General features: G+C 39.4%; 2 protein-coding genes across 2 annotated transcripts in view; both read left to right on the top strand.

Annotated features, from left to right (window-relative positions):
• Window positions 1–2964: 2964 nt before the first annotated feature.
• On the top strand, window positions 2965–60021 carry pclob (piccolo presynaptic cytomatrix protein b; the record flags this gene model as incomplete). The annotated part of the gene is made up of 36 exons (XM_079466004.1): window positions 2965–3549; window positions 8761–9717; window positions 9801–10637; window positions 10774–11613; window positions 11824–13278; window positions 13484–14263; window positions 14494–15327; window positions 15471–16247; window positions 16350–17168; window positions 17253–18146; window positions 18240–19298; window positions 19507–20514; window positions 28185–28667; window positions 28750–31257; window positions 31903–32002; window positions 32093–34678; window positions 35004–36694; window positions 37130–39242; window positions 43109–43203; window positions 43370–43445; window positions 43637–43762; window positions 45911–46019; window positions 46954–47021; window positions 47593–47804; window positions 47944–47994; window positions 48393–48523; window positions 49756–49782; window positions 51101–51194; window positions 52833–52904; window positions 53135–53396; window positions 53521–53715; window positions 55250–55355; window positions 55717–55784; window positions 56872–57000; window positions 57108–57253; window positions 57347–60021. The coding sequence occupies 36 exons, from the start codon at window positions 2965–2967 to the stop codon at window positions 57488–57490; spliced, it is 22437 nt and encodes a 7478-aa protein (XP_079322130.1). The 3' UTR covers window positions 57491–60021.
• A 2981-nt stretch (window positions 60022–63002) lies between these two features.
• The window catches only part of LOC306899435 (voltage-dependent calcium channel subunit alpha-2/delta-1), an 82752-nt gene continuing 82379 nt past the window's right edge, over window positions 63003–63375 (top strand). Inside the window, exon 1 of the mRNA XM_079465675.1 lies at window positions 63003–63375. This exon is cut by the window's right edge and continues 55 nt beyond it. Within this exon, the coding sequence (XP_079321801.1) occupies window positions 63303–63375 (73 nt within the window). The 5' untranslated portion in view covers window positions 63003–63302.

Genomic DNA, 63375 nt, shown 5'->3' with positions numbered 1-63375 from the left:
GATTGAAGCTAACGCTACAGGCTTTGTTTTTTGCCTGCAGCTGACCTTGTGAATTCATATACACTGGGCATGTTGTAGCAGCACACCTTTGTGAAAAAAAAAGAGGTACAAAACTCAGAGCCAACTAGAGAAATCATCTGTTACTTTCATTTATTTTCTTACATTAAAATTATATTTTAGCAGTTAAATTATTTTTATTCGCATATATGAATTGTTTGTATATGTTGATACGTGTTTGTATTTGGTATGAATCTGCTGAAGGAGATGCTTTAATGGCAAGACACACTTTTGCTGATTGACTCTTTCACAAGTATCTGAAAATGTCCTAAAGGATTTGTGCTGTTTTGGTAGATTGAACATCATTTGTATTACGATAGTTTTACTACAAAAACCACGATTAAACTATGTGATCTTGTAGTGAGAAAAAATAACATTTGTAATTAATTATACAAATAAATTAGACTTGTGATCCTTCTCTGTAGGCTATATTTGATCAATTCAATTTCCTTTTAAATTATTAATAAATAAAATAAAAGTATGAAAATACATGGTATTATATATTATAAATACATAGCTTTGCCCTACCATACTGATGAACCATATTACAAAACCTAAACCGATTATGAACGAAGAGCTTGTCATTGATCGATTTTGTCGCTTTAAATTACATTTTCGCGAAGGGATATGTGCTGATCACCTGTCTTGTGCCGCGCATGCGCAGAGGGCAGACTTGTGAGAGTGGGTATGCCCTCGGATACTCGTAACCTCCATCCCAGACGCCGAAAAAACGATCAGCGTGAAACACAGCAAAAATGGGGAAATAAAGGAAAATGCTCGCACGCCGTAAGGTAGGACGCTCTTTATGCTTGTCATCTTGGCGTTTTGGATGAAACATTCGTGTTTTATCATGTGATCGTAGTGGTAGGTTTGTTTAAAGATGATTCGCTTGGCGTCCGTGGTAGTACAGAAATACTTCTGGTGTGCTTCGGGAGACATGCCCTCAGCTTCAGGATTCTGTTTTACTGCATGGCAAGATGCGGTTGTAGTGATCAGGATGGGGAAATCCTCCGACAGTGTTTGATCAAGGGCAGCAAGGGAACCTCCATGCTGTCCTATTGATTTATGTCTATCATTTATGCCATTTGCTTTTTTATGTCCCGTTCACATTGATGTTATGTATAGTATGATCACTGCAGATCGTGACTCTTTGAGATTGATCACATTCCATCTACAACCGAGAGGTTATAAATACTCCCATCATAAGCACGCATAGCCTACTAGTACACGGTGTGTGAGATCCTTTTAGAAAGGACATAATGTATTCCTGATCCCGAAAAGCCTTTGCATAGTGTGTATCGAGTCTGTTTGACATTATCCTTTCTACATAAAACGGCGATTTACACATGTAATAGTTTCGGTTTTATGCTGATTGTGTGGCAATTGCGTTCAATGTTGGTTTTTGAAGAGTGGAGGCAGACACAAAGTTATCTCGTTATTCCCAAAATTCTGTCAATTCATATATGTAGGTATGTATGTATTTATAAAGAGAATATTTCGACAGCATGAATGGGAATATTTCAGTATAAAGATCACGTTTCAGGCACACCGCGTGATATGTTAATGAGCTCGTGCTTGATGTTGTGAGAGCGTGCGTTGAACTGCATCCAAATCGGCCGTTTATGATTTGAACATATACGGAAACCCCACGGAGTCGTTTGAGTGTCACATCATAAATGTCACGCATAGAGTTACTGCCGTGAATGGTGTGGCGTGTTAGGTTTCACGCTGAAAGGGAGACGTGATGCGTGAGCCTTGCGTAAAGAGCTGTCCAGTGCTGAAAACACTCGGTCGCTTATAAGGTGGAATGTGTAGATACCATTGCGCAATTGTTGCGGATTCCATGCATAGTTTACACGAAATATCAGAATGTAGAGAATCATATAGTATGTTGAAGTCTGATGCATTATTGTTACTTGTTCATGTTTTAACGTGAGTTTTTTACACACGTATATGTACCACAGGTGTAGGAAAACTTGTCATTGCGATTTGCAATATAATTGTGCGTGTATCTACTTTTAGCTATTTTTCAGATGATTTTTATTTGAGGTGAACTACAACATTGATGAAAACAATAAAGCGATTCATCTTAGATGTATTTGAGCATGTTTGGGGAAATTTCAATTGCTCTCAGTTTCAAATGACTAGTCACCATTTCACTTATTTTAATCAAATCTTTCGGTTTTTTACCCAATTTGTCCTGCTGTGTGACGTATTAATTCGTCATTTTATGTCAGTTGCATATTTATGGTTTGATCAACAGATTTTATAAGAACTGAATATACTATGAGGTTTTGCTTTGATCTTGATGCTTAAGCTAAACAATGGCAAAATGTTGTCAGGATCATTCCTATTTTACACATTTCTACATTTGGCTTTGCTATATTGAGAACAAGGGCCATTCAATAAAAGATAAATATTGAAAATAATTTTTAAGGTAACCAAATGGATGTTTATGGTGTAGAAAAGGCTACTTTGAGATCAACAATTTTAATGAATGGGATTTATTTTACATGGGTTGGTGTACAGTTGTCGTGCTGTAGTAGGCTTCCGAACACAAAATTTTTAGAGTATGTGTGGAAATATTCTAGGATCATGAAACAGGAGTGTTTTTATATCAGATGTGTATTTTACTTCTTTATTTATGGTCTGCTGGAACTACAAATACTGCGATATATATTTTTGAATTTGTTTGTTGTTGCATCATTTGGTGTTTCAATGGTTTTTGGTAACTAAAAGGTAACTATGCACTGATTATTTTCAAAACAATATCTTCGTTTATGTTTCGTTTGTTATTTTTAAGGGACACTGGAGGTAGATGTGAGGGATAACTGCAGCTGGTGAGACCTCCACTGGGCTCCCCCAACCCTCTCCTACACCTTCAGAGCCCCTATCCTTACATCCAACATGTTCTCCTCTAACTTTCTAAGCGGAGGGAATCCTCTAAGTGCGATGTCCTCTGCTGTGAACAAGTTCAGTCTTTTTGGGGATGAGACAAGTGAGCAAAAGCAACAGCAGCAGCCTCCAGGATCTCCAAAGCCTAAGGATTCTCAACAGCAGGGAAATAGCCAACCAAGTGGACAACAGTCATCAGGTGTGGGCAGGGGAAGCCAAGGAGCTGGACGTGGTGGAGCTCAACCACAAGGACCTGGACGGGGAGGACCTGTCCAGCAGGGAGGTGGTAATCGAGGTGGTGTTTCGCAGCAAGGAGCTGGTAGGGGAGGGATGCAACAGGGTGTAGGCAGGGGTGGATCTCCACAACAAGGACCAGTAAGACCTGGGCAAGGTGCAGCTGGGTCAGGGTCTCCTCCAACAGAGGCCGGTAAATCTGAGCTTCAGGTGAAACGTGGACCTGGGGTGAAATCCCTTTGTCCAGTCTGTAAAAATACAGAACTCCATCTCAAGTCCAAGGATTCTCCCAACCATAACACCTGCACACAATGTAAATCAGTGGTCTGCAATATGTGTGGGTTCAGTCCTCCAGATGCTACTGTGAGTAAAACATTTTTTTAGTATCTGATTGATTGTATACACAGTGGTGGATTTGGCTGAGAATCACTTGAGGGAATTTTTATATTTTTCTACCATGCACTTCCAAAAATACATACAAGATATTTTTGCCTTGTTTTCTAAAATATAAAAAAAATTCAAAATGGGCAACTATACAAAGAAAGTGATTTTTAGTTGTGTTTTATGGACGAGAAAATACAATTTAAGATTTTAAAAACATAAGATAAAACATGCAAAATAAATCTGCCAGTGGGGTAAGAAAAATAAACTTGAATATAATTTGACCTTTTTTTGTACTTAATTGAAATGTATTTTTATTTCAAAACAAAGACTTAATTTCTTAGATGCTGAAAATTGGGTTTTGAAGCATTTTCATGGAAAAAGGATGACAATCCTTTGCCTTTTGGGGTAGAACTCTGCCCCCTTTAAATTTGCTCCCTGGACTCCGTCCCCCTGCATTCCAAGCATTTACTTTACGTGCATAACTTCAGTTTCCTTGTTTATTTTCCTTTAAAGTTAAATAGTATATTTAATTTGTAACCATTTTCTGAAGTGGTCAGGGGAGAGTTTGAAAATGGGTCCAAAATGAATATCTGCCAGGTGCCAAATGCACGCAAAAACAACTGACTGGCAGATTTAAAGGAGCTGCTGAATAATACACAGTACATGAAATTCATAGTGTGGTTGAATTCATCGTAGTTACAGGAAGAAAAATCCACATACGATACAGTACATATGAACGATGAAATTTATATACTGTAAATACATTCAGAAGTTACATGGTCATTAAGAAACAAATCTTTTGGAAAGTTTTGTTTTTGTCGGGCTTCTTATCTCATCTAATGAATCACAGAAAGCAAGTAGATTTCCCAAAAAATTACTGCATGTGATTGAAATGACCTATATTGACATTCATTTTACCATTAAGGTTAAAACAGTTGTCTAATGCAATTTTTCTATCCTCCATGCACCCAGGCAAAGGAGTGGCTTTGCCTGAATTGCCAGATGCAGAGAGCAGTGAACAGTAGCGGACCTCACATGCAAAATGCTCAGCCACATCCCAAAGGCCTAATACCTTCACAGAATCCAGGAATACACAATGTATCCCCCGAAAAGAAAGACACTGCACAAATCAAGCAGACACCCCGATCTGCAAGCCAGCCAAGCAAACCAACAGAGGGTCAGAAAACGTCAAGCCAACCCAGCCCCGGTACAGCAATTACTAACACTGCTGCTCATCCGTCACAACAAAAACCACAACAGACGATGAAAGGTGCTTCAACTCCCACCAAAAGTGAACTCCCATCAAAGACTGAACCCCCTAAAGAAGATTCTGGGTTCTTTGGTTTTGGATTTGGTGGGGCGCGATCCCGCTCTCCTTCTCCGCAACCTGGTGGCTCTTCTGTTTCTGGAAAGGTTATGGGGTTCGGTTCGTCGTTTCTAAGCTCGGCATCCAATTTGATTTCCTCTGTGCAGGATGAGCACTCAACAACACCACCAACTTCTCGAAAAGGTTCTGCTGTTTCTCAAACCGCTGTCAAGATGACCACACCTCCTCCGTCACGAAAAGAGTCAGAGACATCCAAGGACTCTCCCAATCTTCACAAACCACAGACACGTGATGAAAAAATGCTACAAAAAGACACAGAGCCATCTAAAACAACCGTAATGCAGACAAAAGGGGGATCTAATGTTGATCAAAGCCCAAAAGTTCCTCCCAAAGCATGTCTACTCTGTAAGACAAGCCTGAAAAAAGATCCGCCCAACTATAGTACCTGCACTGAATGCAAGACCATCGTGTGCAACCAGTGTGGGTTTAATCCTGTGCCTCATCAAACAGAGGTAAGAAACAGATGAATCCATTTTCTTGCAACAGCTTCACATTATGGCACATATCACATTGTGCAATGAACTGTAGGCAGAAATTGTCAAGTGCAATTTCAAAGGACATGTTCTTGGTCATTTTGTTTAAAAAGATGGATGTAATTCTGGTATTGCTTTGGTTTGTTTTGGAGAGCAGGCTGAAAATGTCTGTAAGAGAGACACAATGTGCCTTGATTCTCAATTGCCTCAGACTACTCCCTGCCTAAACTTTAAAAAAAAAAATTATTGCTTCACTTTAAATGTAAAAAGAAAATCTGATGGGCTTTGGCATTCATTTATTAAAGCTTTGTGTGTGATGTGCACATATAACCCATTTCATGTTCTGTGACCCTTGGGGTAAAATAGAATAGTCCATGTAAGTCAAATGTTGTTGTGAAAGGCCAGTCTTTTGTGCATGCCAGATCTAAACTCGATGTGCTCCTCTAAGCCATACAGTATGCCAGGCCCAGCAGTCAAAGAGTGAGGTTTATGTCATAATGTTATCAAATGGCCTTTAGTGTTGACTGTTGTTAATGACTTAATTTTTACAATTTACTATATTACTATACTAATTATTATGTAAGGAAATACTTTTACACTAGCTATAGAATTATACATGGTACCATTTATTGCATATATTCTGTATATAGCGCCCTACGAAATGTGTTATATTTTTTCCATGTTATTCCATTTTTTTTTTCTGGATTTTTATTTTGACGGGTTGCCGCAGAGGGTGTTTGACAGTAGCGTTTCTCAAATTAATCTCTGAAAAACTAAATGCAGTTCATGTGGTCACGTCCTTGTTTATTGAGATGCGGATGCTGAAAGCTCCATCACGCATGCAGTATGCAACCCCGCCTCTCTATCACTCATAGACGTGCAAAACAAGCAGATTGAATATTGGTGTATCTGAATATTTCTAACGATATTCATCGAACAATTCAAATTTTGTAAATTGTTCACTGCTACCTTCGGGTTAAGAAATATTTAATTTCTGTGCCATCCTGCGATATACAGCAAATTCCGTTTTCAAGCCTGGATTCTGTGACAGACATATCATTGGGCCTTATGTATATTGCATTTACAGTTTGATATATCACAGGCATATTGACATATATGTTTTGCCAGTTTGCCATGAATAGCCTTTAGTGCTGATATGACATTAAAATTAAGAGATACATTAATAAATCAATGGAGTGCAGTTTTATCCATTACAAAATTACTACTGTTAGAATACAAGTTATGTGTTTACAAGTATAGATTTCACAAAGCAATGTCATGTCAGGATCAGATTGTACCTACAGTAATCTGTAGTTTAATTGAATAACATAGTCTCAACAGTATCTGTTGTCGTCATTTTTGTCCCCTAGAGAGCCCTTAACACCTCTACTGTCATAATCGAAGTGCAGGGACCTGCCCCCTAAATGGCCATTTCATCTTAATATGTGTTTAGCACAAAGCACATGGTACACAGACATATCGTTTTCTTGTAGCTTGGAGATTCCAAGGCTGTTGGGTCACATGATTTGGCTGTGATGAAAACATGATGGGTAGAGGATAAGTGAGTAGCCCTTGGAGATAACATCTAAGGCATTTCCCGGAGAGTTCAAAAGCATAGAGATAAGGTGTATATTACATTGGCATCTGCTACTCTGTTGTGCTTAATGTCAAGTGCTGGTTGTTGAGGTGATAGTGGGAAATGATGTCTCTGATATGAAGGTCAGCTTCATCCATGACCTGTGTGTTTGGTGTATTTGTAAACAATACACTATGGCTCCCTTTTAGTGTGGAAAATAAAAGGGTGTATATTTTTAGGCCATGGCTTTCTCCAAAGACTAAACATTTTGAGGCTTTTAAGGAATTCAACTTCTTGGAGAAAGCTTGATCCGGAAAAGAAATTGATCCGCACAAAAATATTAAAGCAAATACATTTTTAACTTGCAGGTGTATTATTTTCCTAAACTGTTATGATTTATTGAATAGAAAATGTTATAGTATGTCATAGTCACAGCCAACTGATACCAATCAAGTTGGATTAAATTAAGCAATCTTTCAATACACTGAATGAGATTAGATAAAACAAGTTTAATTTAAAAATGTTTTTGAAAATTTGAAAAGGTATTATGATATCTGCTTAGTAGTTAGAGTTGATGTAAGTGGATTTTAGTATGTTAAGTTCGTAAAGAGGTAAGCCATTGATTGTTTTCACTGGGAAATTCTGATCTAATCTATCTAATTTGATTTGACTTCAAATTTAAATGTATACTAGCAAAAGTGTATTTTTAATGATTTTGTTTAAACTAGAAATAACCCATAGTTGTACTGTTTTCACAGGCAAAAGAGTGGCTTTGTTTAAACTGCCAGACACAGAGAGCCCTGAAAGGAATGGAGTCCTCAGGGCAACCGATTATAAAGTCCCCAAAACAGCTCCAAAAATCTGAAAAAATGGATTCTACACTTGGTTCTGTAGCGAAGCATCAGCCTGCCACTCAACCAGCTTCTCAGAAAAAAGAAACTAGATCAACGGAAGCAAAACAACCTCCTACAACAAAGCCCTTTCAGCAGCAAACAGAAAAACATAACCCTGGTCCTCCAGTGTCTAAACCACCACCAAAGACTGAGCCACAACAAGAGCAAGGATTTTTTGGCTTTGGTTTTGGTGGTGCTCGATCACGATCACCATCCCCACAGCCTGCTGTTACTGCAGTGTCTGGAAAAGTTTTAGGATTTGGGTCCTCCTTTCTGAGCTCCGCATCAAATCTCATTTCATCAGCTGTTGAAGATGAATCTACAAAACAGTCAACTTCTCAAAATACCCTCACGACCACCACCACTGCCCCAACATCTCGTAAAGGGTCCACAACATCTCAAGGTGCTGCTATGACAACAACCGCAGAAAAAGCGAAACCCTTATCCAGTCAAGAAGACAATAAAACTGAGCCAACTGCTGACAAAAAGAACAAAGCACTGTTATCTAAAGCAAAAACAGCTGAACCTTCTTCACAGATGCCAAAAGCAGATAAAGGCGCCAAATCTTTGCCCAAATTTTGCCCACTCTGCAAGGTAGACATCAAAAAGGACCCTGTCAACTACAGCACATGCACAGAATGCAAGAACACTGTGTGCAACCTCTGTGGATTCAACCCCACACCGCACCAAACAGAGGTAAAATTCATTTTAAATGTACATTTTAATTAGTTACTTCCAGAAAGGTTTTGCATTATTTTGATAAGCTGCTGTTTTATAAATAGATGAGATTAGCTGCTGTGTTTCATGAGAATATAAGTGAACGATCATTGTTTTGAGATCACAACTTTTTTTTAATTTCAGGTGAAAGAGTGGCTTTGTCTGAACTGTCAGACTCAGAGAGCTCTCAGAGGAATGGAGCCACCAGGACCTCAGAAAATGGAGATGTCAGGAAAGGCAAACAAGGTCCCAGTTACTCAACCACTCAGTTCACCCTCAGTCCAAAAGAAAGAGTCTTCTGATTTGGAAAAGGCAGGCAAGAAAATTGAACCTCCTCAGAAATTACAAGAGCAACAAACCAAGGCCCAAAATGGCTCATTACCAATCCAAAAAGTTCAGCGGCAAGAAAATGAAGCCAAATCAGAAGCCCCTGGCAAGTCACTCAAGGAAGAATCTGGATTATTTGGTTTTGGTGCTAGATCAAGGTCTCCATCTCCTCAGCCTGCTGTGTCTGGGAAAGTTTTGAGCTTTGGCTCCTCTTTCCTCAGTTCAGCATCTAATTTAATATCATCCACTGTGCAGGCTGACACCTCCAATACTCCACCAACATCTCGCAAGGGGTCTACAATTTCCCAAACTTCAAATAAGACCACACCAACACCACCTACGTCTCGAAAAGGATCAGCAGCACCGCAAGACTCAAAAACTCACGAAGATGCAACAGTTTCCCAAAGCTCACAGAAAAACACAAAACCACCTAATTCCGAGAAGAGCTCTGCTGTTCATCAGACCACAAACACAGCAGTTAAGGCTTTGGCTACATCTGCTGAGCACACCGGGGACGCAAAACAACCTAGTGCACAGAATCAAGAGAAAAAGATAAGCGAGTTACCTCAGCTATCAACTGCACCATCTGTGCAATCAAAAACAGACCAAGCATTACTTTCAACAAATGAAAAGTTTCCCCTGTCTATTCCCAAAACCTGTCCACTTTGCAAGGCAAATATAAGCAGTGATCCTCCAAACTTTAGCACCTGCACGGACTGCAAACACAATGTGTGTAACCTTTGTGGATTTAACCCCATGCCTCATCAAAAAGAGGTAAGAGGCTTTTTCATCCCCCTTTTCACTGTAGGGAAGGATATTTGTGTTAATGTTCTATTTATTCTGTTTTGGTCATACAGGTGAAGGAATGGCTATGTTTGAATTGTCAGATAAAAAGAGCCCAAGTACCTCCAAGTCTAAACCCCCAGGTACAGGCTAATGCAGGCTCACAACAAGACAGAAAACCTCCAGTTCAACAAGCAGCAGGTGCAACTAAGAATCAAACAACAACAGGGGCAAAACCAACTGCTACTTCAGAGGCATTTAAGCCTCAGATGGAAAAACAACCTCCACGGCAAGACGCTTCAAAGCAGTTGCCAAAAGATGCCAGAACCACAGACAAATCTGGTTTCTGCGGCTTTGGTTTCGGAGCTGCTCGGTCTCGATCACCTTCTCCTCAACCTGCTGTTTATGACAATGTTCTAGGCTTTGGTTCTTCCTTCCTCAACTCATCATCTAATCTCGTTTCCTCAGTAGTTCAGGACGAATCGTCCACAACTCCACCAACGCCTCGTAAGGGTTCAACAGTTTCCCAGACATCTGTGAAGTCTGCAACGCTGCCCTCATCCCGTAAAGGTTCATTGATTTCACAGACGCCTCCCAAAACAACTGCCGAACTATCAACAGACAATTCCCAAAAGGGATCTGGAGCATTCCAGGATTTAACAAAGTTGCCACATGCTACAGAGGATAAATCACTTACTCACAAGAACATTGAAGACAAGCCATCTGCGGAAGTGGATTCACCACCATCACAGCCGAGAGCAACTGATAAGTCATCAAAGTCTCACCCAAAAGAATGCCCACTTTGCAAGGTGGAGCTCAAGAAAGAACCTCATTTCTTTAACACCTGCACTGAATGCAAGAAGATTGTGTGTAATCTCTGTGGGTTCAATCCTAATCCTAATCAGATGGAGGTAAGAGAATTCTGGTCTCATAAATACAATTATTGCATAGCAATCGTAGATACATTGATACTTTGCTAAAGTTGTATTTTCCACTTTGCATTAGCAAATTTGTTGTCAAAACTGTGCTTTGTCAAATCTTTTGCAGGCTAAAGAGTGGCTTTGCTTGACCTGTCAGATGCAGCGCACATCCATGTCTTCCCATGCACCAGTGCCCAAAAAAGAGATGACTCAAGAGTCACTACAAAAGAAACAAAATCCAATGGATGCCACCAACACTGCTGTAGCGAAAAAGGAATACGTTAACAGTCCAACAAAACAGCCCAGTCAACCTAAGACATCAGAGCAGAGGAAATCTGACAGGCCACAAGGAAATCAAGCAGAACCACCATCAAAAGCTCAACTCCATCAAGAGGAGTCTGGATTTTTTGGTTTTGGCTTTGGTGGGGCTCGATCCAGATCTCCATCACCTCAGCCTGCTGTTTCTGCTGTGTCTGGAAAAGTTTTAGGGTTTGGTTCTTCCTTCCTTAGCTCAGCCTCTAATCTGATATCATCAGCTGTTCACGACCCTTCTACCACCCCACCAACCTCCCGTAAAGATTCATCGGTTTCAGAAACCACACCTCCAGCGAGCTCCCGTAAAGGCTCTATAGTGTCAGAGTCATCATTCAAAAGGAACACAACACCGCCTAGTTTGCGGAAAGGTTCTGAGGCCATGCAGGATTCTGAAAAAGCTCAATCTACTAAAGATACTAAACCTTCAGTTCCACATAAAGAAGATGAAAAGAAACTTGGGAAGGCTTGGGAAACATCAAATAATGTCAAGGATGTTAAATTAGTGACACAAAAGGCTTTGTCTAGACCCATTCCAAATATATGTCCACTCTGCAAGGTAGAACTCAAGAAAGATCAATACAACAGCTGTGCTGAATGCAAAAATACTGTATGTAACTTGTGTGGGTTCAACCCTGCACCACATGAAAATGAGGTGAGAAAATGAATTTTTTTTCAAAGTTGCTTTTGTTGTATTTGTTTGTATAATTGTTTTGCTAAATTGTATTAATTCTGTCTAAAGAGATCTGTTTATATCTCAATTTGTAGAGTTTTCAGTTGAAACATTGCAATTTAGTACAAAATGAACAGTGCATTCTTAATACACACAGAAATAAAGAGCTTATTTTCTTATCCCAATCCCCAGGGAAAATGGCTTTGTTTGGCCTGTCAAATGCAGAAAGCTCCAGAACCCTCCCCTGTGCAGCCAAGACCATCTGCAAAAGAAGTTGCACCACCTAAAAATGATACTCCAACTGCAGACACATCACAGAAAAAGCAAGCAGCTGCTACTCAAAAGAAACGAGAGGCAGAGGAGGGAAAAGACAAAAAACTAACTTTAGGAGAAACAAAACAATCCACTCAAAAGGAAACAAGTCAACATCATATGGCACAGGTTCCAACAGAATCTCAAAAAACAGAGCCACAAGAAAAAACTGGTTTCTTTGGGTTTGGTTTTGGTGGAGCCAGATCTCGATCACTGTCTCCTCAGCCCGCTGACTATGCTGTTTCAGGGAAGGTTCTAGGATTTGGTTCGTCCATCATAAACTCTGCCTCCAATCTAATCTCATCAGCTGTTCAAGATGAAATGTCTGCAGCAACTCCATCTGGTTCTCGCAAGGCATCAGTGGTTTCTCAAATGTCTGATAAGACACCACCAACTTCTCGGAAAGGTTCTGCATTTTCACAAACCTCTAATACAGTTAAAACCACTCCTCCTTCCTCTCGCAAAGGTTCAGCAGTTTCATCTGTCAAAATTCCTCCAACATCACAGAAAGAATCTGAGGCTGTTCTAAACTCTGAAGGCATTCAAAATTTAGGTGGGACAAAAACCGAATTATCAGAAAAAAAAGAAAGCGCTGTTGAAAGGCAAGTCGAACAAAGTTCAACAGATCAACTCCCTAAGAAAGCAGCTCCCCAACAAGAACAAGAAAAGCAAGATGGAGCTCCTGTCTCCTCTTACCCCTCTGAAGAGTCTGGCTTCTTTGGCAAACCTCAGTCTCCATTGCATCAACCTACTGTGTCTGCCCTTTCTGGAAAAGTTTTTGGATTCGGGTCCTCGTTTCTTAGCTCAGCCAGTAATCTGATCTCATCAGCTCTGGACGAAACTACTACATCACCACCTACTTCTCGCAAAGGTTCTACATCCTCCCAGTTATCTAATAAAACCACCACCCCACCTTCTTCTCGTAAAGGCTCATCGGTTTCCCAGACTTCAGACAAGATCACTACTCCACCTTACTCACAAAAAGGATCTATCAAGACCAGCACACTTCTTTCTTCTCAAAAGGGACCTGAAGATTTGAAGGCTTCTTCTAAAACACAGCTTTCTGATGACCAAAAAGTACATCTTGCAAATATACAAGAACAGATAAAAACAGAAGAGAAGAAATCGAATGTCAGTCCAGCACAAACCACCTCTCCATCTGTTATTAAAGATGATCCGCCTAAAACAACAGAGTTGACTAAATCCCTTCCTAAAACCTGCCCTCTCTGTATGATCGATTTAAAGCTGGACCCTCCCAATTATGATTCGTGTACAGAGTGCAAAAAAACTGTTTGTACGCTGTGTGGCTTTAACCCCATGCCCAATGAGACTGAGGTAAGCAACCCTTTTGCCTTAAAATACATTATAAATAATGATTTTGCATGTGTGCTGTACTTTATTTCAAACAATTTTAAACCATTTGTCTAATTGTTTGTTTACATTTAGTTTTTATGACTTTTATTATTTGTAAGACCTTTGAAGGAAACGTGAAGAAGGTTTTGAGTATTGAGGAATTAACATTTTTCTAATGGTGTTTCAGAAAAAGCAGTGGCTATGTTTGAGCTGCCAGATGCAAAGAGCTCAGGTTGAAGCAAACAAAGTACCTCCACCACCATCACCGCTAAAGAAAGAGACACTTTCTGATTACCAACAGAAGCCAGTTGGCTCAACAGATGCCACAGAAAAACAGCAGACGATTTCAGTAGGTGCGACACCTGGATCTAAACCACCAAGTTCTGTTCCAGCAACACAGAAGACCCCTCAACAACAGGATCCTAGTGTATCTGGAAAATATACCACACTACCGAAGACGGGGTCTACAAAAGAAGAGGCTGGCTTCTTTGGATTTGGACGCTCAAGGTCACCATCCCCACAACCTGCTGTTTCTGGTGTTTCTGGAAAGGTTCTAGTTTTTGGTTCTTCTCTTCTGAGTTCAGCATCTAATTTCATCTCCACGGCTGTACAAGATGAACCCTCCACATCATTACAAACCACTCAGGATGTGTCAACAGCTTCTCAAAATTCTGTGAAGACAACATTAACACCAGCTAATTCTGAAAATGGATCTGCTAATTTGCCACCTATACAAGGTGCAAATTCTGAAAACGAGAAAGGGAAAGAAAACGAAGCGGAGAAGAAAATTACAGTTCAGGGAAATGTTATAACAAAAGAGGGTGAACAGAAATCAGAGCTTCCAAAAGCATGTCCGCTTTGTAAGGCAGAACTATCAAAGAATTCTTCAAACTATAACACCTGTACTTCTTGCAAGTGCATTGTGTGTAATCTTTGTGGATTCAACCCAGTGCCATATCAAACTGAGGTGAGAAATTTGTGCAAGACTTGCTCAAGTGTTTTATAGTTGTGTGATGTATCAGGCTTTTTGATTATCTTTGTCAAAGCTAAATTAAAAGGTTTGTCTCAATCTACATTTCTTGACAACATTTCAAAATATATATTTTTTGTGTATAAAACCTATACCATCTGCTAATATAAACGTAGTCTTTTTATTTTTTATGGATATTGTAGCTAACCAATCTTATCACCCTGCAGGCAAAGGAGTGGTTGTGTTTGAACTGCCAGATGCAAAGAGCTCCCGAACCTCCACAGGCCAGACCCCAGACTACCAAAAAACCTTCACTTGCATTACCACAAAAACAAACAACTCCAATTCTCATTTCTTCAAAGAGTAAGCCAAGCGTTCTAGCAGAGGATCAGAATCTGTCTGTCTCTGGAAAACAAGAAAGCAAATCGTATGTGGCAGATTCCAAACAACCTGCCACTATCGCATCAGAGGCCCAAAATAATAAAAGTGATGTCTCAGCTGTCAAATCAGATCAACCACCTAAACCCAAACTTCCTAAAGAGGATTCTGACTTCTTTAGCTTTGGTTTTGGCAGTTCTCGTTCAAGATCACCATCCCCTCAGCCCACCGTGTCTGCTGTGTCTGGAAAGGTTCTGGGTTTTGGCTCCTCCTTCCTTAGCTCAGCATCCAATCTAATAAACTCAGCTGTTCAGGATGAAACTTTCAAAACTCCACCAACATCTCGCAAGGGATCTATAGTCTCCCATACATCGAATAAGATCACGGCAACACCACCTGCTTCTCGAAAAGGATCAGTGACTGCTCACGGCTTGAAACAGAGACCTGAAGTAGAGTTGAAGACACCTTCCACACCAACCAAAGTTACAAACCAAATCGAAACTGAGAAAACATTAGTGCAGATTAAAACATCACAAACACCAGTGAAAGAGGAGCATATGAGAACTTGCCCACTTTGTAAAGAGACCCTCAAGGAGGACCCACAGAATTATAGCACCTGCACTTCTTGCAAGAGCACTGTTTGTAATATGTGTGGATTCAATCCCAATCCACATCAAACTGAGGTAAAACCATATGTTTTTCATTATATGTGCAAACAATCTGATTTTGCAACTAGATTCTCTATAGCTTTTGTCTTTTAAAATACACTGTGGTTTGCTGCAGATACTACTTGCTGTTTTTAAGCATACCCTCTCTTGTGATATAGGTGGAGTGGCTGTGTTTGATTTGCCAGATGCAGAAAACTCTCCCTGCTCAACCACAACCACAATCTAACAAAGTTTCTCCACCAGCATCTCCACAAAAGATAGAGACTCCAGCAGCACCTTTCCCAGACAAAGGATCAAATGTGCTTGCTGAGCTGGACAAGAAACTTCCAGTCAATACCAAACAACCCATTCTGACTCCAGCATCTCCAGATGTTAAAATGTCTAAAGGTGATGTTTCTCCTTCCAAATCAACACCACAACATAAAAGTGAACAAACCAAAGAAGAGTCCGGTTTCTTTGGGTTTGGTTTAGTTGGTGCTGAGTCTCCATCTTCTCAACCCGCTGTCTCTGAGAAAGTTTTCGGTTTTGGGTCCTCATTTCTCAGCTCGGCTTCTAATCTGATCGCCTCGGCTGTTCAAGATGAGTCCACCAAAAGTCCACAGACATCTCGTAAGGGATCTATGGTTTTCCAGACTTCAGATAAATCCATTCCTGCTTCCAGAATAGGATCTGTTGCTCCCCAGGACTCTAAACAAACAACAAACGCAGGAGAATCAAACCCGGTTTCCGCACCACCTAAAAAACTAAATGGACTAGAGGAAAAGAGCCCAAATCCTCAACTGACCAAACCTCCACATGGAGATGAGCTTCCGAAAGCTTGTCCACTCTGCAAAGGAACACTCAAAAAGGACCCACAAAGCTACAACTCTTGTAGTTCTTGCAAAAACATTGTTTGCAATCTCTGTGGATTCAATCCCAGTCCCCATCAAACAGAGGTACATTTATTACATTTATATATTTAAAACCCAAATAGGTTGTGTACATTTTTAAATGAAAAAGATTGTTGGGTTTATTTATATTTTCTCAATGATCAACAGGTGAACGAGTGGATATGTTTGACCTGTCAAATGAAGAAAGTGCCAGGGCCTCCCCCTGCTCAGCCTAAACCTCAATCTAACAAAGTACACCCTCCGACACTTTCACAAAAGAAGGAAAGTCCTGTTCCACCTTCTCCTGAGAAGAATACCAGTGTTCCTATAGAGTTGGACAAGAAACCTCCATCAGAGACCAAAACACCCACGCACTCTCAAACAACATTAAATGCTCAAATTTCTAAAAGTGATGTGTCTCCTAAATCTGGTCCGGCACCTAAAGGTGATCAGACTAAGGAAGAGTCTGGTTTCTTCGGCTTTGGTTTTGGTGGTGCTCGATCTCGGTCACCTTCTCCGCAAACTGCGGTCTCTCAGAAAGTTTTTGGTTTTGGGTCATCCTTCCTCAGCTCAGCTTCTAACCTGATCTCAACGGTTGTTCAGGACGGGTCATCTGAGAAAACTCCACCAACCTCTCGTAAGGGATCCACTGTCTCCCAGAGCTCTGTTAAGATGGCACCAACTCCACCTGCCTCAAGAAAAGGTTCAGAAGCACCACAAAAAATTGTGCCTGCAGAAGAGGCTAAAACTACTACAGCACGGAAACCAGATGAAATGAAAAAGCAGGAGGTTAAATCACAAGATGTGATGCTGAAGGGACCAGTTGCTGAGGTGACAAGTAGCAAAACAGCCCCAGAGCCATTGAAAGCATGTCCACTCTGCAAGGTGAATTTAAAGCAGGATCCACCAAATTACAACACTTGCTCTGAATGCAAGAACATTGTGTGCAATCTGTGTGGATTTAATCCCATGCCACATCAAACAGAGGTGAGGGGCTAATTCAATTATTAGCATTTTTACATTTTTAAGTGCGTAAGTGTTTAAACTTGATTTCCAATTGTAATTTTTCAGGTTAAGGAATGGCTTTGTTTGAACTGCCAGATGAAGACTATACCAGGATCAACTTCTGCCCAGCCAAGGTCACCAATTCACAAAGGACCTCCACCGACAGTACAGCAAAACAAGGAGGCGCCCAAGCCTTCTCCAATTCCTGTCTCTCCACAAGAAAAGCTTAGAGAAGAGATGGACAAGAAAACAGATGCTGTAGAGAATCAAGAAAAAACACCTACAGAACAAACCACTACATCTAAAGCTCAACCTGATGCATTACTTACAAAACCTGCTGAACCATCAAAACTTGAACCTGCCAAGGAAGAACCAGGTTTCTTCAGCTTTGGTTTCAGTGGCCCTCGATCTGGCTCACCTCAGCCTTCTGTGACTGCTGTGTCAGGGAAGGTTCTGGGATTTGGATCTTCCTTCTTGAGCTCAGCTTCTAATCTAATCTCATCAGCCATTCAAGATGAGTCCTCCACCACTCCACCAAGTTCACGTAAGGCTTCCACGGTTTCTGGAAAATCTGCCAAGTCTTCAACACCACCAACATCTCGTAGGGAGTCTGTAGTATCTCACACTTCAGAAAAGACCACACCAACTCCCCCTGCCTCACGCAAAGGATCTGTTGCTGAGCAGACCTCTCAAAAAGTTCCACCTACTGCTGACTCAACAATAGTTGTAACAGAGAAGCCAAATGAAGATAAACCAAGTAAAAAGGAAATGCAACAGGGTACAACAACAGCTTTGGAAGGGGCACAAGAACCTCCTAAAGCACAGACCAAAGCATGTCCTCTTTGCAAAGTGGATCTTAATGTGGGTTCCCAAGACATTCCTAACTACAGCACCTGCAATGAGTGCAAGAACATGGTTTGTAATCTTTGTGGATTCAACCCAACACCTCATCAAACAGAGGTAAATGCTACTATTGTTATTGTTAACACTTTGATATGCATGTCCACTTTTTCAAAATATTGAGTATTTCTGAAAATAAAATTTGTTTTACAGGTTAAGGAATGGCTTTGCTTGAACTGTCAGACACAGCGAGCATTAAATAAAATGGGACCACAGGAGCCTGCCAAATTAAAGTCCAGTGAACAAGCTGACAATTTCTCCATGTCGGCACCAGCTCCAATAAAACCAGAGGCGCCATCATTAGTATTAACTAGAGTAGCTCCTTATATTATTGAACCTCAAAAGAAAGATGCTCATCAAGTCCAGCTTGAGACAAAATTACCTAAACCCAATGAAGTTCAAGCTGCAGGCATCACTGATCAAACTAAGACTTCAAAAGATGTCCAAAAGAAAGAAACAACTCTAGCTTCAGAACAACTGTCAGAAAGCACAATTAAGGCACAACCTGAATCGTCTGAAAAGAAAGAAACATCAGCTCCAAAAGAACCAACGAAAGAAAAAGAGCTTGAAAAGTCACCCAGCAAATCTGTTTCGCCTCCACAAGCAGAACCTACAAAACAGGAATCAAGATTATCTGGTTTAGGATTTGGTGGTCCTAAAGTTCAACCTGCTGCTTCTAAGCCACCTGAGTCCACCACTGGAAATCTCTTTGGTGATCTGACAGAAGCTGCTAGATCTCGTTCACCCTCACCACACACCGTTTCTGCTGTCTCTGGAAAGGTTCTGGGCTTCGGATCCTCCATATTTAGCTCTGCGTCTAATCTGATCACATCAGCTGTTCAAGATGAGCCTTCCACCCTACCACCAACTTCTCGAAAGGGTTCAACAGTTTCACAGACATTCACAGATGTTAAAACCACACCACCCACTTATCGCAAGGGATCCACAGCTGCGCCAGATTCTAAGGTGGTTGGAGATGTCAAACCACATGTAGCAGAAAAACATGCTGGTGGGAAACCAGAAGTTAACCAAGTTGCAGCATCCCAACCACCTCAAAAACCTGTTTCTGAAGCAGTCCAGCACACCTGTCCAATATGCAAAGTGCGACTTAACATTGGTTCCAAGGATGGCAAGAATTTTAATGTGTGTACAGAATGCAAGACTACTGTTTGCAGCCAGTGTGGGTTTAACCCAATGCCTCATCAATCAGAGGTAAAATATACATAATCTGTTTTATTATTTGGTTAAGATCTAAGAATCTATTAAGCTTTCTATTGTGTTTTGGGCAGGGTTCTATTGTTTTTTTCTGCTGGTCTGTCTTTACTTATTCGATTTCCAGAAATGTTATGAGCTAGAATCTGAATTGTTTTTGGAGAATCTTTCCATCACTCTAAAATTCTTTGCTCTGAAATCTTTGCAGGTTAAGGAGTGGCTCTGCCTGAATTGCCAGGTACAGCGAGCGCAGGCTGGAATTGAAGCATCTGAAAATACCACTGTGAAACCCCAGTCAGTTCCCTTGATAAAGGACGGTCAATCTCTGTCCAAACTTGACACGTTGGCAACTGCTCCAGTTGAGGCCGAAGCCTATGAGAAGTCCAGCACAGCTGCAGTTGAAAATAAATTGGCTCTTGATAAGGAAGTAAACAAGGAAATGTCAGTTCCAGGTCCACAACAAAATCCTGATGTTATTAGAACTCAATCAATTACCCCAAGTAAAGAACTGCCTAAACAAAACAAGCAACAACCAGAGCCTGCAAAACCATCACAGCATGCCGAACCACTGAAACAGGAATCAAGTTTCTTTGGGTTTGGATTAGGTGGTGCTAAAGCGCAACCCGCTTCCTCTAAACCAGCTGGAAATGTATTCGGTTTTGGTGGCCTGACTGAAACAGCTCGATCTCGATCACCTTCCCCACAGTCTGTGTCCGCTGTCTCTGGAAAAGTCCTGGGTTTTGGCTCATCATTATTCAGTTCAGCGTCATCTCTGATCTCCTCAGCAGTTAAGGATGAGCCTTTAACAACACCACCTATGTCTCGGAAAGCCTCCACGGTTTCTGCTGAATCAGTAGAATCATCCACAACTCCAATTGCCAGCAAAGGCTCACTGGCATCTCAAAATTCTCCCAAGGGAACGCCACCAGCATCTCGCAAGGGTACCAAATCACCCAGTGAAAAGAAGTCAGAGGAGTCAAAAACAGAGCAACTCAAAGTATCAAAAATCACTGAAGAAAAGGATAAACCTGAAATGAAACAAGATCAATTAAAGCATGTTGAAGGTGTCCCTCAGTCAGCAGCATCTACTTGCCCACTGTGTAACGTGGAGCTCAATATGGCCTCAAAGGACCCTCCCAATTTCAACACCTGCACTGAATGTAAGAGTGTAGTATGTCAGCTCTGTGGATTTAACCCTATGCCACACCTTACAGAGGTGAGTCATGCTATTTGTCTATTTTTTTTATTGAAGTAGTCACAAACCTAGAGCAAGGGTCTATCTTTTTGGAAATAAGTTGGATATTGCTATAGCTTGTCTTGATTACAGTTTCATAGATGAAAATTACAGAGGTGACCAAAAGCGATGTGCTAACATTGACTACAATCTTATTCGAATTTTTTATTCTCCTAGGCTATATCTTTATACATTTTGTGCATGTGTTGTTTTAACATCTTTGCCAAGCTCAAATCTGAGCGTGTTTATACTCAAAACACATTTTTTACGCATCTTTCATAAAATATAAAAACAACAGCAATCACGTGACGCCCTGCTGCAGCCTCTGAATGTGTGGAGTTTTAATGCATGTTTTGGAGTGTTTTTTCGGAGTAATTTAAATACTCGATAATAAGAATTTGCACATCGTTAACACAACAATCACGATATTATCGCATACGATATATATCGCCCACCCATAGCGTCTGCTAAATGACTAAATGTAAATCTGACTGATATCTTTCTTAAGCTGTAGCTCTTGTGTTGTGTTGGTGACTAATCAGTTGATGTCATTGGTCGCATAAGTCCATCAGACAGGATATCTGGGCTGGAGGGCTCTTTACTGTGTAGTTCGTAACCTCTATTATACCTACTGTTCTTTTCGTTTTCCAGATGGCTCTTTCTTAATCATTGTAATTTTACTAAAACTGTATGAGTGCTGAGGATGCAGTAAAAGAGCCAATGAAGGCATTAAGGTTCTGCAGGGGCCAGTGACTGACTGGCATTATTTAAGGTTCATCCAGTAACCTTCAGTGTACTGTAGATGCTGTCAACAAAACAAAACCAAGTGAATTGTGGCTCTACAGCATAAAAGTGGGCACTGCATCCCTTCAGTGATTTAAAACCACAGCTTGTGTGCAATATATGTTAATTTCAAAGATACAGTATTTCAAGTAATGTGTGTGTTCTGAACTGCAAATGTGAACAGACTTTTATTTGGTGAGCAGACACTATGTATCCCACCTCTGCACTTTACTCTTAATCTGCATGAGCGGTATTATTGCGAGCGTTGCCTCAATAATTGGGAACAGATAGATTTTTTTCCATTATTAATCTTCAACAGAAACGTTAGTTCTTAGATCCGTGCTTGTTGACAGTGTCTTAATTTACATTAATGCATTTGGCACTCACCCTCTTGTCATTTCAAAACTGTATGACTTTCCTCACAGAACACAAAAGAAGATATTTTGAAGAATGTTGTGAACAGACATTTTTCAAAATATATTTATTTTTTTATGTTCTGCAGAAGAAAGAAATTCTCACATGTTGTAAATGACGAAAGTGGGTTTACATACCAGGGTGAACTCCTTTAATGTCTTCGTGACATTTAGAAGTCATACACGACCTAACGCATTAGACTGCCCCACCACAAAGGCTGAAGAAAACATTTATTCATTTGGCAGACGCTTTTATCCAAAGCGGACAGCTGCAGTGAAATATATTTTATGTTCAGAAATACAGACGGCAACTGTTGCCGAGTCCAAAGGAGAGCTTTCCTGAAGCAGACAGTGGGTGTATAAATAGTTTGAGGCGAGACATACAGAGAGAGCTGTACCTAACCTTTTTTCTAGCTGTTTTTAAAGCTGAGAGCTTTCTGAATGCCCCCAGCAGCGTGCACCTGCATGCTCTTTCGACAGTCAAATGAACATTCCTAAAGCAGAAACAAAGCCTATATTATTTCTGTAGAACCTGTAAATAAAGGCACATTTAATTTGAACTAGAAACATAGATGAATTTGGACATAGACGGAGGTAGACATGGATTAGATATTATTTAAAAACATCCTGGTTGTCTGCTCTGTGTCATTGCAGTGGGCGGGTTGGCTGTGTGCCATCAGTGGCGAGCACTCTGCTTATTACAGATTAGTAGGTCAAGATTCTCTATTATCATTGGGCCTGATTTATTGAGACTCTACCGATGCGGGGGTGGTTGAAAGCTCACTATATTACCCAGCTACAACTCTTGCCAAAGGCAGCTGCCAGCAATCAATATGGTGTCAGACGCAGCTCTGCAATTCCGGGGAGGTACGGCACCTCTAATATATACTTTGACTGACTAAAAATGCAACTGCTCTCAAATGCAGATCTGTTCCTGCTTTGTAGTGTGGGCAGGATGACAAAGGAAAACATATCCTTGCTGATGCTTACGATGAAGTGGTTTTATTTCACCTAGAAGGCGATGTAAGAGGTTTACGAATTTTATGCAAACTCTGTGGTAAATATGATTTTAGTATAGTTTGGCAAATTGGAGTAGAGGTCTGACTGTTTTTTTTCGTCCTGCTCCCGCTAAATTTGATTCCACACCCGCCCGCTCCCGCTGAAAATTCAATCTGTGTTCACCCGCTATCTGCTTAGAATGAGTTTTGTCCCAACCTTTTCGGATCTCACATTTAAAATATCACATTTAAATTTTCCATAACAAATATAGGATATACAAAAACATACCAGTTATTTTTTTCATCTTGTCAATATACAAAATTGCTCTTACATTTTAATGTCAATACACTAGACAAAATGTCACAGAGAAAAATAAATTAAATGCATTAAATACACCGTCTTTCACTCAAACTATAAGCAAAATATGAATAGCCGAAACCCGTTGGCTTATAGCGAGCTCGTGCAAAATAACATCCATGTAAGAAATGTCCTGATGACCGTCTTCAGCACGAACGCTCTCTCTCTCTTCTCCAAGGTGCACTCGACGACCTGCCTGCTCTGTCTGGGGGAATGACACATGCAAATTAAACTTATAATGGAGTAATAACTGGAAGCAAATGCATAACGCAGTCTTCAGATCAGGCTCTACATGTGGTCAGTTAGAAGGATTCCAGGAGTGGGAAGCGCTGGAGCTTGGAATACTGTTAGTATGTATTCACATGCATGCTCATTTTAGGGAGTTTTGCTTGTGGAGTACAAAGTGTTATTATCCTAATGGGTTCTGGCAATGCAAAGTTGCTGCCAGGGATTAAGCACAAGTTCCTCTTAAGGAAAATGTGATTGCAATGAGCCGTAACAGGTTGCAAAAGGTCTAGCATTATTTGCATTATCACGTTTTTTTTTAAAAGCAACTTTCAGTGCAGTCATTCATATAACTTTTTATTAGCATGTGTGTTTCTTTGGCCAATTTGTGTTGCTAGCGCAATGTTGAGCTACAATAGCGGGTATTGGTTGGCTGTATTCTTGTTGTGACTTATCACCAGAGAGCACTTGCGTGGCGGGCGGCCAGGCTCAGCTGATTCACACCCAGCTGTGGAGGGCACAGAGATGCATTTATGCAACAGGAAATTCAAGCTAATGATACAGTTTTCTGTCTTTGGGGTGGGATGATAAAACATCACATATGATTAAATGACGATTGGAACATTTGATGTAAGGGTAACATGATTGTTTAGAAATGTGTGAGAGATTGTCTAAACAGAGAGAAGTGCTGTTGGAGAGGTTTTTTTTGTTTTATGTCAACATCAAATAAGGTTGTCACATGTAATGGTCAGGTATTGATTTTTATTTTTTATTGTAAGAGATATTGTGACATCTATCATCATCGAGAATTATGCGTAGTGAAAAGCTGATATCGTGACTGCAATGCTAGTCAACCAAGAGGCATCCAGTTATAACATAGCTGGTTGTACTTGGCATTCCTGTCATGTACTAACACTGTGAGGTGGGAAGCGGTGATATTGGGTAATGTACCATTTTTTACATCCCACATTCTTGTGAAGCTCAGAAAACAGCAGGTGATGAAACAGACAGCAGAACATTTTTGCTGCGCTTCTCATGTTGGCCGTGCTAACTATCTGTGACCAGTCTTGAAATTGAGGTGTCAAGTAAAATGATGTTAGCGAGGTTTCTGCTTTTGTTTTGAAGTGAAGCATAATTCTCCTGTTTATTAGTGCCTAAAGGATCAAATTTGCTTAACAGTTGCCACTTTAACCCAAAGTTTTTCTATGCGAAAGCATATTTCTTAATCATGATCAACCGCAATCCAGCTTGAGTAGATGCTAATGCACTAAAGCACCTCTTTGCTGTATTTCTGTATTGTAATCGTGTGGTTAGTCATTGTTGTCAATGCATACTTGCCTACTTTCTGTGCTTTTAGTATAATGTTCTTGTATTCGCAAAAATCAGTGACATTTTTGTATTACTACAGCCCAACGTTGCTCTGCGTGTAGTTTTACTTCTCTTTAGAGATGTTTATGTATATTATCTAGTGGTTCTTGGATTGGCAAAGGATGACAAGCATAACAGCTGGATATATCTAGTTGTAAAATGTAGTTGTGTATTTTAGAACTGAATTAAATGTGTGCTTTGCAGCTGTGGAGCGATTCTGATTCCTTCGCCATCAATATCCTAAAACCAGCCTGCAATGTGGGGAATTATACAGTGCAAATTGCATTTAGCACAGATTTTTTGAGGATGCGTGTGAGTGTGCACATGATTTGCATAATTCCTTTAGTGAATTGTGTGCTGAAACTTTGCAGACAGCATGTGAATAAACAACACCATTAGCTGGCGCAGTTTATTTATAGTGAAGTACATCCAACTCTTATGCTGTTTCTTATTAGCCCTGATCCTTCTTTTTCCATATTTTCAAATGAGAAACTATCAATATACAAGCCTGAAGAATTTGACGATAAATAATGGAGTCGGTTTTATTTAGGTGACGCTGACATTGACGTGTCTGTTTAAATGGTTGAGCTATTGTAATTGTTTTTTGAGTACGATGTCTTTTCTTGACTGGTTTTTGTAGAATGAATGAAATCACTGTGGCATACAGTGATCTGAATCGTGAAGGCATATTTCTGTTATTGCTAGGAAACATTTAGTAAATGCAATGGAAGAATTCTGCAAATGTCCAAAATAAATTTGGCAGCGTTTTGAGGCGCGAAACCTAGTTGTGACCTGAAAGCCATGTTTCTGACACTATTGAAAAATCACCATGTGTTGTCATTACAAGTGGTGTTATTTTCTTCCTGCTTTTCGAAATCAACACACTGTGACGAGAACATTCTTTAAGAATGTCATACATGCTATAGAAAATGATCGGTTCCTCTTATTGTTAATTTATGTTCTGATTGGTCTACGTGCTGGTGTTGCTGTTATTAAAATCAGGCTTCTCCTCATTTGCATATGTATGAGACTGAGTCTAGATTGTGATAAGAGGTGATTATTGCACATTTAAGTGAACCCACAACCTGTTTGAGATGGTGGCAGTGTTGAAATGAGCTTGTTTTTGGTCATGCCATGGATGTGTTTATCTTGTTGCCAAATGTACATTTGTGCATATGGAAGACACTCATATCCAAAGTGGCTCAAATTATGCATGTTTCCTCCGTATGTTTTTTCAGAGAATCGACACTGTTGGTAAATAAAGTTGTAGACAGATTTTCTCCTGTATATTATATTTGTATTGGTTTCATATAAAGCCTTGAGTGCTTTTCTGAATACCTAGACTCTCATCTAAGCTGTGGTGTCACCAATCTGACTCCATTACTGCAATTAATTTACATATTAAAGCTCAAGTTCAAAAGAACTGCTAAGATTTCCACTTTGAGATTAAGAGTACGTTTACACGATAAAAAACGGAAAAGTTTTTTCTTTTCGTTTTTGAAAAGTTCCACGTACACACAACAGCGTTATAAAAACGATCTGCATTTACATGGATCCGGGAAAACATAAAAAAGATGTATTATGCATGACAGGCCAGTGGATGGCGCTGTTGCACTGTAATGAAACCCAGCACATCCGCATACACCGTTTTAATCTAAAAATCGCTTTTAATACACTTTGTCTGCGTGTGTTTATAGTAGTGTGCATATAAATACTATGTCTTTATACTCGCGCATGCCAACAGACAGAACGCGTAATACGCATGCGTATGAACTCATCGTTTTTGGAAAACAGCGCCTTCCGAGTTTACACAGAAACGATAATGCAATCGTTTTCATAAACTTGCACTTTGAGACCTATTTTCAAAAGTTTGCGTATTCAGTGCTCCAAAATGCAGTTTTCGTAAATGAACAGCCAAAACGCATTAAAAAGATTTTTGGTTGAAAACGGTCTTGTTTAAACGACCATTCAGGGTTTTTTTGTCTTTGCAGTTAAATGAATGTTAGTAAAACTAAATAAAAGCAAAGTCAAATGTTTAGGCGTAAATAGTAGGTTTCCTTTATAGGCAGCTTCTAAAGCAGCACCCTAACTGATGATGTGACTCATTTAGTTTAGCACACACTTTAGGCTCCAGATCCACCTAGGCGCTTTTTTTACGGTGGTTGAACAGCGTTTTCTTTTTCAAGCGTAGGCGCTTTGGTTACTAGGATACGCTGAGCGCAGGGACTGAGCCTGCGAGAAAGAGTGCCAGCTGCTGGCGCTTTCAAAAAATGCTGTTTCCATTGAAAACATTTTAGAAAAGCTTCGCCAGCAGAAACGCCTTGGTGGACTCGGCATGACAGCTAATCTTTCTGTTAATACTTCTTATTATCGATTAAAAGGATGTGTGTGTTGTTGCACAGAAAGAGAAGTAAACAGCTTACTATGTTTTGGAGAATCTCATCTGGTTTCCGCGGTGACAGTTGGTACTGAGCTGGTCAGATCCTTGTTCTTTACTGTAGTCTTGTAATTTAGGTATCCTGAAGATGGAGTATGTTCTGATCTACCACACTGATTTATCCTTATTTTGAGTGCTTACACACATCTCATTTATTATGTAACTACATATGGTTTCTCTGTCCTAGTAAAGCTGGTGAAATAACCTTTTATTGCATCTGTTTTTAATTTCAATAATTAGTGAAATAGGCAGAGAGAAAGAATGATACGATTCAGGATACTTATGACTTTTTTGAATTGGCTGTGCTGGAAAGAAGATAAGTCTTGGGAGTTGTCTTTCAATTTCCTTCCCTTCAGAATGCATTTACATATCCCCTGCTTTTAAAATAATTTGACTTTAAAATATAACTGCTAAGAAAATCTTGCGCCTTTAATCACAGCTCTGTGAATAAGTTTTAAGTGTGAATGAAATACTCAGGGATAGTTACATCACAAAGAACAGTGCTTAAGTCAAACCATGTGCCTATGAATTGTTTGGTTTGTTTGGATCTTCGGGTGTGAGAATCCAAGATAGTGGTGCTTGCCAAAATAAACAAAAATGAGCTACTGTAAAATTGCTGAGGACAGTGCATTTATTGTGCATTTATCCTCAGGCATGCATTTCTAGCAATGTTTTGGTAAATGACATGCAGTTTGCAATAAGTTTATTGTCGCTTATTGCTCCCTGAACTCTTTGTAAGTCACTTTGGATAAAAGCGTCTGCTAAATGACTAAATGTAATGTAAATGGAAGTTTGTTTGATGCTCATTTGTTCATGTTTTATATAACAAAATAATTGTATTGATTATAAAATTTAAAAATAAATAAGTCAATGTACCACTTCAACAATAAGTGCTGTAAAAATGAATAAGGACATTGATGAGGTATGATTCCACAGTTTATGTTTGTTCAGTGTACATCCTTCAGGTTGCTTAATGCATATGTATGTTGAAAATGTGCCAATAAAATTCACAAATATAATGATGATACTATTATGCCATTATCGTCTTTTAAAAATGCTTGTTTTTGCAGGCTGAATGGTTGTGTTTGAATTGTCAAACACAGAGGGCTCTAGCTGGACAACTTGGAGACATGGGGAAAATGCCTGTATCCTCCCCTGCATCCGTAAAAGCCGAGCCAACAGTCACCCCAAAAATAGAAATATGCAAGACCCCTGCTCCAAAACCATCATCTGAACAGCATGTAGAGGAGGTGCAAACTGCTAGTACTGATATTAAGACAACAGTGACAACATCAGCTGTCCCTGCAGCTTCTTTTACTTCTACTAATGCTGCTTCTAGAGTCACTCATAAATCTGTGGCCCCAGTCTCCATTCATGATGATAATAAATTAAAGGTGGACAGAGCTCTCAAGGATATGCTGGGAACAGCTGTAGATGAAAGCGATTTGACGGCAACGATACCAACTGTAGAGTCTCAGAGATCTGTTTTGACTGCTGCTGAGATTTTGAAAGAAACAGACAAAAACATTGGAGCTTTTGACGATGGAGTAAAGGTAGAGCTTATTGAGTTTTTTTCATTTTATTAAATACATAAATTGTTTTGTTGTATTATGTTGTAATTTCTTTTTTTTATAGGTGAAAGAGGTTACAGCCACTCATCCAGCTGCCATAGAAGAACAAAAGGACAATGTTGTGATACAAATGGACAACAGTCTTCCTGAAATTAATCAGCTAGCCAATATAGACACCTTAAAGATTGCAGATAGGAAAGACCAACAAGGACAAGATGTCTTGTCAATATCCGCAGAATCATACAGCTCAGCTGAGGATGAGCTTAAAGAAATACACAGAATTAGTGAAATTTCTGTGAAAGAAACCGACACAAAACTGTTCCTTGACAAAGCGCCGGATACAATAAATCAACACCATGAGGACAGCGGCGGGAGCGAATCCTCTCCTGAGATACAGAGAAGAAGAGTAAGGCCGGCTTCCTCCAGCAGTGAGGAATACATTTCTGGAGATGATGAAGAATTCATACGAAGACAACTTATGCACATGGGTGCAGATGAGAACTTTGTACCATCCGATGAGGAAAACCAGATTGGAGAGGAGACGGGAGGGATAGAACTAGAAGCACAGCAAGAGACCATAGAGGTTGAACCAGAAGATGCAAAGAAGCCCAAACGGGTACTTAAGAAGCTTTCTGTTGAGCCAGAGAAATGGATTGATAATAGTCTTTATACTCAAGATAGAGAGAATCAAAATGCACAAATCATTCCTGTCTCAGAAGCTTTACAGGAATACAGAGTGGAAATAGATGTGTCAGAGGACATTGAAAAGATCACAACTACTGACTCCCCCGTTAGGAAGATCACAGAGGAGTATGAGAGTTTCATTGAGGATTTATCTAAAGGTGATGGATCTTCCAGTGTGCAAGTTTCCAGCATCACGCCAGGAAGTGCTTCACCTACTTCTGTGTCCTCTATTGATGAAGACAGTGATAGTTGCCCAAGTCATAAAAAGGCAAAAGCAGAGAGTAAGCAACAAAGAAAGGCCAAACACAGACAACAGGGCCAGTTCCTTACCAACATAGAAGACTCATCTGAGGAGGATAAGTTACGTGAGGAAAATGATGAGCTGAAGGAGGAGCCTGGAGATGGTGATCATCAGCTGTTAAGAAAGGTCACCAAAAAATCGAAGAAGGAAAAAGATGATTTTACCATACAAAGGAGACGTGATCATTTGACTAAAGGCGAAAAGTTAAGGCAAACTTCAGACCTGGAGGAACACAACTCCTCATCTTTCTCAGACTTCTCACCAAGTATTGAATCTGAACCAGAGAGTGACCAAAGACAATGTAGAACGTTATCATCTGAAACACAAGAGGGACGTGATGTCACAGTAAAGCCGTTAAAGAGTGCAGAAGACGCATATGAGGAAATGATGCAGAAAGCACTGGAATACAAAACATTTGAAAAACGTACACCTCCTGATATTGAGCCACTATATGGAGGTATGTTTATAGAGGACTATGCTTATGACACCTTAGTTGAGGAACATGAACAGGCTGTAACATCTATTAGTATGGTTACACAAGAGCACGATTTTGGAAAGGTGGCTAAGGATGATTCTGTAAGGATACTTATGACACCAGAGGAGGCTTATGAGGAGATGATGCACAAAAGGAGGGACGCTTTCCAAAAGGAACAGGAGGCTAAGCAAATGGATGACACTTCCTTGCAACTTGATGTGAGTGATACTTGTTATGTAGATATTTCTGAAAACAATGCACAAACTGCATATAAAACTGAAAAGCCGCTGTTTCAGGCTGGGGATGCCTATGACGAGTTATTAAAGAATCAAAAAGATGTTTTAACACCAGGAACAAGTCCAACCCAGTCTTCTCCTCTATCTCCAGCCTCCCCTCTATCTGTGTCTGAGTTATCTTATGATTCCCCCGAGGTGATATTTATCCCTTCAAGTGGGGAAGAAGACGTTGCAGCTGAACCTATTGAATGCATTTTGGAGCCATACATTACTGAATCAACATCTATTCAAGATGTAAAGAAAGCCTTGTATCCTATTCCTGATTTAAAAATCACCCAGTGTTCTTCTGGTGAAGAGGAAGTTGATGAGGAAGAAAGTTTTTCACAAGAACCAATATCAGAAGAGTTCGCGGATGTTCCACAAGGTGAAGAAATCCTTAAAGAAATTGCAGAACCAAAATCAGCAGATGAGTCATTGGAGGCTGATCCCATTTCTGTCATTTGCGAAATCCCTTCTTCCAAACATGTTGCAGAACCAGCTGGAACTCTTCCAGTCCAAGATTCGGCAATATCTCCAATATCTCCAACAACATCTCCAGGCCTTTCATCTTCAGATTCATATATAGAAGCAGGAATGGCACCATCCTCCTCTCCAGGTTCTGATGAGACACCTGAACCAATTACTCCAGCAAGCCCCAGTTTTGTTGATGATTCCACAGTTGTAATTCATATGCCAGAGTTAGTGTCTGATCAAGCCACAGCATATCCAGCACCTGTGACTGGTCCTTATGTTTCCTCCACACAGATGATTGAATCCCCGTCGGCAGTCACTCCATCCTCACCCCATATCTTATTAAATGCTCCTACTCCTTCTGAAGTAGGAACAAAACCAACCCCTGCTCCCAAACCATCAGTTATATCAAAACCTATGCAGAAAACAATCAACACTGAAACTCAAGACCATACTTGGGATTCAGCTTCTCAAGATTTAGTTGAAAAACCATTGGCTTTTGAAATGCATGAACCAACTCCAGATTCAAAATCATCAGCAATAGAGAAACAAATAGCTGCACAAGTGGCTGTTCCACGAATTGAACAAGAGACAACTCAAATGTCAAGCCAGACAGTATATATAGCAAATTCTTTCATACCTTCCACTGTTTCTGAACCTGTTATACAATCACAGAAGACTTCTTTTGTTGTTCATATGCCAAGTCTAGTTTCAGCTCCATCTCAGTCTGTACCTCCAGTACGTCCTATAGCCTATGCCCCGGGTCCACCAGCAATCTCAAATCAAGTTCCTATTACATTCCCAACAATGGTATCAGCAGTAATACCAGCTAATTTCATCTCTCTGGACCATGAGGAGACACCTCAGCCAACAACCAGTATTTCCATGGATCAGTCAATGTTGGTACAAACTCACCCAGTGGTGGGGGAAATACAGCAGAAACCTGTATCGGAATTGGCTACTGTTTCTCCATTGCAATCAGTTTCACAAATGATTTCTCCTGCTGTGCAGACACAGCAAGGTCAAGTTGTCATCATGCTCCCGAATGTTGACCAGACAGCTCAAGGTGTCATTGCATCCTCAGTGACTGTTAAAACCACTATTGGCGATGGTAGAAGTCACCCTGTTGTTGTTAGTGTTTCTCCATTAACTTGTGGTGCCACTGTTTCATCTATATCAAGTGCTGTCACTGATTCAGCAGTTCCTCTCACTGTGACAAAACCTCATATAATGGCCATCTCTCAGGAACGAGTAGATAAACCAGTGATTGAATTTCCACCACCACCTTCAGTTTCACCACCCGAACTGCCCTATAGCACAGTTGACTTTAACCAACTTATGACTGTTTGCACGTCTTCATCAGTTACAGCAACTCCAGAACCCCCTTCAAGTGTGCTCAGCATGACTGTAAAACCAGCCGTTACCCCACCGCACAAATCACCACCTCCTGTTCCTCCCAAGCCAGTCTGTATTCCACCAGGACTGGTATTCAACCACAGATTAAGAGAAAGCGTGAAACCACCAGTTAGCCCTGAATCAGTAGTTGTTCAAGCGGTTCGTGCTGCAACTTTACCAAGAACAAGAGAACCCCCAAAAGCACTGTCATTAAGTTTGACTACCCCTGTTGAGAGCAAGCATAGTGCTCTCTCACCGAAATCACCTCTGTCACCTAGATTTGCCAGGACACTTGAAACATATGTGGTGATAACATTACCCTCAGAACCAGGCTCACCTGTGGAGAGCATTACAACTCAAGCCCCGATACGCAGATCATCACTGCCAACTCCAATGCAGCAGGTTCCATGTGATGCTCCAAGAGTTTTTGCATCAGCTTTCGTGGATGCATCTGTGATGGCAATTTCTGCTCAAACCATAGCAGCGCCACCAAAGGTTACCTCAACTATAGCAGCACCACCTCTGGTGATGGCACCTGAAACTGCACCAGTCACAAAGGCGATTTCAGTAGATTCAGCACCAAGTGTAGTAGCACCTTGTATAACTGTTCCAGTGCCAGCAGTTTCTGCTGTACAAACATTGTTTTCAGAACCACTTGCAATAGCATCACCAGAAGTAGCACAGGCTTTGACTGTGGTTCCATGTGCCACAACAGACAATAAAATGCATTCTCCATCTGCACTGTCTACAGCAACATATGATTTAGCGCCAGCTGTAATCGCTCCACCTGCTGTGATTGCAGCAGCCCCACAAGTTGCCATTGAAGCAACAGTGTACACCACACCTTCCATGGTTTATGCTATCCACATGGCTTCAGAACCAGCACAAACAACAATACCATTAGAGAAAGAGGTTACTGTAGCTTCTGAATTTGTTGCACAGCAGACAGTGAGTGAGGTACGGCAGGAGCCTGAGACACATCAAATGAAAACAACATACCCTGCACCAATAACAATAACCCAGATTCCAATTCTTACTCAAAATGAAGGAATTGATAGTTTGGATGTAGAGGAAGTATTAATTGTCTCTGCTACACAAGAGGCATTAAATGGATTTGGTCCATCAGCAGTTCCAATAGCACAACTTCTGGAGCAGCGAAAACAAGAAACCCAAGCAGTGTCCACTGAAGCTGCTGGGCCATCAACACCGATAACATTTACCCAATTTACAAAATCAATTGAGAGTCAAGAAGTCATATCAAGCATGAGCCAAGTCTACTCTGCAATCTCCAAAACTGAGCAGCACCCTGAGAAATTGCCTAATCTTGTAACTCAAGTTGTAACTACTGAAGTGCAAAGAACTACCACTGTGTCAGTTGTTCAGGAGAGGGTACCAGTTGAGCCCATGCCTGAACCTAAGAGCGCCACTGTCGCAGTTCAACCAGAAGTACATCCAAAACCCAAACAGAATAGAAGAATACACTACCCTGGTGATGTTATAGATCTCACATCAGTCAAAATCAATGTCACAATGACTGACCAAGGAATGGATCTGACTGCGCCAGATTCAAGTCAGTCATCAACTGAATCAATTGACAAGCGACAAGCTACTGCTGTGCAACCAGAGATTGTGAATCTTAGCTCTGAAACTATCCCCACTACAAAGCTCTCTGTTGTGACAGATAGTATAACAATTGTAACTTGCACAGCTACCATTACCTACAATAACAATAGCATAGTTGAGAAGCCACTGGACCTGGGAAATGACACATCAGTGCCTCTTCCACTTACCAAATACAACCCTTTTGAGCCACTCGCACAGATAGTGTATAGACCTGTATATCCTCAAGCTAAGCCTACAACCGGTGCAGAGATCCCTATTAACCTTTCATACAAAGGTGTTGCGGGTACAGCCATTCCTATAATGCCTGTTACAGTATCCCCGGTGAGCTTCACAAATGGCACTGCTAGTACAACAAAACATATTGAACCAACAGCAGTTGGACCTGTAGACCTCACCACTTCTAAGCCAATGAAAACTATGGTTGCTTTGTCCTCGTCTTCTGGGGTGGTCACAACTGTTGTGGAGGATGATGGTACTCCAGTGGATCTCACATTGGGAGGACGAGCTGTTTGTTGTGATGTCATTTACAAGCTTCCTTTCACAGGGAGCTGCAGAACACAGCCGCCAGTGACCACTCAACCTGATGTCCCATCTGGCATCAAAGAAGATCATATTGTCATTGAAGATCTCAGCACCATGAAGGGTTTGGTTTCGGAAAGTCATTTCAAGGAGACCGAACTCTTCGGTTACGAGAAGAGGAATGGATTCACCTATCAAAATGGGGCATCCGAAGCGGCTATTGATTTGACATCATCTAAATTTTCAGCAGGTATGGCACTAAACATGTTCTTGATGTCCTTAAATGTTTAGTTGTTTTATTAAGAGCTTATTGGTTCCCGTTTTTATTGTTTACTCACTGAATGCCTATGTTCTTTTTTTTTTTAAACAGATGCATGCATTTGCCTCCGTGTTGTCCCTCAGTGTTTTGGCTTTGCATCCTGCTAATCTGATGACACTGACAAGATCTTTGCATGCCGTTTGGTTTCCGTTTCGTAGTTTATTAGTTAGTACTGCATGGCTTCAAAATACACTGGAAAAGCAACGGTTCATTTCAACACTGATCATGCTGTTGATTCTTTTTCCCAATCAAACAGATGAAGCCTTAGACTACTCAAAGAAAGGCACTTTGCCATTTACTGGGCTCGCGACGGCACAACATCCTGCAGTATCTTCATTTGGTGTAAATAGTTTGCTAAGAACATCAAATGGCATTGTTTACTCATCTGTGTCAGCCCCTGTCCCATCCACGTCTGCCATTACCACTCAACCGGGTTCAATATTTAACACAACGTGCAATAGTCTCCCTGATTCCATTCCATTTTCAGGACTTGAAAATCAGCCTGCTCAATATGGATTTGTGCCGACCACAGATATGTCAATGGATATTCTACCATCTGCATTAGCCAGTCTCCTTCCCTCACTTACTGCCTTCCCTGAGCTCTACTCTGATGCTACTCTTGAGGCAATAGCAGCCTCTTTAGATACACTGGTATTTCCGAATCTTCCCGACTTGGATGACAGCAAGAGCCAGCAGTACAAGGCTGAACATGAGTTTCTACAGTTAGAGAAGTTGAAGCAGTTGTGTCTTGCTGAAGAGCTTGAATGGGAAAGACAAGAGATACAGCGCTACCGAGAACAAGAGCAGTTTGTTGTTCAGAAAGAACTCGTGGAGCTTCAGAACATGAAGCAACAGCTCCTCATGCAACAAGAAGAAGAACGCAAAGCCCATCTGATTCTCCAACAAGAAACGTTTGCACAGCAGCAGCTTCAGTTGGAGCAAATCCACAGGTTACACCAACAACTCCACCAACAATTAGAAGAGCAAAAGATATATCCCTATGGGTTTGAACCAAAAGAGTCCCCACCTACCAGCTCAGACATTATACTTGAGTCTAAATATTCTGGAGATAATGGACAGTACTGGCCAGTTAAGGATGACAACTCCATGTCATCTGCAGTGAACGTTCATCACACTACAGCAGGTCAAACCTGGCTGACCACCACCTCTGGGGCTTTTACTCAGTGCGGTTCAAACATTCCTGTGTCAGTAGGGGCTCAGACAAAAGAGCAAATGCAGTTGTCTACAAACCTGCCAGACATAGCTAAACTAGATCAGAATGTATATTTCAGTGGCAAGAAATTGATTGAAAGTGGTGTTCAAACAGATGATGAAGATGCAGTTGAGAGGATTGCACCTGGTAGAAGAAAAAGAAGTAAGAGAAGTGTAGATAGTTGTGTCCAAACTGATGATGAGGATCAGGATGAATGGGACATCCCTGTTCGTAGTAGACGCAGGTCCCGTTCTAGTAGATACACCGATGGAGAGAAGGGTAAAAGCTCAAAGGTGTCAAGTATTGCGATTCAGACTGTAGCAGAGATTTCAGTTCAAACAGAGCATTCAGGGACTATCAGGAGATCTCCTGTTCGAGCTCAGGTGGACACAAAGGTAGATTTACACAGAGATGGCCTAACCGAAAGTGACTCGGATATAACATCAGACAAAGATAAAAGACGTCCAGCTCCCACTGAGATAAGTGTTAGCACACATCTGACAGCTGATGATGTTGGAGCCTCAATAGTTACCAAATCTCCAACGGTGTTATGCTCCCCGCATTCTCCAGTATCCCCTGGGAAGAGCTTACAGAAGATGCTGACTGTTGAATCATCGAGGCCTCAGAGTACCTCAAGATCATTATGTGGCTCACAACGATCGCTGTCTGACCACAAGTCTCGCAGTCCAACAACTGATGACAGAATAATGTACCAGTACAAAGACACCTACTCAGTAAGCACTGCACTTTATAAATAGACAAATTATTTTCAATGCATTATTCCCTGTTATTTTACTTACATTAGATTTCAATTTAAAGACCCCTTCTAAGGAACAGGTTTGATTAATTTTGTCATTACTGTGAGGACAAATCTTGATGCTATTCTAGAGAATTGTGTGCTTCTAGTTTTATAGCAACAGTTTGGCCAGGGCCCTTTTCTATTCCATCATGACAACACTCCTGTGCACAATGCAAGGTCCAAAATAAATTATTTAGTCTACTGTGGAAGAACAATAAAATGACTTTAATTGCAATTACTTGAATAGATAAACCTGTTTATTAGAGGGGGTTGTCTCAAAACTTTTGTAAATATAGTGAACATTGTGTTGGAATTAACATGTCTATCTGTTGCTAGTTTTTTTTTTTGCATTTCTGTTTTTTATCAACAGAGCGGTACACCAGTTGGCAGTCAGAAAAAAGTAAAACGCACGCTACCTCATCCACCACCAGAAGAAGATACACTTCTTGGCCTTTCTGGGTACTCCACTGCTTCTGCCAGAAGAAGAATGTGCAGGAACACCACATTGGCCCGGGCCAAAATCCTGCAAGACATAGACAAAGAGCTGAATTTGGTTGAACGTGAGTCCTCAAAACTCCGTAAAATACAGGCAGAACTTGATGATGAGGAAAAAGAGATAGATGCTAAATTGAGGTATCTGGAGATGGGTATAAATAGAAGAAAAGAGGCTTTACTTAAAGAAAGAGAGAAGAGAGAGAGAGCCTACTTGCAAGGAGTGGCAGAGGAGCGAGACTACATGTCAGATAGTGAGGTCAGCAACATCAGAGAGGCACGAGGTAATGGTCATGGACTAGAACGCCCACGGACTGCCCCACAATCTGACTTTGACCAATTCATCCCACCGCAGACTGAGGCCGACTCTCAGTATGCTACCCTCCCCAGCCCATATTCCCATTATCAGTATGCATCACAAAGCCAAACACCAGGTCAATATTCTCAGCAGTTATACCAACAGTCCCTTTACCATCAGCAGGTGTCCCCATACCAATCTATCTACTCATCTGTGCCCTCACTCACTCAGCAGTCCCAGCAGACTGGCTATGACCATTCCTCACTCATTCTGATGCAACAGAAGCCTCGACAGGCTACTTTGTCTGACTTAGAGCCAAAGATTACAACAAACTATGAGGTGGTACGCAACCAGCCCCTCCTTATTGTCCCTACGTCCACAGAGAGTGCCTATGGAGTTTCCCATCTCGGGGGTAAATACAGTAACCTCGACCTGAGGATGGGGCTAGAGGAGAGAGCCAGCATGGCCAGCAGTCCCATGTCCAGCATATCAGCCGAGTCCTTCTACGCAGACCTGGATCACCATAATGCTAGAAACTATGTCCTGATTGATGACATCGGAGAACTCACCAAGGGAACCTCAGGCCTCGGTTCAAGCTTCAGTATCGCCGATAAGGATATTAGCAAAGCTGACCGCTTGCTCCGGACTGCTGACGTTCGTCGAACGGCAGATGTGGCGGATTTCCTAGGCCCTCTTCAGGCAGCTTCCAGACTGCATTCGTACGGTAAAGCGGAAGAGGATTCGATGGAGGAGCCGTATGAATTGAAGATGTTGAAACAGCAAATTAAGCAGGAGTTCAGGAGAGGGACAGACGGTCTCGAGCAGCTCACAGGCCTGCCTCACTACCTGCACTCTGACACAAGTTTTAGACATTTCCCCAAAGCTGAAAAATATAGCATAGGAAGACTAACGTTAGAAAAACAAGCTGCCAAGCAACTCCCAGCCTCGGTTCTCTACCAGAAACAACTGAAGAACAAAAAAGCGTTCATAGACCCAAACATTACAAAGTTTTCACCCATTCAAGATTGCAGGGACCTTGAGCTCGACTACTGCAGGCTTTTGGCTTCTGGCAGCTCATCTGTTGGCGGAATGTCTGCCAGGGCAAGGCTCCTTCAAGATGAAATCACATTTGGTCTCCGAAAGAATCTAGCTGAACAACAGAAATATCTTGGTTCAGCACTTGGTGCTAACCTGGCTCAGTCACTCAACTTTGGCAACCTAGGGCCAACTGTAAGGTCATCCCTTCATGAAGATGGTACATACCCCAGTGGAAGTCATTCAAGACCCTCCTCTAGGCCTTCTTCTGTATATGGACTGGACCTTTCTATCAAAAGAGACCTGTCAAATTCCTCGGTACGTCTGAAATCAGAAGGTGAGGATAGTCACTTTGGATCAGCTAGGGCTAAACCAACAAGTCTGCCAATTAGTCAGAGCAGAGGCAGAATTCCCATCGTTGCACAGAATTCTGAAGAGGAGAGTCCACTGAGCCCTGTTGGACAACCTATGGGAATGGCCAGAGCTTCTGCGGGTCCACTTCCACCCATCTCGGCAGACTCCCGGGACCAGTTTGGGTCCAGTCATTCTCTTCCAGAAGTCCAGCAGCACATGAGAGAGGAATCCAGGACATGTGGATACGAACGAGACCTTGCTTTTCTAAAGGATGACCTTCAAGGAGCCATGTCAGATAGTGAAGGTAAATTTGTTATGAGATCTGTTATCTTCAGTCACAACTTCTGTTGATATGCATCCTATGTCTAGGCCTAAATGTGTGTGCACGTGTGTGTAACTCAAATTTCCTATACTTGTTTCTTCTTTTGTTTCCATTTTCAATGTTTTGTTTCATTTAAATGTACTTTAAAGCTGTAATATTTGCATGAAGTCATTATCCTTTAAATTTTCACCTTCATATGTACATGTCATGTATACAAGGGTTGCTTTCTGTTTGTTTATTATTTAGTGAGTATGCACGCTATTTACATGCAAAGGGAACAAGGTTGTTTCTCTTTTCCATTATTCCATTTATTGTTGGTGATCTCGCTTCATCACCCAGTTATTGATTTAGTTATTTTCCTTAATGATACGCTATACAGTATGTGCCTGTGATATTTATTACAGGCGTACAGTTGAACCAAACTCTGCCTTCTATTTATGTTTCAACATTGCGTGGTACTGTTAGAATGTGGTGACAGTTATTTCCTGTTATTTCCTTAATTTATATACAAGTGGAAATTTGATAACCATTTCATGTGTTAAATTAGAAAAAAGTTGGGCCGTAAAAGAGTAGAATATGGAATTCTCCCAGTGTGTTTTTCCGGCAGCTACGGGGTATTGATAAATACATTTAGTTGAGCCGTAATCAAACGTCTGTCTGGTGAAGACATACTCAAATTTTTTATTCATAGCACTACCTGGCTCAGCTTGGCTGGTTTCCATTAATCCGTTTATAGAATATTCCAGGCTGAAGAAATGCAAGTGTTATCACAATAAGTCTTGTGTAATAAATGTACACATTTCCTTTTACTGTCCTCGTGAAATCTTCAGTACAAAGGACAATTCTATAGTTTAGATGTATATTTTATTCTAGAGATAGATAGATGTTATGTTCATTCAGTGGTTAGTACAGTATTGTTTAGGCAGGTTTATTTTCAGATTTCTGCTCCATTTCCTACTTTTTATTTGTCTGTTTGAGCTATTTTCTTCATGTCACGTTTCTGTCTGTCATGAGTGTTTGTAATGTTCATCATCAATAAATTATTTTGCTACTTGAGTTTTTTTCTTGCATGGCTTATAAGTAGAAATTTGAAAATGAATGGTATACCATTCCTTCTCTCAGTATGCCTTTATACTATACATGTACATTATTGGTAATTAGTCATTTTAAGACATACAATACACACATTGTTTGGCAAATGAATAAATGATTAATACACTATTCTGCCAAATAAACAACATTTAGCTAAAGCATTTTGAAATATTCTTTACAATAAAATATGGCGACATAGGTTTAGGCATTAGGTTGATGCAAAAAGCGTTTACTTATGTAGAAAATGGTCTTAAAATAATGTTCTAGGTTGTGGGTGCTGTAACTAACTGAAAATAAATGGAGATGTCTTTCAGGTTGTTTAGCAAGCATACAGTAATTTTTTAAATAATTAATACACATAAAATTTTGGACAAACACAGTGAAGCACTAAAAAAACTCACCCTGTTTAAAAACGTTTTATAATTTGTATGTTAGCTTACGAAAAATCTAAATAAAATTACTTGATGACCTGTTCTGTTCAAAATTGTATTTCGTATTTCAACTCATGTTAGTGAACCCTGTAACATGTGTAGCATGTGATTTAACAACAATGCAACCGTTGCTTTATTCCTAAAACCCTTCAGAATGCCTCGGCCCATAGCCTTCTATTGCATATTTGTCAATGTAAACAGATTTTGGGTTGTTTTTACAAAGTGGCAAATGTCAAAATTGCTACTTGTAGTAAATAAAAACAACATTAGTTTGGTAAGATCTCAAAGTTTTGGTATACCTTATATGAGTTGAATCTAAACACTGTATAGAAATAATACTTGACTGTTTTTGCATTACAGAAATGTATTTAAAAAAATGTCAAAGATCTCAAACAGGGCGGCGATGTGTTCTTTACTGTCCGTACTTTAGGGCAGTGTTTCCCAACCTTTTACGTGTCAGCACCATCCTTAAAACTTACGTACTGACATCTAAACAAGGTATAGTTTAGCATCATCAACATTATCAGTTTGACAACAGCCTACTAATAAATGTCAAGTTTATAAGTTGACGTTTAGTAGCAAATAATGCAAAATGGATATGATATCTCTGGTTGGGAATCACTGTTTTAAAGACAATTGCATGTATTTGCAATCATAATCGTTTAGTCCATTAGTGGTTTATGAATTGGCACAAACTGTTTAAAGGCTAATTGTACTATGAATTCTCTGAAACACAATGTTTTCAATACAGCTGGAGGTCCTAGCTGGAATGTGAAAGGTGAGAACTGCTGTTCAACAACCTCGAATCAATCATTAAGCATAAACCTACGTTCATGTGTGCCATAGTCTTGAGTAATGGACATTTCTCAGTGGTGCACTTCAGACCCATCCTGATATTCATGATCACTACACTCCTCAATGTCTCTCTGACATGGCCTGATCATATCAACCAGGGCACATACATGTCTACATTGACTACATATATGCATAATGTAGCAGGAGTGGCGCAGAATGCCAGTTTTAGTTGTGTTGAGGGTCCGTTCTCGGGTACCATGACGTGATCGATGCATCGTTGCAGTGGAGTAATGAAATAATGCACTGTTGATTTAAGGGGACGTTTGCTCCGCAAATGGACAGCGTATAAGGTTCTTCATTATGAAATTACTGTGGACAGATGCTGTTGTCAGTATTCTTTAGTTTATTAGGAGTCAGATGATGGTTTGTGGCGTCCCATATTGCTTCAGCGAAAAAAAGTAATGATTCGCTTCGAGAGTATTGTAATCATAACAGCAGTAAACAGGATGGAACACATTGTTCACCCTATTTATTTTGGGGATGTGCTGATGTTTCAACACAGACCTTAAGGCTGGGACATCCTAGTCTGTACAGACAGCAGAGTAGAAGAATAGAACAAGATACCAAGGTGATGATTGAAAAGTATATTGTCTGTAGTCTTTGAAGAGATGAAAATTATTTTATCATTTATTCCCCTCATGTCAGTCACAACCTGTATATTACTCTTTCTTCTGTGGAACACAAAAGAAGATTTTTTGAGAAATGTCTTTGTGGTGTTGTGTTCATGCAAGGAAAGTCAATGGAGATCAGAGTTGTTTGGTTACCAACGTTCTCAAAATATCCTATTTTGTGATCTGCAGAGGAAAGAAATTCATACAGGTTTGAAATGACATGCGGGAGAGTAAATGTACAAATTTCAAATTGTTTACAACGTTTTTTTACATGAAATATCCCTTTAAGATGTCACGTTATAGACAGAATAGATGTACAAATATTACATTAACATTGTAGGTGACCAGTTTACAAGTCATCAAAGAATATAATCCATATTTGCTGAAGTTACTAGTTCACAGTGTGCTAAAAAGACTAATACTAGAGAATCATCAGAAATGTGGTGAGACAGGACATCTTCACACTGTTGTATGATAGTATGTATGTGCGTATATCTGCTGGGGCTCTGAACCACAGCACTTTAATAAATAAATTCTCAGCGCATGATGTGTAGCTAAAGGGACACAGCATGCCTGTTCTTGTGTGCATGTCTTCACATGTCTCACATCATCACTCCTTCACCATACCCTCTCACTGCTTCCCCTCGGGTCCGGCCACTTGGTACCTAAAGCATCTACCTAAACAAGCCCTTTGGTGGTTAGAAGCCCTGACCTAAAACTATGAAGTTGTCAAAAATTCAGCAAAGACATTTCTCCATTTTTGGAGCGGTGAAGGGATGGTTGGAAGAAGCGGTGGAGTGGGACACGTGTCTCCGTTTTGCATTTGCGATGGTTCAATGGCTGCTCTCCTGTATTGTAGCATACCACCTTCAGCACGAAGAGACGGACTGGTTTGACATACCTCGCCGAGGTGGACCAGAGGCACTCCAAGGCCTGGATAGGAGACAGGTGAGGGTGCAACCCAAAGACTTGATGTTTCATTTTAAACAAACAGTACCTTACCCTAAAAAAATGAATTGGGTGGATCACCTTTCGTACATACAGTATGAATGAACGTTTTTTCAAAGCACAGCAAACTACATCCTCTTCGTTTACTGGATGTTTTTCTTTATTGTCGTAGATAAAAGACAGCCACTACCCCTTCCCACACACTCGCATCAAACTGCAGCGGGACCCCAAGGACCACAGCGTCTCAGGTATTTTTACACGCAGCAATTACTCCACGAGACACGCAGTGAAATGTAATAAATTCAGCCCTGAAAACTAAATTACTGTAAGGAAAGAAAAGGACGATGTATTGATCAAGAGATCAAATTAAAGACTTATGTTACTAAGAAGCTCCGATTAGGATTAAATTATCAGCTAAATGGATGCTGTTTGTTTTCAGGGGGCGGGCTGGGAATCAGAGTTGTGGGCGGGAAGAAGATTCCAGGGACCAATGGAGAGATAGGAGCGTATATTGCCAAGGTTTCAGCAGGAGGATCCGCAGAGCAGACGGGGAAAGTAGTTGAAGGTAAGAATTCATTTTTGTACTGTAACGAAATAGCCAGGGATGAATGAAGGAAAAGTATTTAGCAATACACTGAAGCTCCGATAGTAGTTTTTTGCATGCATGCATCAGCATTTTCATTCGCTGTTTAAAAGGTGTTTGTGCTTTGTTCAACTTTCTATAAGCATTTAATTTGAGTTGCCATTTCTCATTTCAGTGTGATTGTTGTGTCTAGTGCTGCCTCAGCATCCCGTCCATTTACATGAGCTCTTCTGATTGTTCAGAGTTATTTTTTGAGCCCAAAAATAAACATAACAGCGTAAATGCAGACCTTAAACTCAGCAAAAAACATATAACATATACATCAACAAGGTATATGCACAGTACATATGAAGATTTTGGTTCCTTTTTTCAAAAGTTCAAAAATCATGTTTTTCTATTGTGCATTTCAATTAATATCAATCTAGCTGCAGTTTGTTTGTTTTGATTTAAGCCATAATAACTCGAAAATATAGCTCACTAACACAGTAAAACACAATCAAAACATGATTTTTTAAATTATCTCATTTTGGAACCAAACTCTTTGTCGATCTATACATACTGTGTATAAATATATAATAATATAACATTTATTATTGCAGAATTTAAAGACACTTTGTGACCCTTTTATACATAGATGTCACTATAGTGAACAGCTTTTCAAATAGCACATCAACCACTGCGAGGAACACGAATGCATCTTATACAATGTCACCTCTTCTGATATAATGTCAAGTGGAAAATGAAAAGTGAAGAGTGTGTGTTCAGATTTAGTTTTTTATACCATATGAGCAATAACAACATATTGAAAAAGAAACCCAACAGCGGTTGTCATAATGCATGCATGCATGCATTAAAGGATTAATTTAATATGCTTGATTGTTTAATGAAATACAGAGGCAGAAAAAATGAAGAGACCATTTTTCAATCCGTTTTTCTGATATTAGAATTTACTGTTTGTATTTGCAGAAAATGAGAAATGGAGAAATGGAGAAACTGGTCAAAGTAACAAAAAATGATGCTCTGTAGTTTTTTAGACTACTGCAAAGAAAACAAGTTCATATTCACTTTTAAGCAGAACGACAGTATTATACTGTACATGTATTTAAGAAAGATTTCAAAGATAATTTTTCATGTGAAAACCTGAATTATTACCACAGTTTTCATTTGTCTTGTCATGCTGTCAGTCTTTCACATTGCTGTTGGATGTCTTTATCCCTCCTGAGCTTTGATTTAATTGAAATTCACTGGACTGGAATGGCCACGATACAACATCTAGAAATGCTGATCTCTTAAAAACTTCTGTCGCTGTATATTTACAGATATACCATTGTGTTTAACATTTAAGCTGTATTAGATTTATTTGGAAAGCATTTGTTTGACAAAGTTAAAAAATAATTAGCAATCTTACCTGATTAGATTCTCAATTACACCTGAATCTTTCTGTTACTAACATCAGAGCTCCAAAAAATATTTTGGTGGACTGGTGGTGCTTATGTCTGGTGTTCTTGCTGAGCGTTTATGAAAGGAAAGTGATTGTGTAAAGCTGAAAAGACATTTATATGATATGGTGTTGTTGCCATCCCCTGAAGCACGCCGTATGCAGAGAGGCTATCTGAAGAATCACCTTCATTTGTGTAAGTCCTGAAGGTTTGTCCTGGACTGGGCATGAGTTTGCAGTGTGCTTTAAAAAGACTTTTCTCTTCTGCGTTTGACTCTTTCTCTGATGCTCCAAGAGTGTTTTCTCATCGTGAGCGGAGTGTTCAGGCGGGCATGATAATGTGAAGGCGTGTGTGTGCGTAGGTAACTCTGTGATTGTTTCCCCTGAATTTCCCCTCAGGGATCTAAAAATCGGTTCTAACTTGCGGTGTGTGAGTCAATCGTAATAACTTCTGACATTGCTTTTTCCTCTTCTCGCTGACTGTTTTCAATATATATGTACTTTACAAGTGTCTTGTTTGATGTAGTGACAATGTAAAGCAAAACAAACCTTTAATAAGGATTTTCAAAATAAATATAGACGACTTCAGTTGCAACATCTTCCATCTATAATGATCACTTTTTGCCAAGATTTACTGTGACTGTCTGTGTTTATTTTCTTACCTAATAAATATTTCACTCGCCGTTCTTCAGGAATGCAAGTTCTGGAGTGGAATGGAATCTCTCTGGTGGGAAAAACCTATGAAGAGGTGCAAAGTGTTGTGGGTCAGCAGTGTGGAGAGGCAGAAATATGTATGCGCCTGTAAGATATGCTAAAATATTCTTTGTTGCACAGAAAAGTTCTGTTTGTGATGAATCACATCCAGAATGAAAAGTTTGTGTTTACATAATATATGTCTGTCTACTGTGCATATTAATTTTGTATTGATAAAAACATACGCATACACATACATGTATATAGTTAGTTAAATTTTTCAATTCATTTCAATCGGGTCCAAGAACTGTTTGGTTACAGGCATTCGCCCAAATGTCTTTCTTGAAAACATTTCTGTTTGTTGAAATCAAGTAAAATATTGACGTAAATATTATTGGAAAAACGTGAACTGAACGAAAACTTTAAATGTTGCCTCAGAAATGAACTGAAATGAATGTTATGGCACTAAAATTATAATCATAATCAAAATCTAAAATCAAAATGTTAATCTCATATAGCAACATAAAAAACAAGCAAATAAGATGACCAAGGCATAAAACTAAATAGTTAAAAATGTAAAAATAAAATATAAAAATAAAAACAAAACTATAGTAACTGTGTGTTCAAATAGTTCAAATAGTGAGTCATTAATTGATGACATAATTTTTTCATAATTTTTGGGTGAACTATCCCTTTAATAAACATTTGTATATAATTTCAATGAATTGTAAATATAAATAAATGCATGTAAATACTTCCTTAATACGTATACATGTATGTGTATGTGTTAATAAATACAAAATTAACATGCAAAGTACACAGACACGTGTTAATGTAAACACAAACTTTTATTCTGGATGCGATTAGAATCAAATTTGACAGCCCTACTTTTTAGACATTAGAAGTTGCATTATTATTTAAAGTGTCTTGGAGTGTATATCGATTCATATGGAACATTCCGTGACAATTTAAACAGTATTTAAAAGTACGATGGACACTGTTAAGTACCATGGTTAACTGCTGTTTTTTCCTCGCTGTTTAGGGATCTGAACATGCTGTCTGACACAGATCATCCTCAACAACTAGACCATCATACTCAACTAAGAGCCGGTAAGCTTTTTCATTATTGTGTACCTTGCCCCTGATACTTATGTAGTCCTTTTGGACAAGTTTGTTTATTTGGCAGCCATCTTGGCCATTGGGTCCCAAAGCAGCTATTTTACTTTTCTGAATTGTGTAAAAAATATAAATTAATCATTCATAATCCACAGTGAAAACTAACCAAAATAAGCAATGATTTTGTAAATCCAGGGTCTAAGTGATAGTTCGCCCCCCCAAAAAAAAGAAAAAAACATTTTAATAAATGTTCGCTCATGTCATTCCCAAACTGAATGACTTTCTTTTGCAGGACACGAAAGAAAACAACATTGGCCAGCATTGACTTCCATTAAATGGACACAAAACCCACAGAAAAGATGAATAAATCAAATAACATTCTAAAAAATAGGTTGTGTGACCTGACCTTAGAATACTTAGAGACACAACTTAACTCTATGGTTTATGCAATATAGAAATCGTGTTTGTTTTGATTTTCAGATAAGTAGATCATATCAGTATTTTCAGTAAAAAAAATTATTATGATATGTTATTTATATCTCTTCTCTGTGTATGTGCTGTGTAGGCGAACGTCAGCGTTCTCCAGGTGTAGACCCAAAGCAGCTTGCGGCAGAGCTACAAAAGGTGTCTCAGCAGCAGGCTCCGGCCTCCGTGCTGTCTGCGCTGGAGAGAGCAGGTCATCTGCATTCTGCCACAGGATCTGCAGCCTCCAGCGGGGTCCCCAGCCCCGGACAGCCCGGCTCCCCGTCAGTAAACAAGAAGCGTCACGGCAGCAAGGTATCATGGGAATGTGAGCGTGCACATCTGCACTGCGTGAGCCTGTAAAGAATCTCGTGTAGAGCAGATATCAAATGTCTGGATACATGGCTGCAGATTCAAGGCAGATACGTTTTATTGTCATTCTTTTGTATTTCAGTCAGCAGAATCCCTGAAGCCACAACCACATCCAATCACTGGTGAAATACAAGTGAGTGTGTGTTTTATGAAATCTGTTATTTATTGTGTGGTTTTTGGTCAGTATATGAGTTTTAACTTATTCAAAAATTTAATTACAGGGAACTATTACTGCACAACATGATCATTAATGGTGAAAATAATCTCACCAAGAAACCAATCTTTGCCATTTTTTAATGCAGTGTGGTTTATATATGTGATTTATATGTTGACTGGATTCTTTAAAGATTTATGATTTAATTTAATGTACTTAGACCAAATAAATGATATACAACACCACTCAAAAGTTTGGAAACATTTATGCATGCTTATATGTTTTGCTCCACATTGTAGAATAAAAGACACAAGTTTGTCTCCGATAATAATGGTCTAATAACTGTAATACATCTCATACTCGTGTTTTTCTCTCAGCTTCAAATCAACTATGACAAGAATATGGGTAACCTGATTGTCCACGTTCTACAAGCAAGAAATCTCGCACCTAGAGAAAACAATGGATACTCGGATCCATTTGTAAAGGTCTATCTCCTCCCAGGGAGAGGGTGAGTATTTCTACGTGCGGGTGTGAGTGGGCAAGCGTGAACGTGAAGCGAGAGAAAAGTGAAAGATGTACAGAATCTCTACCTCTATTTCTGTTATGTTTGTCATTGTCTGCATATATAAGTGTTGTAATTGTTGTTAATTTATTGTCTGATATTTTTCTGTATCTTGAGTTTGATGTTTTTTTGGCCCCTCCCTGCCAAGGTTTCGTCTAGTCATCTGTCCTGTAATTATTTATCAAAAATCACCTTATTTTTATAAGTATGTTCAGGTAGATAAGCGTATAAAAAGAATTCCGCTCCTTCTACAGGTATAACGGCAGTGATATGTATAGAATGCCAGGCATATGTATAGAAATACACTACCGGTCAAAGGTTGAAGAACACTTACTTTAATTTTTTCACATTTCTCAATCTCACATTAAAAAGTGTAAGCTCATCAGAACTGTATAACTGAATAACCCAAAAGGAACAAAAAACGTCTAAAATAAAGAAAACTAATAGTAGTCACATTTTGCCTCAAATTGGCAGAAATGTTCTCTTGCCATTTTCTCAAGCAGGGGTTTCACCCCAAAATGCTTTTCAAACAATTTTAAAGGAGTTCCAATCTATTCTGTGCTTAAAGACATTTTTTTATAAATAAAATTGTATTTGTTTATCATGAAAAACATTTGTATTTTTGTCTAAACTAATTCAAACCTAAAGAAACATTTCATTCAAGTGATGTAAAACTCTTGACCGGTAGTGTACGTCACACATAATAACTTGCATTTCCACAGAGCTTAAAGTTCTCTCTAGCCTGACTTTAGTAGTGCAATGAGTTATTGGAACACTGAAGTGGAAGGGATCCTCTTTAGAGAAGTCAATTTTTATTAGCTTAGCCTTCCGCTCATCACATGCTAGCCAGTAATCAAGCTCAGTGTCTCGGGCTAAAATCAGTGAAGTTTAGAGACAGCCCGATCAATATGACTTCCACCGGTACGAGGTGCGTAATCCTATATCTGCCATCTCTTAATGGCCATATCTGCCATGTTTATTATGAGATTAGTCCACATTACCTGTGCAGATGATCTTTCTGATGCTTAAAGCTGGACCTCCTCCCAGGTCTTCAGGCCGGAAGCTTTCCTCTCGAGTTCCAAGGGTTTGTGTCTCCCCTGTGTTTGGATTCTCTGACCATTGTCTGTTTGTCTGTATCCTTTTACTTTGCATTCATGCAAATCTCTGGATTGGTTCAGCCAAGTCATGGTTGTCCAGAACGCAAGGTAGCGTGGTGATTCCTTTTCTTTTCATTTGGCTGTGTTTCAGTGGTGTACGCCGTGTGTGCGGGTGTGCTTGTGTGTGATTTTCAGTTGTTTTATTTAGCTGTCATACATGGTGATCCTCATTTGTGTTGTGTCTCAGATCTACCTCAAAAGCACAGATCTACCTCTGGTTGGTTGTGATGTGAAAATGCAATAGGTTGTTAAAGCGCTGACATTGTTTGCTAGAAAATTCACGCGGGCACACTAAGGCTCTGTTCCAAAACTATTAAGCTGCAAATATGACATGACCTGGAGTCATTTTCTGATTTTATCATGACGTTAAAATAAACAGCACATACATATTTGGTATCATAGCTCACAACAAACTTATCTTTTCGGTATTTCATGAAATTGAAGTTATTTATAATCAACGTTTTTCTCATCTTGTCCGTCATATTGTATTTTGTCATTGAACTCGTTGCAGTGCATTTTGGGTTTTGACCCTACTGCGATGCATACCAGCAATGCTGTGTGGAGGTCTAATAGTGATATTAAAAAATGATTTATCAATTTAATAATTTCAACAAATACAAAAATAAATAATATACATTTTAAATGGATGTATTAGTATACAGATTTACTGTGTATTTAACTCTGATTCAAGTCGTTCAATAGAATAATAAAGCAAAACATTGAAATAAACAATTTTAAATCAATTAAAAATAAATTGAGAATAAAATTGAAATTCATAAAATCTGTGTTTCATTTTTAACTGTATTGCTTTATTGTTCTACTTAAATGAATTTTTAAATATGAATAACAAATTATTTTATTAAAAAACTATGAATATGTCTATTTTAAAAGTGATTTTTTTTTACATTTGTATATTTAAAATATGTAATTCATAAATAATTCTTCATAATTTTTGTAAGTAGCGCTTCTATTCCTCCATAATGTTGTCCTAAATCTAACTAAAATCATATCTAAGCATAATAATGAACTTTCTGCCATTTGGAACAGTCTTTATTTAAGCAGGTGCATCATCGTGTCTCTATAAGCAATTCAGTAATGTTTTGGGACGAGGTCTAAGAGTCTAGTGCTGCTGTACGTTTGCACAGCGTGTACGTCCATGAACTCATGTACACATAGTGATCTGATAATGTCATCATCATCATTGGTGGCATGAACCGTAGACGCATCAGTGTTGCCTCCTGCTAGATCATCTTGTTTATAAAACTGGGCTAGCAAGTGTGGATGAAGATATTCTGCAAATCCATTTCAAATGATAATGGAATGTTAATTGCTTCTTGTGTCCTGTCCCAACATCATGACTACACAGCGCTGAGAACAAGAGGAGGACTAAATATATCCAGAAGACTCAGAATCCGGAATGGAACCAGACCGTCATTTATAAAAACATCCATCTTGAGCAGGTACACATGATGATTCAATACAGAGAATGAATACAGACGGACATTTTAATGGAGTCATTTGAAGAGTGCATTCACTCAAATGTAATTGAAAATTACATTATGTATTATAATCAATGATCTTGTCTATAGACATGATTTCTCTCTCTCTCTCTCTCTCTCTCTCTCTCTCTCTCTCTCTCCCTGTGTCTCTTACAGTATATATTCACACAAACATACACATTATCAAATATAAATATATAAAATGTGAACATACCTTTTCTTTATTTAGAAGTTTAGCAAATTTACATACATTAAGGCAGTAGGTACTATTGTAAAGAGATATAATTATGAAAAATAAAGAAGAATTTTTTTAAAATTGTAAATTGTTTATAGTGTAAAATGGTTTCTATGTGGAAATATGAGATTTACATCCATTTTCACGCTGAAATGAAGTAGACGGGCATCAGAAAAACGTCACTGTGCTTACATTGGTACTTTGTAGAAAGAAAATATAAATAATTTGAATACAGTAAAAAATGTAGAGACTATGAAACATTTTGAGAATAAGCACGATGCACGATGCAAAAACCCAAATGCATCTAATGAAGTTAAACAGAATGAGAGTAGCAAGCTGTTGCTGAGCCCAATATTAAGTTTCAGTCTGTAGATTTTAGCAATATCTAGCGGTGAGGTTGCGAATTGAATCCAACGGCTCACTCCACCACTCTCCCCTCCCTTTCGAAGCACTACGGTGGCAGATACAGGACAAAGATATCATCACATTTTCACTTCTTTTCCAAAGGAGATAACATATTTACAAAATGCGCTCCGAAGAGTAGTTTGTCACTTTACCATAGAAACAAAGTGGTGCAACATGACGAAACCCATGTAAGGGGACCCGTGGTGTATGTAGATAGCAATAGCTCATTCTAAGGTAAAAAAACATAACGCTTCATTATGTAAAGTCTATATACACCTCTGAAAACTAAATTATGTGTATTGCAGTATATTGCATTTCTGTCAATAGATACACCAAAGAATTACACACTGGACCTTTAAGATACTTTTAATAACTGTGCCACAATATGAGACTTGTATGTGTGTCCAAACTTCTATCCAATTGCCACTGTTTGTAAATTACATTTATTCAATGTACCTGACCATAAAGTCACATTTTATACTGTATATACATTTCCTTTACTGAAGACCATACACTTACTATTAAACATGTTTTATGAACAGTAGCATGTACCGAACTCCTCTAATAAGATAGTGGTTACAGTATATGAAAAGTTGCACCCTCTTCCACTTTTTCATAACTTACTTTAATATTTTCTCAGACTTTTCCTCGGTGTGCCTCTCTCTCCATATATACTGTATGTATACCTATATATAGTAAAAGGAATATGCACTGAACTCATTACATGTAATCAAAGTAGTGTTAGACACAAGGGAAGTTACCGCCTCATCCCCCATGTGTCCCATTTTTCCACCCAAACTTGATATTCCACGGCAAAAAATGTAGCAAGTTGACCTAGTTTGGCATCATTGCTATGCTGTTTACTGAGTCACAGATTTAAGGTTTAAATATGTTCATGCTGTGTTTTTTGACCTGCACCCGATTGGAATCCTGTGTGTTTATGTGTTTCATTTTAACAGCTCAAGAAGAAAACTCTAGAGGTCACTGTGTGGGACTATGACAGATATTCCTCAAATGATTTTCTGGGAGAAGTGAGTGTTACACAATAAGTGTCATTTATACTACAGACACTTCTTATGGCAGAGACGAACATTATTTGACTCAATCTGACTCAGAGTATGCTGTCTTTATTGTTATTGTGGTTATTGTCACTATGCTATGATTTTAAATCTATATATTTTTGATAATCATATTTTAATTGAGAACTTTACCCAACGAAGCATTTTGATTATGTTCACTGTCTCATTATATTTTTTGCTAGGTGCTCATTGACCTGTCAAACACGTCTCAGCTGGATAACACGCCTCGCTGGCACCCCCTAAAGGAGCAAAGTGAGAGTATTCATCACGGACGAGCTCATCCACCACAGGGGCCAGGGGGCTCGGGGGGCCAGGGTATGCAGGGTGACCCTGGTGGTCTCGAGGGTCCTGGAGGACAAGGAGGGCAACCGGGTAACCAGCAATCACCCAAAACCTCTGTCATCAAGAGCCGAAGTCACGGCATCTTCCCTGACCCTGCTAAAGGTGGGTCATGCATACAAAATAAAGCCAGGTAGTACACTTGTTTTAAAACATTCTGTTGATAATTTCGAAATAATATAAAAATAAAAATGTTGAACTTGTGATTTTCAAAACTATATGTTTACAGACACACAGGTCACTACCATAGAAAAGTCCCACAGCAGTCCCGGCAGCTCCAAATCCTCATCCGAGGGTCACATACGCTCCCACGCCCCTTCTCGCAGCCAGAGCAAAGGCAGTATAACACAAACGCATCTAGAGGAGGCGGGGAACGCCATCGCTGCGGCTGAGGCTGCTGTCCATCAGTCCCGATTCCAGCCAAGTAACTTTTACTACTTCACATGAGCTCACAGCGTCTCTGTTTTCTGTCCTTCTTTCTTTCTGACTTTTCTCTTGTTCTCACACTCTGTTTTGCATTACCTCTCGTCCTCACCTTTTTCTCTGTTTTCTTTCATCGTTTCTGTTAAGATTTTTTTACACCTAAAATGAAGCAGCTGTTTCGTTTTTCAACACAAAATGAAAACATGTAACATTTGTTTAGACATAATAGTTGGGATGATAAAAAAGATCTGATACATTTGAAATAAAGGTGAACTAGTAGTCTTCATTTTATTATCAAACCTTAAAGGTATAATTCACCTTAAAATAACAATTATTTCATTATTTATTGATCCTCATGTTGTTTCAAACCCGTATATGACTCTTTTTTTCTGTGGAAAACAAAAGAATATATTTTAAGAAATGTCTCAGTGGTTTTTTGTCCATACAATGGAAGTTAATTCGAGCCAATGTTGTTTCTTCTGAAATGTATTTTGTGTTCTGCAGAAGAAAGTCATAAAGGTTTGGAATTACGTGAATTTACATGTTCAAGTGAACTATCGCTTTAATGCATTTATAAAGCCTATAAGAATCACACCAAAAGTCTTTCGTTTTTAAGTATCACAAGTTGAGCTTATGTAAAACTTGGCGAGGCGGCGTTATGTTTTATTACTCATATAAAAGTTAATGTCACAGACATTCAGGCAAAAATGAAAGGGTAATTCTGCAGCAGAAATGGCATTTGTTGCATGAATGATTCGCTAGGAGCACGTCAATTAAACAGATTTTCCAGCCAAGGCAATTGATTCCGTCTGTCCTACAGACACTCAATGTCAAATTTTCTTTCAAGCAATCGTTTAGAATAGCTACACTTTTATAAACATCGCCCAGACACCCCACGTGGTTACACCCAGAGCATGATAAACCTCTTTCTTTCCTCATTTGCCCCGCCAGTAAAACCCCAGGTCAAACCCATATTTATGTCCGCATGACTGTGGTGTGTAAATATCATGAGCTGGTTTCATGTGAGGGGGAAATATGTGGATGGGTCTGACACGTGTAGAGACAGCACCATCTAAAGGCAGAACTGATCACACAACATCTTCCGGCCAATGAGAGCAAAGTATCAAGTCAGATGACGTTCACGGAGGGATCTCTGCTAGAGGAGGTGAGAGGCATGTGACTCCTCCCTCTCTCTAAATAATAGGGCAAAAATCACTCCCCAAAAACTAAAGTCCATTATAAAAGCACAGAAGCAAAATGTTTATTTAAATCAATTAGGATGAACGTTTTGATAGTGGCACTGTAAAGCAAAATATTATTTTCATGAAAGTTAATTTACCTTTTGTTTCACTGTGGTCTTTCTGTTTTAGTTTCCCACTTGCTTAGTTTTCAATTTTTGTGTAACTTTGTGTGTTAAGTTCATATCCATTGTTTTTTTAATAATGAGATATAATAAGTTGATGTTAGAAATCCTTGCTATGTAAGCTCATGTTTAATCGCTCTTTCTGTTTGTGTGTTTTTGTGTGTGCCTGCAGACAAAACAAGTCACAGAATAACTGAGTGTGATGGATATACTCTGGACAGTGATGACGTCACGGTTACGAATGCGTTGGACAGTGCCATCTTTCAGGTCCCTCAGTTGTAAGTACTGGATGCCGATTTTCCTTCCTCTTTTGTTTTCAACCCTACTAAGTTCACCCAACATTTCAATTTGAACAAAAACAAACCTCAGTTATAAAGTCACCTAACATCGGAATGCTGAGACGCATGTGAAACAAATCATGCTTGTTCCATTTTTCATTTTTGAACTGATACTAAAATACGCGAATACGTATGAAATTGCTTTCGTTGCGGTATTCAATCGATCCTCGATTGAAGTTTGTTCCATTTTATTTTTTGTAAGTAAAATTGTTTTATTTTTGGGTGAACTGTCCCCTTAAATATGCAATTCATAATCGCTCATCACATTCATCAAAACCGTTTTTGTTTGAATTTTCGTCAGGAAAAACATTCCCAATGGAACAGATAAAACAAGAGGACTTGAATCTCTGAAGCTGTCCGACTCTGAGGGTAAGAATCAGTTTTCTACTGCAGTTCACTGGAATCATCGCCACACTTGCATAACCTAATATGTTTTGTTTTCTTGTACAATGGAAATTGTAAAAAGCGCTAAATAAATAAAGCTGACTTGACTTGACTTGACAGTGTCAAGTTGAGCATCATACTGTTGCGGCAAACATCATAAAAACTAAATCACACACCAGACAGTGACTCATAATTGACTTTTATGGTGTGGTGTACAGAGGAGTCGATGCGGTCATGTTGGCCCATGAAGCTGAATTAGCACATGTCAGAAAGCTGTTTAGGACACTATGAACCTGTTAGACAGGAAAACAGCAGTCATACCCTTCTGCTCCCTCTCGACGTGCCGCTGTGTCACTGCTATACACTGCTGAATAATTCATCACAGTTGAGGGTGTGTGTTGGGGGGGTTGTGTGAGCTTGTGCTTGTCGCTGTCAAAGGTAAAAGACGTCAGCGCAACAAAACATGGATTATAACTGGATTGTGAGCTTGGCACAGTGTGAAAAATTATTTATATATAAATGGTTTATATAATTGCCAACATTTGAAAGAAATAATTTGTCAATATATTAAAGCGTATTGCTTTTTTTATGTGTAAATATATTTTGCCAACAACACACAGTTTCATCAAGATTTCCCACAATTTAAAATATATATTTTATTTATATTTATATATTTTATTTTGATTATATATTAGTTTTGTGCAGTTGGTATCCAGTTTTTAGTTTTTAGGTTGCTATACGTTATAGTCTAAATCATAATTATCAAGTTATTAAGAGTTTATTTGCCAAAAAAACATGTTTTTTTATTATGTTTTTTGTTTTTGTTTTATTGTTTTATCGTGTTAGTGAGCTGTTTTTGTCTGATTATTACTTAATCAAAACAACCCAACTGTAGTCTGATTGATTTTAATTGGAAATCACAATAAAAAAATTGTTTTAATCAAGTTGTCTGTTTTTTATATATGAATTACTTATATTGTTTTTAACAGTGCATCTGTTTTCCATTGTTCACATAAATCGTTTTTTATGTTCTCTATTAGTATGTTAATGCTCTTGACATCCTCACGTGTAGGTAAGATGATGGGAGAGATTAAGGTGGCTTTAAAGAAAGAGATGAAGACTGAAGGAGAGCAGCTGGTTCTTGAGGTTCTGCAGTGCAGAAACATCACCTACAAGTTCAAATCTCCAGATCATCTACCTGGTAATGCATCAAATCCAATAATAATCATCAAAAATACCAACACTGATGCTCAAAAATAAAGCTGCTATACGAGTTGGACATGTTGTATATTTTCATCATTGTTCTAGATCTGTATGTAAAACTCTACGTGGTGAATGTCGCAACTCAGAAGAAAATCATAAAGAAGAAGACGAGAGTGTGTCGCCACGACAGAGAGCCGTCCTTCAACGAGACGTTTCGTTTTAATCTCAATCCTGTTGGCCACTCTATCCAGGTGACCATTACAATATATTCGCATTTCACATAATTAACTCCATGTGACGTTTCCATCTTTCTCATCCTCCTCGCTGTCTTTGCTTCCTCGTAGCTGTTCCTGGTTTCAAATGGAGGAAAGTTCATGAAGAAGACCCTTATCGGTGAAGCCTACATCTGGCTGGATAAAGTCGACATGCGGAAACGGGCGGTCAGCTGGCACAAGCTAGTGGCCACCACCAATCAGACGCTGCCATAAATAGCCAATCACAACCCATCACTGCCCTCCGCGAAATTAAACAAAGGTGGGTTTGTGAATTTGGAATGACAGGTGAATTATGTTGTTAATGATGGAAACAAGGTACGAGGAAATGGTAAACTCGATATTGTGTCGTAAGGGTGGGACTTCCTGTTCACCCTCTGAAAAGTGTATTTGAGACGTTTCACCAAACATCCACCAGGATGGTAATCCGTTTCATCTCTCAGAAACTGTCATTATCTTGAAAAGCATTTCTAAAGCAACATTTCTGTTTTAATGCATACATACTGTCTCTAGGATATCTATAGGCTCTTTAGTACGTGAGAATTTGTGCATATCATTGTCATTTCTATTACATTTCTAAAGTTGAATATGTATATTTACCACAAAAACAAGATACAATACATATAGCAGAATCCACAAGATTATTGACACAATCATTTGATAACTGATGAAACGTATCATATCATATACTATGTTATGCACTGAATTGAAGTTATACTGTAAGAAAAAAAGACAATCCTTAATGTTGAATGCATTGTTGATCAACACCTTAAAAAGAGAATGTTCAGGTTTTTTCGACGGACATCAGCTGGAATCCGAGTGGTGAAAACGTTCGCTCAACATTGCGAAGGTTTATCATCCTGCTGTTTTGACTGTGGCTGTTTGTTGGACTATAAAAGAGGTCGTATTTTGTGTTTAGCATCTCGAGCCCTCAAAATTGTCTTATCTCAAAGGGCGCTACTTTCCGTCCAAAAATGTGATTGTGCTTTTTGTCCACGATCTGTGTTTGTTTTGAGCAGCATCTTGGAGTAAATGTCACGTCGGTGGTCAAATGTTGTTTCTGTTTTGTGAGTTCTGTGTGGAATCCAAATATGCAATGGCAGAAAAAAATTTATAACGTACATTTGAGAAACACACTTAAGCGTTCTGGCTCAAAGTGACTCAAAGGGTTGAAATCCGGATGTAACGTTTGTGGTTAATTTGGTGTGTGTCCTCTGTCATGTGTTTCATGGTGGTGCGCTGTTTCAAAATCGTTTTTCAAAGTAATCATCTTTTGTAATGTTTGATCTGTTTAGCTATAAAAGATGGTTGTCTCATCATTTCAACATGATCACTGCCTCTTTAACCTCCACCGTGTCAGTGTAAAACTACACAATGTGCCAATGATGAATAAAGGCACACGCTTTTGTCTGTCTGGTCAGTGTTTCCATTATCATTATTCGTGGACATCTCACGTATATGGAAACAGCTAATAGAACATACACAAAGGTTTCTTTGTTTAATCTACATCTTGCACAGGTGATGCACAGATGTATCTTAAGAAAAGGTTGCTAAGACAAACTCTTGTGTGCCAACCTGACGTTTTAACCAAATCCACTTGTTCAGTTTGGGTAATCTATGCAACATGGATTATGTTCTTTGAATGCATATACCTTAACATATGACATAGAGTCTGAATACATGTATATGTGGAAAATAATAGAGAAATGAATTATATGAATATTGTATAGTGTTTATTTTTATTTATTTTTTACTTCCTCTTTTACGACGCAGTACATATTGATCGTATGCACTTTAGTTTATTGTACTCATACAGTAGATTTCCAAATGTCACCATAAATTTCAATTGAAACGTTAAATATGAAACATTGGGAATCTTCTGGGATATGTAAAAAACATTTAATGATATTGTGCTCGACTGTTAAGGGTGTCATTGTGATGGCCAATTAAATCCCTTCGAGTTTTTATCCACATCATTATATTTCTAAAAAAAGGTCCCTTTAAACAAGCACATGAATCTATTTGACAGCTATATACTCTTCTATTGCAGTTTATTTTAATCCCATTGTTTTTTTATTTTTGGGGATGATTTTCGGTTGATTCTGTTACCATATGCTGTGTGAATGTGATTTTTTTTATACATGTATGATATTTTCTACGAAAAAATTTGTGAATATTAATTTGGTCTGATGTTGAGCATGTGATTGTGATCACAAGATCAAACTCTGTCTGTATATATTGTATTCGTCTATCTGTTGAAGAAAGTAATGACTGCATCGGTTTATTCAAGTGTTCGATAAACCCATTCCAATCTGTTTGTCAAAATCAGCAACATCTCTCAGAATGATAATGTTAAGATTAAAAAAATATATACAAAAAAGACAACAGAAGTTTGTCTTTCCAATTGAATGGTTGTCAAAGAGTTTCTATGTTTTTACATAGATGGTGCATGTTTCGTTAGACGTCTGTTGATATATTTTGTCTCCGGATTCCGTTGAAAAAGAGAGAGAATCTGAACACATCATCTGACGTTGTATGCAGACTGTAAAAATGCTTGTAAAATGAGTCTTGTTTCTCTCTTCGTGTAAAAAAGAAGAAAAAATCTGATGTTATGGTTTTGTGGTTGTCCACAGGATGTCATGAAATTATGCAAATTGTGCAGTAGAGAAAAAATTATATATGAAAATTAAGAAATAAATTAAATCTTTCTCCCTGCGTATAAATAATAAAGAATAGATTCTATTTCAAATGTGAAACTGTGTGAAGTTTGTTTTTTATATTGCTCTGCTTGTAATAAAAAAGGTTGTTGAATAAGAATACTGGGTAGATAGGCTACGTTAATGATGTTCTCCTCCAACCTTCATTTATTGTAAAACTACACAAGAATACCTAATGTTTTTTAGCATTACTTTTTGTATCAATTTGAGCATAACTATTTTTGAACGTAACTTAAAGGCAGTATACATTTCTTAATACTTCACAATTGAAATCCATTCTAAAATCTATCTATCTATCTATCTATCTATCTATCTATCTATCTATCTATCTATCTATCATTTATATATATATATATATATATATTGAAGGGTTTACGCTGTATTTGCAGGACTTGGCCACTAGATGACGCCAGTATCTAACTGCAGGAAATACGACACTGTTGATATACAAATGTAACAACTCAACGCTTTCTGTTTAGTCTGAGCAAAATGTTTCTGAGCAAAATGAACTGAAATAAGGAGACAGTCCGTTAACTGAATAGTTGAATCAGACTGAACCATTAAATCGTAAATGGAGAAACGACAACAGACATTTTTTTTATAAAAGTAAAAAAAAAGAACTGTGAGAGGCAGAAAGTGAGTGTGACCCATTTATATCTCATTTTCTCAGGTACACAAGCTTGGGTTATCTAAACCCTCACGCAGAGAAACGTGCCAAACAGGTAGCCTCATGTTTTTCCCAAAGCAAAAAGAGAGAAAGAGACTAAACCGACCATGAGATGATGTTGTGAACATACGTTCTCTCTGGTGATGTGAGGCAGGGCCAGTTGCCATGGAGACCGTGGATACAGGGGTAGAGGGGCCCAGGGGAGCGATATGGAGCTTGGATTGCAGGATATGCTGGTGAGTATGCCCCTCATCCTCAAATGCTTGTTTTCCATATGTCCAAAAAGCCAACACTTGTTAATATTTTGCAATTGAAAACATTGTCCCCCCTTCCATAAACTTGGTTTCTGTGTGTACTGTTTTAACAGCAAATGTACATCTGAATTTAATTAGCTTTCTCATAACTTGTCTCTAGAGACACTGGGCTATATGTTTTTGTCCGAATGTCCTAGTTAAAGTTAGGCCTATTGAAACAGTTCTGCTATAAAAAACAGAAACCATCACAGATGTTCTAATGGATGGATTTAATGGTTATAATGGGAATTGCATTGCTTAAAATAGAAACGATATCGGTCTGGGTCACTACTGGTAATGTTTTGGGTTCAATTGGAGAGATTTTGAATTGGGGCATGGAAACCAACAGAACGCTATGAATCCTACTGGGACAAGGCCCAAAACAACACTTTAACGGCAAACATCTGAAAGTACATAACATTATTTGTAATGAAATCCGTTCAAATACTATCTACTGTTTTTCAGCAGGGACAGCTATAAAAAATAAATACAATAGCCTCAATCTCACGTGCAGTCTAGACAGATAGCTAGAGACTCTTTTACAGACATTTAATGAGATTGGTCAATGGTCATTATCTTATACTGAACAGCGCAGGGGCAGGCCGCAAGCCTGCACAAACACATCGACACACATTCAATGGCACATAAAGAACTTCAGCCTCAAATGGCCCTCGAAGGTCCTCGGAAATTGTTCTAATGCACATCGATGTCTAATACACTGTCAGGGCCTTCCGCGTGACCCCACATCTACGTAGCTGTTTGAAAAGAGTTGGGTGTGCGCATTAAACCGAATGTAAGCAACGTGCACATTAACTCAGCTTTCCCTGGCATCCTTTAATCATCAGTTTGGGCCGTGCAGAAAAGTAAAGAGCTCACAACAGCGCTCTCTTATTTGAGATCTGTGGGGGATTTTAATGAGAAAGTATGTTTTGATGATGGCACAGCTTTTTTTTCATTTGGCCAAGTGCTGGACTGGGGCTTTTATCCTGGTCTCTTATATAGTGCTCTCTAAGTACAGGGTCATGTTGTATCTCCTTTGCATCAGAGGATGCGCTCTTCTTTGGTGGTGGTGTATCATTAATAAAAGAAACACTCCTCCAGGCTTTAGTTGACCGGCGGTTCGATGGATGCGTGCTAATGGACCCGCATACAGACCGGGCAACAAAAGCACAAGGCCGAAGCAAGAGAGAACACCGCCTCTCCTATTACAGAGCCCGCGCCCTGTTGCACGCGCCTCGTCCGGACACTAGTCGTTGCCGCGGAGAGCGTGGTTGCTAGGCAACGGGTGAAAGCCGAAATCCCTGGGTAACTCGCCGCCCCGACCTGCTCGCATCCGCGCTCGCTCGCTTTTTAACTCTTATGTCATCTCGAAGAAAAAGTATCTAATTTACGAACACGCGGATGTGAAACGTTTGCACAATACGTTTTAATCCAAACATACACAAACGCCTCCATATAAGATGCTGTTTTAGGAGATACACGTTAGCCTACGTGTTAGATATAGATATAGGGATGTGCGTGTTTATGAATGAGATGCACCATTTAGTGACATTATAAATGAACGATGACTTGACGCACAAGCGTCTAAATATCGCAAATATATTGATCATTTGATACGTCACTACAACTTTCCCGACTACATTTATTCGACAACTATAGGCTATGTAAAAAAAGTTATTATATCATTTGTAATAAAATAATACAAGTGTGGTTGCGCACAATAAGACAATGGCGATTGGAGAATAAATGCATTGCGAAAGATTTAAAGAGCAGCAACAATAATTCATAAAATATATTTTAAGGAGGCAATTTATTTCCCTGTGCTTAAAACACTGAAACAATCTGTTAGGTTTAACAAAAATTATGCTTGGGTTACGTCGCGGCACTTCTGCGCGTTCTTAATTGATTTCAGATGGGTGTTACTTGGTATGTCTTGAGAGAGAGAGAGAGAGAGAGAGAGAGAGAGAGAGAGAGAGAGCGAGCGATGGGTGCACTGCATGAGGATCCGATGAAAGATGGAAAGAAGGCTATTGCAATGAGACAGTAAGAGTGAGGGGTGGGGGCACAATGACGTTGATTCGGGGCTATTGATCTCTCCCTCCCATTTCCACCGGGTCAGTAGTTTGATGAGCGCGCGTGCAGGATTAGACAGAAGAGCGGCACGCGCTATGGCCATGTAACAGCGGTGCGTATTGAGATATCCAAAGTGGACACTCATCTCCAATCCGATACTTGTCTGTCTCTAACCTGATGACGGCTGTAAATCTGATTAACCAGCAGGACGGCGGAGCGGCACATCATACCCCTGGAGAAAAGTAACTGTTCGTGGAGCTGCTGTGGATTTATAAATAATGGTGCGCTCCGTGCGCCTGAGATCAGGAGGTCTGATCATGAATCGGTGCAGAAGGTCCGTTTTGATGCTTT

This window comes from Barbatula barbatula (genome assembly GCF_947034865.1).
Source record: "Barbatula barbatula genome assembly, chromosome: 10".
Lineage (NCBI taxonomy): Eukaryota > Metazoa > Chordata > Actinopteri > Cypriniformes > Nemacheilidae > Barbatula > Barbatula barbatula.
The sequence above is the reverse complement of the archived record's forward strand: the minus strand, read 5'-3'. Positions and strand labels throughout refer to the sequence as shown.